The 72,089-nt window shown below is 40.2% G+C and overlaps 1 protein-coding gene across 2 annotated transcripts; it reads right to left on the bottom strand.

Annotated features, from left to right (window-relative positions):
- Positions 1-13,061: 13,061 nt before the first annotated feature.
- RBBP6 (RB binding protein 6, ubiquitin ligase) lies at positions 13,062-44,389 on the bottom strand. Of its 2 annotated transcripts, XM_010961004.2 has the most exons (18): positions 43,115-44,389; positions 38,474-38,573; positions 36,238-36,274; positions 31,766-31,810; positions 29,611-29,699; positions 29,393-29,489; positions 28,870-29,009; positions 25,976-26,148; positions 24,643-24,746; positions 24,181-24,518; positions 22,459-22,555; positions 22,269-22,347; positions 22,100-22,154; positions 20,728-20,796; positions 18,539-18,901; positions 18,148-18,249; positions 15,535-17,292; positions 13,062-15,051 (listed from the first exon to the last, which is right to left on the bottom strand). In XM_010961004.2, exons 1-18 carry the CDS (start codon positions 43,278-43,280, stop codon positions 13,479-13,481), a joined length of 5,385 nt encoding a protein of 1,794 aa, XP_010959306.2. In that variant the 5' UTR covers positions 43,281-44,389; the 3' UTR covers positions 13,062-13,478. The 2 variants fall into 2 exon arrangements, with proteins under 2 accessions (XP_010959306.2, XP_010959307.2); XM_010961005.2 differs by lacking the exon at positions 18,148-18,249.
- Between the last annotated feature and the right edge of the window lie 27,700 nt (positions 44,390-72,089).

The following is a 72,089-nucleotide window of genomic DNA, read 5'->3' on the forward strand; positions in this document are numbered from 1 at the left end:
CAGCCAACATCTCTCTCCTATGTGGCTACAGACCCTGCCATGATTAAATCAACGTGTGTCTTCCCAGGGGCTAGTTTCTCAGCCAACACTCTGCCTCATTCTGCAAAGGTGGGGCCTCAACCTCTGTGAGATGCCTTGTGACATCTGAGCGAGCCCCTAAGCACTGAGCACTGGATTTTGACTCCTGCTTTAAGACGCAATTTCGCCCACAGAGTGAGTCAGACATTTGGGGTCAGAGAATACGGTCTACCAACGGCTGTAGCCGCCGCTCCTATCACCTGATGAACCCCTGGCTGAGCAGGGATCTGGAGCCAGCAGACATCCACCCAAGAAACAGTTCTGATGGCCCCAAGAAACATAGCAGTCACCCTTAACACACAGGCACAGGCACACACATACATGCCAGGAGGGGGCCGCCTGCATTGTCTTAGTGAGCAAATCATCTCAGGAGGGACTGTTAGTAAATTTCCAGTCACCAAGTCCTCAGAAGCTGGTCCTTCAGGTTCTAGACAGAACATAAAATCTAGGTACCAAAAAAAAAAATGTTTAAAGGCGAGGGGGAGAGGAACTCCTAAGAAAAGCAGTGGGAGAGGGAGACAGACGGTGGGGGTGCATCGAAAGAGGCAATAAGAGGGGAGTGGAGAGGGAGGAGGTGAGACGAGGGAGACGCAGAGGAGCGAGGCGGAGAGAGGAGAGAGAAGACGAGGGAGAGGCAGCCGGGAAGACGGGGAGAAGAGATGGAGAACTCCTGCCACCCCAGCACAGCGGCGCAGCGCTGCTCCCCAGGAGGGCTGCGTCTGCCTGGCGGGGCTGGGAGCCGCAGCTCCCCAGGGCCCGCAGGCACTTTCCTTCCAACGTGCGCAACGAGGGTGCCCGTGCATGCTAATGAGGCCGTCTAGGACAGCTTCGCACGTAATTGCTCAAAGTGTTCAGGAACTTACCAGGCTGCAGGATGATGGGGAACAGCTCCTGGGGGACCCCCAGCAGAGGGGCCTGGTCTCCAGGTACCTGGTGCTCACAGGTTAGTGGCTGCAAGACGACGGATTTTCCATTCAGTCGAGCACCAACCCAAAGGTAGGGAGAGCCAGACCAAAAGGCAAAGGAGAGGAGGGGAACCTGCTTGTGTTTTTGTATTTAAATTGTTTTTGAGCCCACGTAGCCCTGGGAGTCACATGCTGCCTCCAACATCACCGGAGTCATCACATGATACAGGTCCCCCATCATGTGATGAGGCAAATCTGCCTAACTTCAGCCCCCCACCCCCACCTCCAGCTCAGACTGGCAGCTAAAGTGCTTCTGGAGGAGCCCCCCTCCCCCCAGAAATCAGTGATAAGAAGGAGGGATGCAGATGGAGAACCTCAGAGCCCATGCAACGCTCAGATCTTGATGAATAGTTAATATGCCTTTCACCCTCCTCCTAAGCTATTGCGACTTGGAGCAGTGCCAGCCTCATTTGAATTCCAGCCTTTGTGAATAACTCAAGTGTCGCCACCGTTGCTCCAGCAATTGCAGGGCGTTTGAGCTCACACCATCCTGCCTCGTTCTGGAAAGCCCAGCTCGGCTGCCTCCCCTCCCCACAGCTTCCATGCCTCCTCGCAGAGCGGTGGGAGTGGGGCGGAGGTGGGAGGCCGTGGAGCTGCAGGAGAAGGCGAGACTGCTCCCGATGAACCTTCTAGTCTTTTTTTTTTTTTTTTCCCCAGCTGCAGTAGGAGTCAGGTGGGGCCCCGTCTGGCTCTGATTAGGCTGTCTCCTCCTAGAGATCGTAGCTCCGTTGTGTCTGCAGCTCGCTCTCTGCACAGACGCATTCCTTCATTTCTCTCCTTAATCAGGATGCAGTTAAATAGATCTGGTTTAAAAATCTCTTTGGCTCGTTTTTTTCCCATTGCAGTAACCTCTTCTCACTTGTTCCTTCACTCAAACAATCTTTTATGAAATAAACGTTTTTGTCGAGCACCTACTATGTTGTAGGTCTTGTGCTAGGCACTGAGAAAGGAGAAAGGAAGAGATGTTAAAGAAATGTGTAAAGCAAGATCTCTGTGCCGGCGGTGCACGCTGTCTGGGAGAGGCAACAGAGACATAAACAGATGTAGCAGGTGCAAATTTCAGAGTCACACAGACTCGGGCCTGCAAAAATGGGAGTCCTTTGCTTGTCTACACCCCCAATGTCACCTCTCCTTCCAGCCCCCCCCCCCCCACCTCCGTTCCACCCAATATAGGAGATTTAATCTAATCACTTCCAAATAAACTCACCTGGGTGGTTTTTCCCTGCTTCAGATTTAAAGTCAGTCAAATTACATAATAAACAATCTTATGGTTATGGGGGGGTGGAAGGGGGTGGGAAGGGATAAACTTGGAAGTTCGAGATTTGCAAATATTAACTACTATATATAAAAATAGAAGAAAAACAAATTTCTTCTGCATAGCACAGGGAACTCTATTCAATATCTTATAATAACCTTTAATGAAAAAGGAATGAAGATGAATATACGTATGTGTATGCATGACTGGGACATTATGCGGTGCACTAGAGGCTGACACGTTGTAACTGACTACACTTCAATTTAAATAAATAAATAAGTTAAAATAAAGTCGAATTAAATTTTTTTCTCTTGTCATTCTCCATCCTAGGGTTGATCCTAAGCTATAAACAGGTAAACAAACTATATGGACCACTTTCCTTAGAAGGAGACACTATGATTTACTGCCACTCTACAATATGGGGGCCTGTTTGAGAAAAGGAAGATTATATTTTTTTCCCGGTTTTTAAAAAATTGAAGTGCAGTCAGCTTACAATGTTGTATCAGTTTCTCATGTACAGCATAATGTTTCAGTTTTATATATACATATAACATATATAATATATATAAAAAACTGTGTGTATATATATATATACACACACACACACACACAACACATAAATTTCTTTTCATATTCTTTTTCATTATAGGTTACTACAAGATATTGAATATAGTTCCCTGTGCTACACAGTAGAAACTTGTTATTTATCTATTTTATATATAGTGGTTAGTATCTGCAAATCTCGAACTCCTAATTTATCTCTTCTTACCCCTTTTTCCTCCTGGTAACCATTAAGTTTGTTTTCTATGTCTGTGAGTCTGTTTCTGTTTTGTAAATAAGTTCATTTGTATCCTTTATTTTTGGTTCCACATAGGAATAGTATATTTTAAGACCAGATGGGCAGCAGTGAAAATGCATGTCAGAGGAAATATCTCATTCCAAATCAGAAGTTTTGTTCTGTTCCATCCTATACAATGAGAGCAGAGATGTCTGTGGTAGGCACAGGTGGCTGAGTTTATATGACGTGATAAATTAATGGCTGTGTGGGGCAGACTGAGGGCTTAGGGTAGAAACAAGCCTTGGGTTTAGACAAGTAGAGCACTTAGGATGTTTGTGCCACCTGAGTTCATGTGACTGAAATTTGAAAGTGCACCTCAAGGACAGAGACCTTGCCTTACGTGTTTCTACAAGTCATATTCCTTGTCAGCAAATCCCCAATCCAAACGCAATGTATCTTTCCATCTGTTTGTGTCATCTTCAGTTTCTTTCAACAGAGTCTTACAGTTTTCAGAATACCAGTCTTTTGCCTGGTTTATTCCTAGGTAATTTATTCTTTTTGATGCGATGGTAAATGGGATTGTTTCCCTAATTTCTCTTTCTGCTATTTCATCATGGTTAGTGCATAGAAATGCAACAGATTTCTGTATATTAATTTTGTATCCTGCAACTTTACTGAATTCATTGATGAGCTCTAGGAATTTTCTGGTGGTGTCTTAAGATTTTCTATGTATGGTATCATGTCATCTGCAAAACACCTTTTTTTTAAAAACAATCTTAGCAGGCATGAAGTGACCCCTGACTGCTATTAATATTTTCTATCACTGGTTTTTAAAAAATTGATTATGATATTATTTGGTGTAGTTTTCTTTACGTTTCTTGTGATTGGTGTTTGTTTAGCTTTTTGGATCTGTGTATTTATAGTTTCCATCTTTTCAGAAGAATTTCAGCTGTGATTTGAAAAAATGTTTTTTCTATCCCCCTCTTTTCAGGGTCTTCAAGTACAAATATATTAGGGTCACTTGAAGCTGTTTCAAAGTTCACAATGGTCTGTTCAGAAATAAATCCACGCAGCTATAGTCAATTAATCTACAACAAAAGATGTGAGAATATACAATGGAGAAAAGACAGTCTCTTCAGTAAGTGGTGCTGGGAGAACTGGACAGCTATTTGTAAAAGAATGAAATCAGAACATTCTGTAAGCCTGGATACTATAAAATTTCTAGAGGAAAACATAGAACACTCTTTGACATAAATTGCAGCAATATTTTTGTACATCCATCTTCTACGGTAACTGAAATAAAAACAAAAATAAACAAATGGGACCTAATTAAATTTTTTAAAAGATTCTGCACATCAAAGGAAACCATAAACAAAATGAAAAGAACCTATGCAATGGGAGAAAATATTTGCAAATGATGAGACTGCTAAGGGCTTAATTTCCAAAATATACAAACAACTCACATAGCTCAATATCAGAAAAAACAAACAACCAAATCAAAAAATGGGCAGAAGACCTAAATACACATTTTTCCAAAGCAGACAATACAGATGGCCAACAGGCAGATGAAAAGATGCTCAACGTCGCTAATTATTAGAGAAAAGCAAAACAAAACTACAATGAGGTATCACCTCACTCAGTCAGAATGTCCATCATCAAAAAGTCTACAAATAATAAATGCTGAAGAGGATGTGGCGAAAAGGTAACCCTCCTACACTGTTGGTGGGAATGTAAATTGGTGCAGCCACTATGGAGAATGGTATGGAGGTTCCTTAAAATACTAAAAGTGATCCAGCAGTCCCACTCCTGGGCATGTATCTAGAAAAGCTAAAAACTCTAATTCAAAAAGATACATGCACCCCAATATTCAGAGCAGCTCTACTTACAACAGCCAAGACATGGAAGCAACTTAAATGTCCATCAACAGATGACTGGATAAAGCTGTATATATAAAAAAGGGAATATTACTCAGCCACAAAAAGGAATGAAATAATGCCATTTGCATCCATTTGGATGGATCTAGAGATGATCATACTGAGTGAAGTAAGTCAGACAGAGAAAGACAAATATCATATAATATCATTTATATGTGGAATCTAAAAAAAATGATACAAATTAACTTATTTACAAACCAGAAATAGGCTCACAGACATAGAAAACAAACTTACGGTTACTAAAAGGGGAAGGGAGGGAGGGATAAATTAGGGGTTTGTGATTAACAGATACACACTACTATAAATAAAATAGATAAATAACAAGGACCTACAGTAGAGCACAGGGAACTATATTCAATATCTTGTAATAACCTATAATGGAAAAGAATCTGAAGAAGAATGTGTGTGTGTGTGTATAACTGAATCACTTTGCTATACACCTGAAACTAACACAGCATTGTAAATCAACTATACTTCAATTTAAAAAAGGATAATACCATGCTAGGCAAAGGTGTGGAGAAACTGGACTCTCATACACTGCTGTTGAGAATGTAAAATGGTGCAGCCACTTTGGAAAAGAGTCTGGTATTTCCTCAAAAATGTAGGCATACAGGTACCACTTGATCCAACAATTCTGGTCTTAAGTATATATCCAAGAGAAATTAAAACATATGTTCATGGGGGGAGGGTATAGCTCAGCGATAGAGTGTGTGCTTAGCATGCACGAGGTCGTGGGTTCCACCCCCAGTACCTCCATTTAAACAAATAAACCTAATCACCCTCCCCCCAAAATCACAAAACAAAGAAAAACATTAGAAAAATCACACACAAAAAACCCCCAAACACATAGGTTCATATAAAAACTGGTATATGTGTGTTCATAGCAGCATTAATCACAATAGCCTAAAGCTAGAAACAACCCAAATGTCTATCAGCTGATGAATGGAAAGGACAATGGAATATTATTTGGCCATAGAAATAAATACGGATACATGCTACAACATGGGTGAACCTTGAAAACATTATGTTAAGTGAAAGAAGCCAGTCACCAAAAGAACCACATATTATGATTCCCTTTATATGAAATATGCAACATAGACACATCTGTAGAGACAGAAAGGAGATTAGGGCTGAAGGAGATGAGGATGTTGAAGAGGAAGTAATATCTAAAAGGTGTGTTTCTTTTTGGGATGATATAAATATTCTACAGTTGATTGTGGTAGTTGCTGCACAACTCTGTGAATATACTGAAAACCACTGAATTGTATATTTTAAGTGTGTAAATTGTATGGGGTGTGAATTATAGCTTGATAAAATTGTTACAAAAAATAAAAAGCAATGAGGGGGGAAGGCATTTTCCATACAGAGGAAACCAAGATAAGAATAAGAGCAACATTTTTGTTGGAAAAATGCAAGTGAGAACATCTTTAAAGTATTAACATCTGTGTAACAACATCTTTAAAGTATTAAAAGGAAAAAAAAAGTCAACCTAGAAATCTGTACTTGGCAAAAGTCTGTCAAAAATGAGAGCATATCAAAAGTGTGTTTTAGTCTTATAAAGGCTTGTATCACCGGCAGACCCACACTATAGGAAACGTTCAAGGAAATCTTTCAGACAGGGGAAAATGATACCAGATGGAAATCTGGATCTACATAAAGGAATAAAGAACACAAGAAATGGTACCTATGTGGGAAAGTATAAAGACTTTGTTTCTTATTTAAATCTCTTTGAAAATAACGTTAAAAGCAAAAATAATAACAATGTGTTGTGGACATACGAAATAGATAGAAGTAAAATGTACAGTGGAAATAGCAGAAAGATCAGGAGGGGAGAAATGGAAATATCCTGTTGTAAGATTCTTATATCAACTATATGTAAAGCGAAATATCACTTAAAAGTAGACTGTGATAAGTTAAAGGTGCATACTATAAACCCAAGGCAACCATGAAAATAACCTAATTTAGAGTCATAGTTAATAAGCTAACAGAGGCGATGAACTGGAATCATAATAATATTCATTTCATCTAAAGGAAAGCAGAAAAATGGGGGCAGGGGCGGAAAAGAACAGATGAGTTAACCCATCCATGTCAATAATCACATTAAATGTAAATGGTCTAAATATTCCATTCAAAAACAAAGATTATCAAATTGAATAAAAAAGTAAACACCAATCACACGCTAAAAGAAACCCGTTTTAAATATAAAATCCAAATAGTTTCAAAATAAATAGATTGAAAAAGATACACCATGCTAACATTACTCAAAAGAAAGCTGGAGGGACTCTGTTAATATCAGACATAGACAGATGTCTGCTACAATGGACAAAGAAGGTAATTTCATAATGCAAAGAAGTCAGTTACCAAGAGGATATAAAAATCCTAAATATTTATTCATCAAATAAGAGAGCTTCAAAATACATGAAGCACAACTGGATATAGATATAGATAGACCACTAAAGGGAAACAGATAAATCCACAATTATGGGCAGATATTTCCACGTCTCTCAATAACTAATAAAACAACTAGACAGAAAATAAGTAAGGGAAAGAAGACCCAGCATTTTAACAAAACTGACCTAGTGGACATTTTTTGAACATTCCATGTAACAGCAGAATATACATTCTTTTCCAGTATAGATAGAACATAAACCATAGTCTCAGTCATAAAACAGAGCTTAAGAAAATGGATTAAAATAATACAAAGTACCTTCTCTGACCAAAATGGAATTAAATTGTAAATCAATAACAGAAGCAAATCCGAAAAATCCCCCAATACTTGAAAACTAAATAACACACCTTAATAACCATGTTATTAAGGAGAAATCAAAAGGAAATGAGAAAGAATTTTGAACTGAATGAAAACACAACATATAATAATGTTAATGCAGCTAATGGAGTATTTAAATGGAAACTTGTAATACGAAATGTGTATTTTAGAAAAGAAAAATCTCGACTTAATAACTTGAGCTATTATGTTAAGAAACTAGAGAAAGCAAATGAAACACAAAGAAAGCAGAAGAAAGAAGGGGGGACAAGGAAGAGCTAGTCAGTAATAGTTAATACTTGAAACTGGAAAATCAAGAAATAAGAAGAGTATGCTGTTGTTTTTTTTTATTACTGTAAACAAGGTTTTTTGTTTTTAAAGAAAGAACAAGCAGAGTTGAAATTGATTGCCTCTGAAGAACTGGATCAGGGTGCAATGGGTCCGGGTAGGAGATGGTAAGTCTTGAAGAAATGTATGACTTTTAAAACTATGTATGACTTTGTTTAAAAACAAAACAGAAAATTTTAAAGCCTGCAAACTGAGATTGGGTATCATGATCTGGGTGAACGTCATGAAAAAGCGAATTAACCATCATAGACAAATCCTGGTGCAAATATCAAGGTGGGGGGAGGATGGGGAATCAGGTTGGCCTTGGACTTGTAGATAACTCTAAACACCCGAGGTCAATGGAACTTTGCTTTATTGGCATTTTTGTTACCAGTGACAGACGTCTTTTTCAAATGTTAACCGGCCATTTGTATTCCTGAGTAATAGTTGGGTTTGTAATTTTAAAATTGTTGTAGAGGGAAAAAAAAAAAAAAGAGTTGGTATTTTAAAGAACTAACTGCAGCTTCTTCTGCCCTCTAATGGCATAAATTCATCACAGGGGAACTCTTTCTTGGTTCAGAAAAGTACCTTACTAATTTCAGTTTAAAAGATGAAGAGCCTATGGTGTAGGACAGAAAAGGCTGATGTGGTACATAGGGAGATGAGAGGATGGGATGTGTTCTCGGGGAAATGTCATAAAACTTATGAAGATTGAGATTCTACTATAGTGAGATGAGAAGAGAAAAATCAGCATCAGGAATTCGAAAAGGGGTAAACTGATATAAACCCGATCTCAAAAAAATCATCAGAAATATTGAGGAAGGACTGGGTTTCCAGCTGACTGGCCGATTTGAAAAACAAAGACCTAAACTATTAAAAGAGAAGGTGATCCTAGAAGACTGGAAGAAAATTAATCAACGCTTGGGTTATGTAATAAAATTTTGGATAAAAATATTTAAGCCATCTAAAACTTTCAAGATGTGAAAAAGAAATTTACTCTAAAGTGTTACTCAGTTCTCTCAAACCACTTACTGAAAATCTATCCTTTTCTCATTTACTTATGCTGAAGCCGTGACTTTTACATTGGGGTCAATTTCTGGAATTTTATTCCATCCCACTTATTTGCCTGCCCTTGCTGGTACCAATACCATAATGATTTGAAAATTATGTATCTTTTAAGCTTTTTTTTCTCCTTACCTGTAACAGCCAGGGCAATGAGGCCTGTGTGGCCTGGCAGTGAGACCAGGTGTAGCAATCTATTTCTGGGTAGAATATTCCCCTCTTCCCATCAACGTTGTAGCCTATGCCTCAGGTTAAGGACACTGCAAGTGCAAATTTCCATCATATTAAAAGTGGCCTCAAAGGGAATATTCCTCACGTGCTCCACAACCTCGCCTTGGCCCTCCAGCCCACGAGGCGTTCATAATGCCCATGGTGACCTATTTGTACTTCCCAAGAGGCCATCTGCTTTCTCAAAGAAGAGAATTATGGGTGCATATTTTTCTTAAAAAAAAAAAAAGTTTAAAAATGTAGTGTTGTAGCAGAGATTACACATTTTGACTGTCTGCCCCTCCCATACTTTCTCTGGTTTCTAGCACTGATAATAATTTGCCCCATGTTCATTTTTCATTACATCTGTTATTAATTTTTAGGGCATGAGTCAGTCTTCCAGCTTTAGTCATATATTATTAAGCCTAGGTAAAAACATATGCAGTAAACAATTATCAAAATTTTAAGGTGCCAATGTCTCTACAAAAGAGTATTTCAATGTCCGCTCTTGCATTAGTATCTTTTACCACTAAAGACTTTAAAAATGGAAAACTAAATTGAGAAAGATTCATTCTGGCCAAGGCCAATTTGATAGCAAATTACTAAATAGCCACACTGCAAAGTGGCGAAGCAAGATTCATGCTTGTGTTGACTTGAATAAAAGATCACTGTTCACCCTCCAGTTTTCAGTATATAATGAAATATCAATAGCTATTTTAAAAAGTCCTTTTAACATGATCTTAAAAAAAATCTCAAAGGCAACAAAGAAAGCCTTGATAAACAGTTTATACTTGAGATTATATTACTGAAAGAATTCATGAGAAATCTTTGAATATTCTTGTTTAACCCCGTTTTTTTCATATTGTTTCCTATTGTTCACTTAACAGCAGCTACATTACTCTATCAAGGATTTAAGTGGTTTATTTTTTTCAGTTTTCTTTCATGATCATTCTCAATTCTTAAAAGTGTAAAAAATGTTAATGTCAAAAGGATGTGATTATGATATATAAAAAGAAAAAGCAGGGTGCATTATATGCGTGTATATGTATTAGTGAGGCTTTTTTGTTGTTAAGAGACCCACTGAAGCTAGCTTAAGCAAATGGCAGTAGTGTAAAAGGACTCAAAAGCATGTTCCAAATTAGACGTTTTGTTCTATATAGTTTTGTACAATAAGAACAGTGTTTATTAAAGGAATTAAAGACAGGAAAAAGTGGACAAGACCTAAAGGGGGACACTTGCACAGACCAGGATGGCTAAGCCATTAACTGGTTTTCTACCTCTTAACCATTAAACTAGTTTTCTAAACCATTAGTTTTCTACCTCTTTGAAATTCTTGTCTTAAAGCATTTTGGATGGGATTTCATTTCTTTCATTTGGCATGCTGAGACTAGCGAAGGAATTATTTTCAGGTCCTTCATTGTAAGGCTTCGGAGTATCCTTGGCATATTAAAGCAGCTAGTCATTGAAGGACACTGTCTCCCAAATCTCTAGTAGCTCAAAAGTTACATTCTCGTCTTTAAAAAGTTGACTTATTGCTGGTTTCCATGAAGTTTGCAAAATGTAACTTTAAATCTAAAAAAAAAATTATTTTATCTTATCAATTCAAACATTACGTGCAAGACATGGTTTGGCTTCTGAAATATACACTTTGCGGGGCTCACACTTGGTCCAGGGAGACAACAAAACAGAGCCCAGAGTAAGCAATTTGGTGTTACTATACCATAGCCAGTGATGCTGTTGTATCTTGAGTGTGTACGGGGGTGGGCAGGCAGCACTGTGAGAGAATAATTCAAAACAGTTAAGCTAACTCTCAAAACAATGAGTAGGGACTTGTGAGACAGGCAAGGGTGGAAGAAATTCCAGCCAGATGAGAAACAGCCAACTGCAAAATGTAAGGAGATATAACATGGCCCTTTTGGAGACCAGCGAAAACAGGTGGGTTTTAGATGTCCAACTGCAAGTGGCAGGGGTGGGGTGGACTAGTTAGGCACGAGCTGGAGTATCCAAGATTGGATTGAACCTTGATAAGAAGTGGAGTTTCCTGCTCACAGTAGCATTAGACATCATGAGCCATTAGAATTTTTAAGTATCAGGTTAAGTACTGCACCTGGCACACTGCCTGGCCAAGTTCTTTCTTAATTTTCTTTCAAGCCTTTTTTGCTAAGCAGTGTTCAGCACCTGTGTCTAGACTTGGGGATTGAGCTGGTTAGGTACAGCAAGATGGATAAGGGGGAGCAGGTTTTGGGAGTGTTAGCGTGGGGTTGACATGATGGGATATAGGCAACTGTAGAAAGGAAATACAACAGAGTGACTGGGGGATAAGTTGAAACCTCAGGTCTAAATAAAGCCAATAGAGAACAGAACTGGAAGACGAGGTTGTAGATGACATACTGGAGTTTAAGTTGAAGATAGGAATGGTCCCAGTGATAATTAACTCTGGGAAATTGTCAGAGTGGACTGGAGTTAAAGTGAAGGTCAGTTCAGCTTAAACTAACAATGTGCCTAGGTAATGAAACTGACCTCATAGGATGGAATTCATGAGAAAAAGTGAGTTCTGGATGCCAAAATCCTCAGAGAATGTGGGACCCAGAGTCTGTACTTTGAGTGGAGATTAAGAACTAAAGAGTATAGTGTGGCTGGAGTATCTGAACGGACAAGTGGTATGTGATGTGGGTAGGGCCGGGTGAGGCTGGCAGTGGGGAGAACAGGCACCCCATCCCCAGTGATGGAGATGCCTGGGAATTAATGTGATTGAAGGATCACAACAAAAACAGAGCCCTTTAAAAGTAAGTCACTTCCCAAACTTAACTCAGTCCTGAATGGTTTTCATGATGTTAATACCATCTGTTTATCACTCATACTTTTCTTTAAATCACTTGATGTTTTTCCTTAAATATTAAATGTCGCATTAAAAAAACACCCATTCAAGTATGTTTGTACCTAAAACTGACTATCAACAATGCTATACAGCACTGTAAACATGGCACACACTGGGAATAACCAAGGCAAGGAGACAGGGAGTTAATAAAAGCAAGCTGCTGCTGCTGTAAACCCTTTCCTCTTCCACTCCAGTCCAAAGCCCCCTGCCACAGTGCTTTAGGATCACCACCACTGACCAGAACGGGTCTCTTTTCCTCCTTCTACACCTTCGTCTTCTTAATGCCTATTTCTACAGCTGTTTCTAAAGTTCCATTCTTACCCTAACTCCCCAAATTCCTTCAACAGCTTTTTATCGCCTACAATAAACTTGCTGAACCACAGCCATTAAAGAAACCCATTAACCTAGTGCTTCTAGACCTACTGCTGCTTGCTTCTGTCACTGGGTAGACTGGGAAGGCCACAGAGGCTCACTGCTATGTGCTATTTAGCACTTTTATCAAGGAATTTAATACTCACTTATCAGGGTTTCAAGAAAAATACATGACCATAAACAAAATTCCTCATTTCTAAAATTCAACTACTATATTCAAGACCCTTCCCAATTTACTCAATTTGATCTCCAATTAACCATGATTTCTTATTTCTGGCCACTTACTATCAGCCCACTAATGACGTGTATCTTCCTTGTTTACTTCAGAATTTTATACATTCAGCTGGGCTTATACTAAAGGCTCAAAGCAAATGTTAAAAAGGGAGCTACAAGGGAAAAGAGACATGGCACACTTCCCTTCAAATAAACAAGTACTCAGCATTTGAAAAGTTTACTGAAAACTTTTATTATAATCAAAAAGTGACATAACGGGGTTGTAATGAATTCAGCAAATCATTCTGCTGATATTTTAGAACTGATATCAGCTCTTGCCAGGCAATTAAAAAAATTCAAATGTGAAAATTTCACAGTACAGTAAACTCCACCCCAACTAATTAATGGTGGTTAAAAATAATAGGCCCTAGCAAAACCTCTCATGTTACATGGTCACAACTCACAATTCTGTACAAAAGTTCGTGTTATAAAGCTCTGATGTAAAAATCAAATAATCAAGCAGCAATATTTTAAGTGCAGCACAGGGTCTTCAGTATCATTATTTACAAGGCTTGAATCTTTACATTATAACAAAATTTAATACAGATGACTTAGTAATTAAGTCAATGTTTAAAATCTGCCCTCTTACACGGTGACAGATTTCACTTTTTGGTCATCCTTCTCCTTCTCCTTTTCTTTATCTTTGCTCTTCTTTGACTTCTTTTTCTTATGTTTGTGTTTTTGGCTTTTTTCCAATTCTACTTCAGTGCCTGCGTGCTTCTTATGCTTCTTATGTTTTTTATGTTTCTTGTGCTTCTTCTTTTCCTTCTTTTTCTTCTTCTTCTTGCTGTCCTGACTTTCTGCAGAGCTGGCACTGCTACTGCGGCTTCGGGTTTGGCTTCCGGAAGGGCTGTGGCTCCTGCTCGGACTGGCGCTGGGGCTGCTCTGGCTCTGGCTCCTGGCGGCGCCCGCCTGGCCGACTGCCGCCGCGTCCAGGCTCTCTTTTGCCTTCTCTGCCACTTTATCTTTCGGTTCCTTAGAATTTTTCCCCGAAGTCTCCTCCTCTTTTACAGATACGTTGCTTTCGCTGTCACTTTCATTATAGTCTGGTTCAAAAGCAGCTTCGTCAGTTTCTCTAGTTAAGTCAGAGGACAGTCGAGAGGAGTGACTCACCTGGGGTTTAGGTTTGATGGTGTTCTTATCAGCCTGCCCAGTAACCTGCTCCTTCTCCACCTGGGGGTCCGGTGGGTTGAGTACGTAGAGCAGTTTATTGCCACCTGACTCCTTATTGTTCTTCGCCTCCAACAGATGCTTCTCACGATCCTTACAGGGATTTTTATCTACAGATTTTGTCTCTTCGTTTGAACGTTTGGTATCATAAGTAGCTTTATGATCATGAGGTTTCTTGTCTCTTGAGGGACTAGAGCTACTTTTTTTGGAATCTCCTGTTCCTTTTTTAGGCAAATCTCTCTCTTCTCGCGGCTTAGTTTTTTGTCCAGACGCAGAGTCTTTACTCCGAGAAGGAGAGTCTTTTCTCCTTAATTCATTCCTTTCATCTCTACGTTTGGAGCTTGAATACTCTCTGTTGTCATAGTCAGGTTTTTTGTCTCTGTTGGGAGTGAAGTCTTTATTTGAGGAACCTCGAGTGGAATCATGCTTATCTGAAGTTCTCGTCTCTTTGGAAGACTGAGACAGACTTTTAAAATTCCCTTGCTCACTCAGACGGTCTGGATTACTATCTTTCTCTGGCTGAGCGCTGTTCTTCCTCTTTTCCAGGCTTTCCTTTTCTAACACTGAATGATCTCGATCTTTGGTTTTCCCTTTTTCGTTAGATGCAGAGTTTTTTGAACTTTTCACCTCATGCTGTACAATTTCATGGCTCACTTCCTTGGTGAGCTTCTGAATTTTCTCTGATGACTCACTTTCCTTTTCAGTATACTTGACTGTATTTGATGGCTTAGTGCTAACATTCTTTATAACACTGGCAGGTTTTCCTACACTTGATATCGGCTGTGTGGTGGTGGATTTAACATCTTCTTCTTCTGATTCAAAGTCATCTTTATCCCATTTGGATTGGGGAACCTGAATCATAATAATAACATCTTCAGCAGGAGCTGTGTTATCATTATTATATTCTTCCATTGTCTTAATGACAGTTCGTTTTGTATCTGTTTTTTCTTCAGATTTTCGCACAGGACTGCCTCCAGTTGAACTCGTACTAAAAAAAATAATTGAAATATTTTTTAATTAATAAAGAATTCACTATTATTAAACACTGATAAATATAAAAAGCTAACTTAAACATGACAAATGTTCTTTTAACTTTCAAAAGCCACTTACTCTGCTCTGAGAGAGAGATAAATGATTTAAGTGTATGATTATATAAAAACAAATGCAGTCTCCTCGAGGTTTGCCTGCCCAGAGCTCTGCTGCTCCCAGGGGACAGAACGCAGGGCTAGAGCAGCCCTCAGTGGCCTGGGCGGCTGTGCCTGTCCCCAGGCTGCACAAGGCACATTCATCGTGGGGGGTGGGTGGGCAGGGACACGTGGCTCACCCCCCCCAAAATCTACTTATAATCTTATCTTTAACATTTCCTTTCTTCAAAGACAAGAGTAAAGCAGCCTAAGCCCCAACATCAGTACATTTTTAATCAACATATTCTGCTTTATATGCCCCGACCCACCCAGGCATAATCAGATACCTGGTATAATCCACAAGCGTTGAGCTGGATCCTTCAGTTCCAGTTACTTTTCGCCTGACCTTTCCTTTGACTTTTTCTTGTTTAACTTTGCTAGATGTTGATTCCAATTTTTCAGAGGGCTCTTTTGTGTTAGATACATTTTCGGTACTTCCAATTTTTTTACCAGTTTCTCTGTTGAGCTTGATTTTTTTGGCTGGGGCAGTTGATGATGAGATTTTGTCTTTTTCAGGTGTCCTATCCAATTTTTCAATATCAGGTTCCATTTTGCGCTTTGGTGATGGTTTCACTATTTCAGTTACTTCTAATTTAGAGATTTTCATTGACGATGACTCAAAATCTTTCTCTGTACCTTTCTCTTCGGTTTTTCTTTTCCTTTTTTCTCCCTTGCTATCGAGCGGTTTACTCTTCTCGTTAGGCTTCCTGGCCTTTTCTTCCTTACTAGCTGGCTTCTCTGACTTGACGTCTTTGGAGTAGTCCTTCTTCACTTTTTCTTCTTTGACGGGTTTTGTCTCTTGGTGTTCTTTCACTGACTTAGAGTGAGCTTTTCTGGGGGTACCAATGATCTTTTCATCTTTTTGAGAGGAAGATGATGGTTTCACACTGTCAGTCTTTGGAGTCTCCTCTTTGGCTTTTTTAAGCGGAGGTTCAGATCGAGGAGATTTTTCACGCTCTCCATCTAGTTTTTCTTGGGGCCCTTTAGCAGGTTTTACAACAGTTTCTTTTTTGGACACAGTAGACCCATCATTTTTTCGTTTGGTCTTGTCACCTTTTGCTTTAGGTTTGTCTTTTTCTCTCTTGTCTTTTTCAGATATTGATTTAAAAGTGATGGATTCGGCATCCATTGGCTCATCTCTAACAGGTGTAGCATCATCTCTACTTGGGAGAACAAATAATGAGTCCGTTTTATTTTCTTCACCACTTGTAGGCTCTCTTGATTTCCTCGATGTTTCTAATAACTCTGGGTTTAGAAAACCTTCACTTTCTTCCCCCTTTCTTCTTTTTCTGTGTTTCTTATGTTTATTTCCTTTACCATCTCCTGGAGCATTTTCACTCTCCTTCTCTTTTGACTTTGTATTATCCTTCTGATTGTGACTGTCTCTCGATGAAAGCTTTTCTGGATAGTTGCCACCTATGTTTCGACTTCTGTGACTTTGTCCACCAGAGTAATCCTCTCTGCGGCCTCTTGTGAAGGGAGAATTCCTGATGTTAAGTGGTACAAATCTCTCTGGAGAAAAGTTCTCTCTATTTGCTGACGGCCGAGGCTGAGCCCCAGCAGCATAGCCTTTATAATATTTTTCATACCACTCTCTGTATTTTCTCTCCCATTCTCGGTAACGCTCTTTTTCAAATGGGTCTCTAAAGTCAACACTCCTCCCGTAATAAGCTTTCATGTCATAAGGTGGTGGCACTTCTCTGTATCTGTTAAAATATTCACGTTCTGTTTCCCCTTGAGGTACGTTACGTTTATTAGGAGACTGTCCCCTGAACGCTTGAGGAGATCTTGATCGTGAATGATATCGTCTATATGGGGGTGACCTTGACCTAGATCGATGATACCCATGGGATCGAGACCGTGAACGGTAATTTCGACTCTTCCCTCTGCCTCTTCTGGGGTATGGAGGCGACCGTGAATAGGAACGAGAGTGCGAACGGCTAAATGATCGAGAATAAGAACGTGAACGTGTTGAACCAGATCTTGATTTAGAATAAGTATATGAACTTCTTGAATAGGATGAACCACTATAGGGAGATTTGGACCTAAAAACAAACATAAAACAACAGTTGATAGTTGAGAAATATACACAAAATAAAAGACTCTCAGATTCAAGTACACTCTCCTCACGGTTCCATCTTTCTTTACAAGTTTCACCTTAGATGACTATTAAAGAGGCATGGTGACCTCTACTGGAATGGAATAAAGTACACAAAGATCAGAGCAATCACTTGTTCAAAACAAAAGTGAAATCTTAACAATCAGAGTGAAGTGCATTAATGTACCGTGAGTTATATGAACTAATCAACATTAAACAGAATGCAATTAAATTTAAATTTTACTTCCTATCTGATTATTTAAGTAGGAGTAGTTTTTCTGTCCTATATTGACCAATAATCTAGCTTTAAAAGGAACCACATTTCAAGCATAAGCTTTTTAAAAAAAAATAAGTCTCTTAAACAAACTTCCAGGGAATTTTTGTAATTCAATTTTTCTATCAATAAAGCAATTTGTCTTCTACTGTTACTTCACGATGACACAGGTTAATGTTCCAGCAAGAAGCTGTAGCCTTAAGTAAAAGGGTCCTCAGAAATGTAATCTTTGGCTAGTCCCCTATTTCTTTCCTTTCACAAACATTTCCCAATTATTTCACACTATAAATAACTTCAAGGGACAAGGGCAATTTAATCCCCGTAACTGCTACTTCTACACAATAGAATTTACAGTGAGACATTATTTCAAAAAACAGATATTGGGAAATAAGCTACATTTCCATTTCTATAAACCTAGACCGAATCAGAAAAATTCCATAAGTGTGATGTTATTTATATCCATAGCTAATCCCTGGATATTCAAAGTCCCATTTGTAATTCTGTTGTGAAGGCTTGCAAAACACTAACCTGGAAAATGAGCGCCTACGCTCCTTTTGAATCTTTTTGTATTCCATCAATTCCTTAGCAAAATCATTTGTAAACTCATCTAGCTTGGACTTTTTCTTTTCCCTAGTAAAATAAAGTTAAAGAGTGAAAGTTAACAAAAACCATTTAAGAAAACTAACAAGACAAATGTAATTAGATCATGAATGAAATGAATGAAGTTGCCATCAGTTTTCCACTTTACAACTACAAATAACTAGGAATCCCTGAGGGAGTTGCTTGCATGGCTTTGGTTTAATTTTCAGGTGATTTTTCTTCTACTAACTGGAAACACTGAAAAATGTTTCCAAAGATACCTAGTTAATGTTACATCAGAAAATGAAAGTGTATAATCATTTCAAATTAAAACACTTACTCTTCTTTCAGCCGCCGCTGCTCTCTATAGAATTCTTCCCTGGACAAAGGTGGTGCTTGTGTGGTTGGGATGGTATTTGAATGAGCTGTCTGCACTCCCGATGATACCCAAGGTGCTGATAAATTGGCTGGAGCTGGAGGAAACCCTGGAGGGGGAACACTATACCCAGCAGGTGGTGGCTGGCCAGGAGGAAACTGAGGAGAAAACTGTGGTGGAGGAACACCTGGAGGGAGAGGAAGTGTATGGGGAGGAGGAGGATACAAGGGAGGGGGCGGGACAGGTACAAAAACTGGAGTTGCTGGTAGTGATGGGCCTTGAGTTCTCTGGGATCTTTCGCTGTGGTGTCGTCCACGGTTTATACTTCTAGAAAAATAAATTCCAAAATATTATTCCCTCAAACTAAAAGCATCAGAGACAAGTAAGCTTATCTTTTCTATCCATAATTATTTTAAAGCTTCCAAACAATGGAAAAGAATTAACTATTCAAATAAGCATAGGGACACCAATATCATTTATGCATAAAAAAGTTAACATCATTTATACATGAAAGTAACTTTTAAGGCCAGTTAGGGGCTGAGATGATACAAGTTCACAGGGCCTTGTATATATGGAGATACTATATTTAAAAGTTCTCTCTCTTTTTTTAATTCCTTTGGTCGGGGGGCAGGGATAGGTTTATTTAACTTATTTATTTAATGGAGGTACTGAACCCAGGACCTCCTGCATGCTAGGCATGCACTCTACCACTAGAGCTAGACCCTCCCTCCAAAGTTCTTTTGTGACATTCAGATTATCACTCCACAATGATCTCTTGTTACTTCCGAATCTGTCATTTGAAGGACAGACAGGTTAATTCTCTGTGACCGAGTTCTCCCTCAAATGCCTTCCAAGACCAAGAGTTTAAATGAAGAAAAACCACTTCCTATAATCTTTCTGAGGAAATAAGATCCTTCAAAGTAGAATAAGTATAAGTTTAATGTTTGTAATTAACAACTGAAAATCTGTTTTCTCTCAAAGGGTTAGGTAAAAATAATAGTGCTGGCCAAAGTTTCTGAATTTTGCCTCATCAGAGAAACGGTGGTTTCTTTAAAAGAGCGGTCTTATTTCTAATTTATAGTATATTTATACTATAAGTAACTTTAAATTATAAGTAACTGGTATGTAGCAGCAGCAGCAGGGGTTTGGATTTTAAGCCTCTTTTCAGAAAGTCTGAATTAGTAAATATTATCTTCTTAATAAATATGTGGTCTAACAATGAAATAGTAGCTATCTTTCATAAGCTTAGCAATTCTCCTTGAAGCACCAGAAGATACTTTAAGTATGACCTAGACCTGTATGGCTTACTTCTTAGATTAACACTGCTTGTGCCTGTCCAGGGCAAGGGCCTCTATCAACCCCCTTATCTCTTCTCTTGGAAGAGAAAGTGGGAGAAGATTGGGACAACTGAGTCTAGGAGAGAGAGAAACCCAATTGTTTTTAATTGGGAGCTGAGCTGGTTGATATTCATCTTAAATAGACACCTTAAATATTGTCTGGGCTTTTCTGACTTCCTTCTACGCTCAACAGAGTAAATGTAAGCCAATGTTCTGCTGTGTGCTGACAGGGAGAAAATAATCCTTGGGAAGGAGTATTAAAAATGTAGCCTTAAAAAAAAAATCATCATTAATTTATTTATTTGAAATTCTCTATACATATCATTCACTAGTTTTTTAAAAAAATTTTTAATTTTTAAAAAATTTATTTTCATTTATTTATTGTATTTTGGGTTTTCTGGGTGGCGAGGGAGGAAATTAATTTATTTATTCTTGGAGGAGGTGCTGGGGATTGAACTCAGGACCTCGTGCATGCTAAGCATGCTGCTCTACCACTTGAGCTACACCCTCCCCCTAATCTTTTTTTTTTAATTAAAGTATAGTCAGTTACAATGTATCAATTTCTGGTGTACAGCATAAAGTCCTAGTCATACATATACACACATATATTAGTTTTCATATAAAAAAATCATCATTTAAAATACTAAATGTAATCTCTTCTTTCCTAAGTCTCTTAAGGGCAACTACTTAAGACTTCAGTGAGGTAAGTGTAAAACAAATGAATCCATTCCGTCTGCCACTGCTGTGCTTGAATTTGTGTTGTATTTTTCAGTGTATCATCAAATTACTGTTTTTCAAGATTTTTAGCGAGCCTACCTGTAGCAGCTCCTCTCCCCTCTTCTAATTTGCTGTGGTGGAGAAACCAGATATCCAAGCTTGTTGGAACTGTGTGAAAAAGGATAAAGAAGGCTTGAGTATAATCCAAGAACTTTCTGTGCGTAGACTTTAGGATACCTATTCTAAAACTATTCTGAAAACTTTCCCTTACCCCCTGATCCTGATTCTTAAACTCGTTCCAGACAGAGGAGATACGAGCAAGCATTACATTTACTTAAAATTAAATATTTTTCTTATTAATGTATTATAAACAATAATTAAACCTCAATATATATTTTATGTAATGTTATATTTTAATTAGCATTCTGTAAGTTACTCTGTGAACTTATTGTTATAGAAAAGGAAGAGAGCCCTTTTATCTGATGGGTATTACGTGGGGCGTTGACATGTGAGGTGAGTAGCACCATTTCAACTCTACAGGTGAGGCAATGGAGGCTGAGAAGTAAAGTCACACAGACACTGTCATTTGGCCAGTAAATGCAGGATCTGGGATTCAAACCCAGGTCTGTTTCCAAATCCTGTCTTCCTTCTACAGATATATTCTGCTAGTCTCTCAATTAACATACTTTTCTGCAAGAAGTTTGGTTTATCTTACAAAAAGATTCAAGTTTTAGAATATAAGCCAGTTTATATAATATTAATATGGGTTATGTAAACAGAAATAATTGTATAAAAACAATAAATATATCTGATTTTTAATGCCCAGAATATCCTATAGAAAATCAAAGTTCTCAGTACTTCAGGGCAGAAAAATCATACCCTATAGATTTTTTTTTTTTTCAGGAGAAGGAAGGATTTATTACTTGCAGCAAGTAAGGCTAACACTGAGGATTTTTCAGAAAGCAGGGTCTCCCATACCCTGTAGATTTTAATACGCAATCAAATTTCATTAACAAAGCTATTCAAAATGAGAAATTTTGTGTTTGGTAGCCTTTAACCTTAGTACATGTTTATTTACTCAAATCAAATTCTGAAAATCCAAATTAAAGACAGGAAAAACTTTAATCTACTAGGATAATAACTGATTCAGTATTTAGAATATTCTTTCAAGTAATTCTTATCTGTTTCTTAACTGAGATCCTGACAAGATCACCATTTGTTAAGTCATAAAAGTAAAAAGAATTTATAAGAGTTTATATTTTATTATTTTAGAAAAGAATTACTCATCATTCTTTTAGAAAATAATTCCTCATATAGTCTTGAATTTGTGACATTTTACATAAAAACCATGTTAACACGGCATATAGAAGAGTTCACAATAAAAAGACACTCAGCAACACACTGCTTGATTGTATTTCCATTATCTAGCTAGAAAGCAAGCATCTTAAGATTATTTCAAACATATACTCACTGTTCCCAACCTGGTCGACCACCACCAGGACGAGCAGTGTTTATTCTTACTGGACCTTGGAAACAAAAATAAACAAAAACAGTAAGTAAATATAAAAGTACATGTTAAATAAAGTTAATATTATTTTTTTTAAGGAAAACAAAGTTCAAACCAAAATGATTTTACTCACCAGTTGTGGGGATCAATTGTCCATGCAATAATGACTGTCCAAGCAAAGATGGGGTTCCAAGTACAGGCACCTGATAACCCTTTAGGAAAAAGCACAAAAAGGGAATAGTTAAAAACAAACATACAAACAAACAAACAACTCTACTGCAATAAAAAAAAAATCCCTTAGTTTAAAAGCCAGTAAAACCTACCTTCTCTTCCATAAGAGCAGTGATTGCGATTGAAGAGGCCCCCTTTGAATGTTCTGATGCAAGCGCTGCCGCTGGCAGTATTTTATTATCAGAATCCCTGGAAAGTAATGTAATTTACAGTACATGAACATGTTGTCAGAAACGGAGGACCAAAGGCACAAGCTTCCAACTACGTAAGATATGTAAGGCCTCGGGAAGTAATGTACCACAGGACGACGGCAGCCAACGCTGCGCTATGGTATTCGAGAAAGCGGGTAGAAGAGCACAGACATTAAGATTTCTCATCACAAGAGAAAAAAAATTTTTTTCCTTTTTATTGTATTTATGTAAGAAGATGGATGTTCGCTGAACCTACTGTGGTAATTATTTCAGAATATATGTAATTCAAACCATCATGCTGTGTGCCTTAAATGTATACAGTGATATATGTCAATTATTTCTCCATAAAGCTGGAAAAAAATATACAGGCAGTCAATGACAACATTTTCCCTATTTTTTGGAAAAAACAAAATTCCATGCTACAAAGATTGAGTCATATTTAAGAGGCCTCTATAATACCTGCAAAGTTAGAAAAAACAACAGATCTGAAGAAAATGTCTACATTGCACAAATATTCTTGTTTCAGGAATGTATAACCTCTGATAAAAGGACTATAAGGTTTCCTTTCGCATGTACTGAGTAAGAATTATCAAAGAAAAAAAGTAAAAATCACATCCTGCTGTTACTAACTCTGTTTATCCAGCAAACCTGCATTAAAATGAGTTAAAGCAAGGACAACGGAAACATCTGAGAAAAGTGAGAGAGGACTGGACTTCTGAAGAATTCCTCACGTGTAAGTGAAGGAACCTCCTTAAAAAGTACTGTCTGTGATACATATGATAGAAACTGGTTCAGCTTTAAAACTAGGAAAGCTTAAAAAAAAAAGAAAAAGAAAAGAAGTTGTGAAACAAAAAAACCCCAGAAAACAGACAAAAAAAGAGATTAAGAGTAAACTCTACTTCCAGCTCGACCACTAAATCAGTCTTAGGTAACTCAGCAACCTTTGTGGGACCTGTTCCGACTACGAATCAAACAGAAGGCTGAAGCACGTCAGTGGGGTTTCTTGTAAAGGTCTACTCCTGAAGATTCTGCCTCTGGAACTGACTCCTGGCACTATTTTTCAAAAGCCAGTTGATTTTTTAAGAATTTATGAGCCACTGGACTATACAGTCAAAGGTCCCTTTCATTTCAGGAGTGGGGATTTTACTGAGTTTTCACAACTCTTCTACGTAATCATGCTCCAAAACAATGATTATTTCTGACCTGTCTGCCTCTACCAGTGTTCATCCCCTCCTCTCTGCCTATCTAAATTGTTCTTAGTCCTGCCCAAACCCACTGCTTTGTTTCCTAATTCCATCATTGTAACCAGAACTGAATTCTCCCTCCTGTGAACTGCAGAGCTGTTATGTGATGTGATTCAACATGTAACAGGGGTTGATGGCGATTTGTATAGTTTTTGACCTTGGGATGCTTAATCATTTGCACATGAATCTCCTTCATTTGCCTGCTCCTCCAGGAAGACTACGTCACTTCTCCTAAGTCACCCACCTTGCGGAGCAGAGTGGTTCTGCAAGCACGCTATGTAGTACAGGCCACTACGACAACAGCTGAAGCGACAGACACTAAGAACTACAGCCCTGATCTCGCCTGTTTCCTAACGGGGAGAACTGTACACAGACTTACCGGAAAGGCCCATCTGACTTTTCTGAGTGGACTGATATGGAGACTGTTGCAGTTATGTCGGGTACAGGGGCTGGGGCAGAAGATGGATTTCCAGGCACAGGAGGGGCCAAAGAAGACTGATTAGAAGTCAATGAGGATATAGAGGGAGCCGGGTGAGTTGAAGAAGACGTCACTGGAATCATCAGAGGATCTTGTTGTCTTGATATTGGAGATCTCATCAAAGGTTGTAGGTTCCGCTGAATGAGTGGTCTTGGAGGTGGTATTGGGGGTGGGGGTGGGGGTAACTGTTTTCTTAGTCTTTTCGTATAACCGGTTTCATTTTTGAAGTTATTAACAGCCTACAAACACCAAACATAAAAATGCAGAAAAATGTAACGTAGTATTTATTCAAGTACAGTTAAATCAATTAAAAGATTAAAAAAAAATTTTTTTCATAAAAAGGGATACAAATACATTAGCTACCTGTCTTAAGAACTTATTGGCGATTAAAGCATCTGGAGAGACATCATTTTGATGACACGTTGGACATGTATGTTCATCTGATTCCAATAGTGCTGTTCTTATACCTATGTATAAGATTTTAAATATTAAGAAAAGCATAGTAGGGACTCAGTTTTTAGGGAAAGAGTTAAAAAGCTTACATGTGTTCAGTTACAGCACTGTTTTCCAAGCACACATCACTAATTTCTACACTTAGATTCAGAAACTGATAATTTCTTGCTGATTTGCACTCCTCCACTCTAACTTCTCTCTACCTTAAACACAGAAGGCATGGATATAATTTAAGCATTTAAATTGAGAAAAGATGCTCTTTCCCAAATACTATTCTCCTTGTTTAGCTAGTAACTGGATTATAGGGAAAAAAAATAGAAATAGAGATTGTCTAGAAAGAGACAAAAACTTTATATGGCCAACACAGGGTTTTTAAGAGAGGCATTACTAGAAAAGAGCATTATAAATAACAGAAGCATTATTCAGGCAAGGAAATTAGAAACATCTACAGCACAGCAGGTAAGAAAACACACTAAATTACAGATGCACTGATTATGCTCCAGTGTAGTTAAAAAAAAAAAAATCCAGTAATTAGTTGTTTGTTAAATCCAAGACACACTCTGAAACAAGTCATAAGTGACCTCTTCTTGACTTTGGTCTTCACTGAAGAGGTCCCAAAACAAAGATTTCTATTTGAAAACTATCTTTTAGAAATGAAAAAGACCAGAGCAGGACTGAGCAATGGAATTTTCAGAGGACACCATTTTCATCTGGGTAAGAAGGGACAGACTTAAGATAAGTGGCAGAAAAAAACCTCAAGTACTAATACAAGTAACTAGAGAAAAAAGTCACAAGTAACTCCATGGCAAATTCTGGGTAATATGTTTACAGAGAGCAGTTCTCAATCACACTTAGGAATTTCAGAATAACCTATTTTTCACAGTCTTGGAAAGGGATTTGGGTATCACTTAAAAATGTATCTGGAATATCTAAGGACCAAATGGCTTTTAAATTTTGTATACCATTTAAAACATATAGGAAACAAAAATCCCACATTTTACAAAACCTCAGTCATATTACCCTGCTGAAGGTAAAGGAGGCAGTCAATTCTAATATGTAAAAGGACAAAGAGGCTGTTGTTTAAAAAAGAAAGTAGTAACAACAACGGAGTTCTTGCTATAAATGCTCATTGATGAACTTATCACTTACCAGTAATTCATATTTCATTATTAAAATACACAATACTGCTAAGAGCCTTTCCAAGGAAACACACATACTCTAATAAAATACGTATGTTTCTTACATTCATCACAGTAACTGTTTCCACAGCAGGGAATGACAACAGCATCAGTCATAATATCTTTGCAGATGAGACACAACAGTTCATCTGGGATAGGATCATCTTCTTCTGAAGAAGATGATGGTTCCTCTGGTAAAAAAGGTGGTTTTTCTTTCTTCCCAATTGCATATGCTTCTCTGTAAAAGAAGGTTTTAGTGTTTTAACACTGTTAAGGCAAAGTATTTCTAAGATGTTTATATGTTCTACTATACCATAATGGGAACTTATAATTCAGTACGATGCCAAATTAGTTTACACAAGTGTAGTGCCTTCCAAAATAGGGAGCAGTTATGAACATCCTCCCTTGAACAAAATCCTAAACAAGTATAACAAAAAAGAAAAAGAAAAAAAAAAGGTTAAAAAAAATGGCTAAAAGAATCTTAGAATTTGTAACTCCAAGAACTAAGAGCCAGAGAGATAAAGCGACACCTTCAGTGCCACAAAGTTACTTAAATGACAGAGACAGGGTTTGAAACTTAAGCTATGACAACACCCTAATCACAATCTTCTCTAGCCTACCATGTTCTTGGGGGAAAAAAATTTCTCCTCCATAGTCTAAGTCCCCAAAATCTGTGAAGGTACTAGTGTGAATGACACAACATGGGAAATTAAAACTGACACAAACATTACATAATTAAAGGGGATAATTCAAGGGCAATACGTCACTATCACACCAATAGCTGGGAGCCAGAATTAGACTTCAAAGCCAATGGTCTACTCATATTTAACATTTTAAAAGAGAGATTAATCTATTTACAGTCAATTAAGAAATATTAAAGACAAATAATTAGAATATGCATTAAAAATATAAATTAACACCTTACACATTTGGGGTCCTTTTTTTTTTTTTGAAGAAATGTATTCTGCAGAAATGTTGGGTGTTAAATATAAAAATAAAAAACAAAATGTGCTATTCTCAGACTTATCACCACTGCTTCCAACACCCCCATCTTCTCTGTAGTCAGGCACATCCGCAAAACACAGGAATTCCTACAGAAATCCTTTCTACTTCATTTAGGAACAGAGTGTGTTCATCTCAATGCTGCAAATGAAAGAATCTCATCTGGACAGAGCAGGGTACCTTAGGTGTGTTATTTGTGTTGCAGTTGCTCCATAGACATCACCACGATTCCAGAAATAAGTATCAATTTGCTTATGCCCCACTGTTCCCAATTTGTGAAAGAGGAGTCTCCCACTGCCCAAAAGAGAGAAAAAAAAAAGAAAAAAAAAAAAAAAAAAAAAAAGAGGAGAACAGAGGATAGAAAAAGAAACAGAAGAAGAGTCTGAGTTGCTTATCAGTGGTGTTAGTGGAGAGGGTGAAAGTTTCATTTAAAATATTTGGGTTCCCATTTTCCCCAATACTTGCTGTGTGTCTGGCACAAAAGGGCTTTTGTATTTTAGTATTCAAAAGCAATGATGTTAATTATTAGTAAGGGTTCACAGGTGATGTTAATTTTTCCAACACAAATTTTTATTTAAACACTTTTACATCTATACATTATTATATTAAGATGAAGCAGTCTGCTCTTAAACTGTGGCTGTCAAAGTCATCAATTTCAACCTAAAGTTGTTTGCAAGCATGTATGAAATGTCTGAACTAGAAACAACATAACAACAGACTGCTCTATGATGAACCACAAAACACATGATGGTGGACTGATAAAAAATAGATGGGGGTGAAGCTGGGAAAGTGAGCAGGGTTGGGAGTTTAGGAAAACATTAATTCTTATCTGTGAACTAAAACAACGTATTTATTGAAGGACCTACTCAAAAACACAATCTTTTTTCAGTATCATTCTATAGCACAGCCATTTTCATCGTCCTTACCTGCTCCCTACATTTTGACAACAGAGCATGAAGCTGTTCTTAACATACATTTTGTCACTGAGAACACGGGTATCTATTCTCTAAATTGATGTCTCTCAGTTTATGTCCCGAGGACCCCCTAACCCTATAATCTCCTGGAGGACTTGTTAAAAATGCAGAATCAGAGTCCTGTCATATTATAATCCCTGAGATGGTGGGGGGGGGAGGGGTGGGCAGGGCACCCAGAACACTTAACACACTTTTGCAAGAGATTCTTTTATGCACCACAAAGTTAGAGAACTGTAGTCCAAAGGAACATTTAATATTATGTTGCATACTGTGTGAGTTTGCAACTGTTATCAAAATGGTAATTAAATGTATTAAGAAAAGCAGATAAAATGGAAAGTTATCTAGTTGAACTATGCCACTAGGTTTTCATGTCTATCCACTTCATTAAAAATTGGCTCACAAAATAAAATCTGAAAACACATTAAGAGTAAGCACTAAGGTATAGCTTATAGAGCTGGAGTTGATCTGAACTAATGGTTTATAAAATAAATCATATTTCAGAATCTTAAGACACACAGTATATGCAAACTTATTCAAGATACTTCAGTAGTTTTTTTAATCCTGGCACTTAAATTTGCCTTGACATTGTGAAGAATTTTTATTCTTAAGCCTCTTGTTTCTCAAAAAGCTTAAGATATTTGTCTTGTTCACTTAATGCAAAAAGCATGTAAGATTATGTTGGAGTATGTATGTGAATGAGAAAGAAAGCAGGGGATGACAGAAAAAGAAAAATAAGAAGACCACAAGGGAAGTGGCACTCACTGGCAACAAAAACCCCCAAATCCATTTTAAATTTGCTTTAAATGGAGCAGACTGCAGCCTTTCATTCTTAACACAGAAATGTAACATGTGAAGACTAACAGTCTTGGTATACAGGTTCATGAGGAATCCAAGTAGCCAACTGACAAGCCTAAGGTTAAATAAAACACTATACCCTGGACTGACTGCAGTCTCCATAGACCACACCGAATTTGAACACTTACGCGTCTATAGTTGGTATCGCGTATTTTCCAGTGTTTGTAAGCATTGCACCTTTCATGTTAGGATCTTTCACTTCCATCATAAAACTTCTGGGAATTCCAGTGCTCTTTTTAATCCTAGGACCAGATTCAAAGTTCTTATCCTATAAGGATGGGAAGGAGAGAGGAAGAGAAAAAGCAGTTATCTTTATTTAATATTAGCTAACACGCAGTGCTTACTAACTACTTACGTAATTTGTAGAGCTTTACATCTATCATCTCATTTAATCCTCTCAACAGCCATGTGAGGTAAGTACTATTATCTCCATTTCACAGAGAAGAAATAACAGGCTTGGAGAAACCAAGTAACTTGCTCACTCAGCTATTAAGTGGCAGTGTCAACATTCAAAGCCTGGCAATTTGGCTCTAAAGGCTGTGCTCACTTGCCATTGTAATAGAGAAAGCAGTATTTACCAAGAAAAATAATATGGCTAAGAAAAACTTGTAAGAAAAATAGGTATATCGTAACTTTCTACTTGGAACTTACCCCATTCGTTGGGCAATTCTTAATATAATGGCCAGGTTTACCACAACGGAAACACGTGTAAGATGGAGGTGGTGGACCTAGAGGTTTCTTCATGTAACTGCAATGGAAAAAAACATTACATGTACACAAAGATTTGAAAACATGCTTTTGGTTTGGGGGGGGCAAATGACCCACCCCAAAGTACCTATCATATATACGTAAAGTATTTATGAACTTACTTGACTGGGTCGTATTCATGGCCAGATTGCGACATCATTGCTTTAATTTTATCTTCTTCAGAAGCATTGGCTTCAGCCAGATTGGCAGTCTGTTTAACAGGTAATTATTTGACACACACATTAGAAACACATTTAAGACCACACAGCCAAAGACAACACCACTCATCCTGTAAAGAGCAGTATCTACTCTTGCATAAAAACAGTTATTTACAGGTATAACTTAGAGGAGGCACTGGAAGTTCCTTAGGTCATTACATGACGTTTGGGTGTCTACAGGGCTGAAGAAAAGTCTTTCTGGGGGGGCACTCAAACCTTAGACCCTGTTTGTACCTTACATTTAGATTTGCATACTACTTTTCTAAGAGTTAAAAATTGAAATTAAGTTAGGAGAGAAACACTTGATGTTTTTAAACCTTAAAATAATCCAAGTGTCACAGCATTAAGCATCAAATGTCAAGCATATAACCTGGAGGCAGGGTTGGAGGTAGAACAACTGAACATATTACACAGCAGATACAAAAGTCAGAAGGCTCTTTAGATAGTGGTGTCGAATTTCAAATTAAGTGCAAAGCACACGCAGTGAACAAATTTTAAATCCAGCTCTCAAAGATTTATGAATTTCACTTTTAAAGTAGTACAACAGTCTAGATATAAGCAGGGTCTAAGGGAGTGAGTCCTAATAACTTGAATCTTCAAGCATCTAGCACTCATATCAGCCATTCACTGGGTTTTGTCTTTACATTCATCCACAAAACAAGCAACCAGTTTTAACATTTTATTGTAATTGTATATACAAAGAATGCTTAACATTAACAGAGCTTAGAACAGAAACATTTACAGAAAACTGGATTACAGATGTTGAACAACTAATTTGTTTGAACCCAAACATTAACTTACAAATACTTAAAAAAAAAAAAATCCCCCAAACCTCCAAAGCTCCCCAGTTGCTTCCCACAAAAAAACAATCGTAGGAATAGACCAAAAACTCAAATATGTTCCTTACAGTACATAAGAATTAAAACAATGAACTACAAACTGCTAAAGATGTTAACTCTATGCTAAACCACTTTGCATTAAAAAATTATAGATTGGCTTTAGCCCACTTTATGTTTTAGAATCATCAACTTTAATGTTTAGTTTTCCCACAACAGGAGCTTAAAAAGCTCTATTTGTTACTAGGACATTTGTGGGGTTACATTCTAGGGATAAGAACAAAACCTGTAACAAAGCCAAGGACAAGACAGGGACAGCACTAATGGAAAAACCATCTACTCATTAACCTTGGTTGCTAAATTTAGTTTTACATTTCTGACAGCAGGGGAAAAAGCATTTTTGGAAAACTAGAAAACTTCCTTCTTGGCCCTCAAAAATATGCCTATTCTGTAATATCTGCCTCTCTTCTTTTAAGGCTCGATTTGCAAACGAAGTCTATTGTTCTAAAAAGTAATCCATCACTAGTGCTTTCCCAGACAAAAGGTACACATTGTTGAGCAGAAAATTGCAAGCAATCTTATCGCAAAAACATGGCATATACAATGATTTCAGGAGGTAACAACTTGCCCCTCTGCCAAACATACACATTGGTATATTCCTGCAAACAACTTTATACATTTACACAATTCACGTAGTCTGTGTTCAAACAAATTAGGTTGTTTAAAACTTTTTCTAATGCAGACAGACTACAAGTCTATAGCATAAAGAAACAATTGCATCACATTTAAAATGTTGACCTTCATGGGATCAATTCAAATATTCAAGAAATAACCACGCAATCGTCCATGTAAAGGAAAGTTTCTATTTTGGCTGCTTAAAGAAAGTCCACATAATTTACAGCCAAAACCAGGGAATTCCTCCAGAAATTTGTTAGTTTCCAATGTATAATTAAACAAAATGTATGAGGGAAAAAAGCAAGTGTAGCTTCATGTGTTTCTTCTGTCTTGAAGATGAACAACACTCCAACATTATGGTGAGGCTGACAAAATACTCCCCCTATCTTTTCAAAACAGCAACTACTCTTTACAGGATAGTAATAATATGTACAATGTTTTTGCCAAATATCTCCTCCCCCAACCCCTTTTAAAACAATTGTTCCACATTAAAAAAGATATGTTAGAAAAAGATTTATATTTTCAAGAATATATATATGTATATATACCTTTGTAAGCTGGGCCAGAGAAATAGACGCAGAAGAGTCATCAATCTGTTCACAAAAAATTAAACACACATTCAAGTTCCACACTGAAAACATCTGAAAGTGATCATTTAGTCCCCACTGCCACTTATGTTCAAATACTGGGCATTTTATTAGAAATTTTCTAAAGAATGTTATCTTGTTTTAAAGCTGAAATGTAGTTCACCCCACTTATCCTTTCCACACATCTCACATACGGTAAGCAAAGGCTGATCGTTGAGGGGGACTCAATTACAATGAAAAAACAGGGTTTAAAAAAAGGTATGTATGTCACATAGGAAAGCTGTTCAGAGCGGTGAAAAATTCTAAGTAAGAGACTCATGTCTATCAATGGTCTCTAAATTTGATAGTGCTCAAGACAATGTACACGAGAAGAGTATAAAATTTAACTTCCTGTAATGCCATTATACAACATTGTAAAAAACAAGCAGCTCTTTAAAGGCTCAGGTAATTGCTTTAATAAAACAACTCCCAAGTAATTGCTACTTTTTTCCTCTTTTTAAATATGTACTGCTCAGTCTGAATAAGTTTGTTTATTCTCCCATACAAGTAACAATAACTTCTGGCCAAAGAAATCGCAGCTTTTATCAGGGCAAAGGTGTTAGGCCAGATAAAGGGAAACAAAAGGTACCCTGGGACAAGGTCTAACAGAGCAGTTACAGGATGGACTTTAATATGCAGAGTAAAGAAAATTACTTTAATCAAACAGAGCAAGCATTAAACCTGGATATAAGAGGGCTTCAAAACAAGGTATTTTCAAATGTAACTTTTAAAAATTCTTCATTATTTGTCCTCGAGATGTTAATATCAGTTTTTAAAAAACTGTTTATGTGTGTGTGCATATGTATACACACACACCTTTAGCATGTACCTCTAATGATTTCCCTACAAGTGTACCCAAATGAAAACATTAGCTTCCAATGTAGTAAGAGGGTTGCTTATTCAACATGTTGTAAATTTCTCATGCATTATTGGTCAGAATTCTTCTTTAAAATGGAGAGAATGTAACAAGATGTCTGGATCAAAGGAAAAAAGTGAGTCTTCATCATGTATTTTTCCAAGTAGTCCAGGGAACTAAGAGTATAAGAGTATTAAAAATAAGAGCAGCATGACTTAAGAGCCCCAAATAGAAATGAAACCAGTTTCAACATGAAGTTCTTAGCACAATGCCCACCACAGGATTTCAATAAATGGAAATTAAAATGCTGGCTAAATTTAAAATATATCTCATAAATATCTTAAGAGTTTTAACAGTTAGTTTGCTAGATATTATTATTGGGATTTTAAACAAAAGGTTCTTAGCTCCACATTAAGAGACTATAGGGTCCATAAGCACTAATCCTACAATCCTAACCATATAATCCACCAGTGGGTTCTCACTCTAGTTCAGCTTTGAAGTGTTCTTTCCTTAAAGAACTAGGGAGAAGTTGGAAAAAAAAAAACAACAAAAAACATAAATAGCCTATTTTTAGCCAGAATAAATTCTGATCTATTCAATCTATTTTGAAGAGGGTAACATTTTACATCAAAACTAGGAATTATCTGAATTTTAAGTAACAAGAAATGAACAAATTGCTGTCAATCATCATCTACACTATGTTTCTAACCAATGAAACAAACTAAGAGCCTTTAAAAATAGCCCACTACTATCTAGAATATGCATACTGATTAATTCCTTAGAAAGAAAGCAATCAGTTACATTATCCTGTTTTACTGCTGGAACTAAAAAACTAATATTCTTCTTTCTTCCCACTCCTAAGATATAGCTGTCTTGTCATCATGCTGGGGTTTTTCTACCCTATCTTTTAGCTTTCTGCCAACTTGTTATTAGTTATTGTGTATTTATTTAGTTAAAAGTGGTTTCAGATATTCAACAGCATCTAAATCACTTTTTCCACCAAATAATCACCATAGCACTTCAATACTTTGTAATGCACAAGGAAGTCAAATTTACCACAAATTTAGAAAGCCATCCAACTGTTTTCTACATACAGCAAGGTATTAAGAGAGAGGTGTAAAATGCCGACAAGGAGCAGTTTAAAAATGACTATGAATTTATATGTACTATACACTGATATAGTAACTTTCAGATTAAAAAAAACCTATTTAAAAAAAGTAGTTTCCAAAAAACTGATCAATGCACACTATAGACATCATTAAGATCAACCCACCTCCTTACATCTAATTTGTGGTCTTGCTTCTGGGAGCAAGAATCTAAAAATTTATGCCAACTATACATGTGCTTGAAATTAAAGGGTCTTACAAAATGTAATTCAGATGTTTAGTTAGCAAGAAGAACCTACAGCTTTGGAGTACCAACATGAAAGGATGACTATAAACGACAAAGCCGTAGAATATAGACAGAAACAGCCATCCTTGATTAGAGCTGACTTAAAAGTTACCAAAAATGTAAATAATTTATTTTAGTAATCAGAATTTAAAAATCTGGTTTAGCGATTCTGTCATAATTGGCTTTGTGTGTATAACACACACAAGTCTCCTAAGATGGGTACTAATTATGCTTTATGAATTTATTCTTTCAAATCCTAAATGTCAGCAAAAGTACCCCAAGCAAATAAATGACGGGGCTATTAAGTTATCTAATGTCTCCACTTTAAATAATTCTACCTAAAAATTAAAGCCATTTTTAAAGTTATATTTTAAAAAAAGAAGAAAGAAAAGAGAAACCTAAAATAAGCATAAAATATACTGCTTCTTATAAGTGTAATACAGACATGCCAGGGAACACACAAGGCTAATAGAATGTTAACTTTATTTATGAACATGTGATCTGTGTTTATACACATGCTAATAAACAAAAAGGAAATAATTCTTTTCAAGAAATAAAACTTCATCTGAATTAATTTAAATACTATATAAAATGTACTTTATACAAAATGTGTTACATTAACTACGACAGTCACCAGGATAGTCAATCTAATTTGTGCTAGCATTTGGATACATAAAAATCAGTTTAAACCAATTACCAGCAAAACAAACTTTTGGACACTTTTTACAGCATCATGCTTAAAAAAAAGAAAAAGGAAAAGAAAAAAACCCATATACCCCAAGGAGGGAAAAAAAAAAATCCCCCAACACTAAGTTTTGATTTTTGAAGTACTATATTTAGTTCCATGAGAACTAAAGGCCATATACTTTAGAGAACAAGTCCAAAGTTCAGATATTCTATGTTATCATGTTTAAGATCCAATGATCCCAGGTTAGTGAAATGCCTGATATACAATTAAAGATCAGTAGTATTTAAAAAGGATAAAGTGAAACAGCAAGCAATACCCTTAAATTCTAAGTGAAGATTTCAAACATCTTGTATTGTGTACAAATCAAGCCTGAGTAGTCAAATGTTTAGAGAACCATCAAGTTTACAGAACCCAATTACTCCAGACCTCTGTTCTGAAACAATGTTTCACCCCAAAACTTAGGAATGCTGCTGCCTTTTACTTAAAAGCTCAAAGTCAAAATGGTGTCATACTTAAGGGTAATCCACGATAATAAAAATTAAGATATTACCCTGGTTAAGGGGAGTTACCTTTGATAAGCTACAGCTTTTAGACAGCTTACAATTAATGCAGCATTTTAATAGCTTATGAGAAAGGGGGAAATATTTTAATTGGGACAACTGAGCAGACTAGAAGTGGAAGACTGCTATTAAAATTTGAGAATGATGCATTCAACTGTATAAAATCATCAAAATCATCGACGAGACACTGATATACTTGTAGGGGGCCCAATTTCAGGTTTCCTTTGTAATACAGATATAAACAAAGAATAGGAGCTCAAAATTGCCAAATAAAGCAAAACCAAATAAAAGCTGCATCAATGGTCTCTGGAAATCTCTTTTCTATGATGTGTCTCAACCTGGAGAAAGCATCAAACTTTAAATATAAGCTTTGGATGTTGCTAATGCATTTTTCAAAGCCATCAGTCAGGCAGAAAAAAAAAAAAAAAACAAAAACCAAAAAAACTAAGTGATACAACGTGAAAATGGCAAAATATACACTCCAAACATTTTTTTATTGCAAGAAACAAAAAGCACACAACAGCCTGTACATACATACAAAATACTAACTATAGACAGACAGATGTAGAACATGTCACCATGTTCATTAGTGTAAAACCTACATGATCTAGAGAGGATCATACATTAACTGTACAACACAGCGTCATACAGGGAGAATGCTATCATATTTAATATGAAACAGTGCTTTTCAGGCACAAATTACCCATTTCTACAAAATAAAGTGTGCAAATTATGCCACATATATCCATATTCAACTGAGCTGTCATCAAAATACATTTTATTTACAATATGAACTATGATCAGTTGGATATTAAGATCTAAAATGATTTACTTCACTGCTACATTATAAAGGTAAAAACAATGTGTAGAAAAAGTGTGAGATTGTGTTTTTACATACTGCTTTTGAAGTTCCCATCACTGGTTCAGTTCGACTTCTAAAAAACAAAAAGAAACATAGCATTAGTTATCTGTAACTTTTAATGAATTTTTGGGCTAAAAACACTTCTCTGATCACACATTTTTAGGAACGTAATTTTTCCTTGGCACAATGATTTAAAAACAGCCGATTTCCAAAGTAACAAATACACCACCTTGACCAATCTTTACTATCTGAACAGTTTAAAATGCATTACTGGTTTAAAAAAAAATCCATACTGGGGAATTCTAGAATAGGTAGGTATCTTGCCACTTATAATACATGTTTTCTGAAAGGCAGTATGAGGATTTTGTTATTTAAGAAATTTTGTGGTCATTTCTTAATAGACTGAACAATTATATTATTCCCCAGTTTTTAAATAGGTACAGATGTGAATTTTCATACAACAAAATTTCCTTAAAGCAAGACCAATGTTAACATTTTGTAATTTCGATCTGAGAAACTGCTGTGGTCCAAAAACTAAATTTCAAATCCATGAAGACAGGTTGGCAGTTTAATTTTAAAGTCTCAAGACAATGACCAAAGAGTAAATAAGAATTCTAACTTACAGAAAAATCCAGCACAGTCTCACAGAGTATTTAAGTTAAAAGAATAAGTTAGAGTCAAATGGTTATGGAGAATTGAACAAACTGATTTTCAGAAGCACATACACAAATAAGCTCAAGAAGTAATTCCTTTAAAAGTTCACACAGGAAAGGGGACAATGGTTGAGTTGCTAAAATATAGCCTTTAAAGGCTTAGTTTTAGTTTTAAGTTTATGCTATCCTGGCTACAGAGAAATGTTAGATAGCATATGAAAGTAGTTTCTAAGTTAGTGCATGATTTGCAAGTCCTGAGATAAAAATGAAATTTTCATTTACCAGTATTTGCTCAACAAACTCAAAAGCATTTTATGGGGCAAATACATTAAAAAAAATCATATATGTAGTGAATAAACATGCAATTCTGTAAGAAGCAACTATTTTCCCATGTACTTTAAACAATTCTCTCCCCAAAAGTCTCTGAATATCAAAAAATCTACTAAAACTGAATGTTTGTTATTTTTTAAAAAGCACTTTTAAGGCACATAGTTCACTTGGTATTTACAGGGAAAAAAAAAGGATTCAGCTTTTTAAGTTATTACTATACAAAAGATATTAAACAAAAGAATCTCCAAATGTTAAGATATGGAACATAACTGCACTAAATTAAAGTGAATATTCTTAGAATGAAAACTTGCCCACATGAGATAAAGCTCTAGGAAATGACTTTATTTTACCTCAATTCCAAGAACACATTCCATTTCTCAGGACTGGCAAATTCCAGTATTTTTTACTGACCAAAAGCAGAATTTGCCAGAATTTAAAGTAAGTCTCCTTAACCTCTAAGTAAAAATCACTACCCTTTAAATAGCCTGAGCTGCTACCCTTTTCACGTATTATAATTCTGTTATCATCATTTATATTGCAAGAAAGCAGAGAAAGTTAGATAAAAGTTTAAATCCTGCCCCTTTAGTGACTATCTTAAGCTCTAGACTACTCCTAAGTTAGTGCTATGTTCTTACTCCAATAAAGGGCATTTACCATGTGCCAGGCACTATTTAATTCCTACAACTCCCTTGAGTTAAATATCTGTATCATCTTTTATTTTAAAGAATATGAGGTACAGACTTTAGGTAACTTACCCAAAGTAATACAACTGGTGTGAAGCAGTAAATGGAGTCAAACCTAAACCTGATTCCAGTGTCTGTGCTCATAAATCCTGTGAACACTACAGCTTCCCAACAAAAGCTCCATTTACTGATGAGGAGCAAATGTTAGCATTATTGAACACTCTTGATGCTGACAACATTTAGGACAGCTCTCTTAAGACACTTAACATACATTTTAGTGGAAAAATGGTAGTGAAAAAAAGTGTGCAGGCAAATCAAAACCAAAGAAGGGGACAGAAATATTTACTCACTAATTTGAACGTCATTTTCTCATCTTTGTAAACATTACCTACATAGAGAAAAACGTCTTTCTAATAGCTTTTACTCCTAACTACAGGTTAACTGCGGGAAGAAATCAGGAAAAAACAAACCCATCCTCATAATTTTAAAGGTTAAGAAAATATACTTATTAGGATAAAGCAATGGGTTCAGTTCTAAAATATACTGTTCCTTCTCACAAAACAAAAAGTTTATCTTGAGAACTTAGACATGGGATTTGATACTTACATAACATATGTCTTGCTTGTAGATTTAACACCTCCAATAGGAATTCTTCTAACAATTACAGATGAATTCTTAGGAATTAGAGCATTATCATCAGTATATTCTGTAAATAAAAAGATATAGAGTTGAATTTCTTCTTGGGGATTTGGGTAAATCATAGGTTTCAAGAATTAGAAAACTTCAAACATAAATTTTATGGGAAATGATCTTAAATATAAAGGAGCATTAATAACTACATGTTCCTTGCATCTAGATTACTGATATTGTCAGAACAAATATCCAAAGCCATAAATGACTTCTTTCTCTTCAAAGGACACCAAATAGTGCCAGCAGGTTTTTGGTTCTGGCACCTCTACTTTTGTGGAACCCCAAATCTCAGTAAGACTAAGTCATTCTCTAGTTTATTTAGCCAGTAAAGCTGAACATCTGAACTATGTATGAGAGAAAGTTGTTATTTGGAATGAAAAAACTTTCCTTCCCTGAGGCCCTAAACATAGCGGGACAGATAAAAAAAATTCAATTATGACACATTTCAAATACAGAAAGGTTTTGTAATAAAGAACTAAAAGTGAGATGCAACTTTGGATAGAATGTTGATTCAAGGAAGGCCCCCTGAGGAAGTGACATTTGACACTAGAAGACTTAAGAAGCTAGCCAGATGTGCCAAAAAGCTGGACAAAGAGTGTTTCAGATAGAAAAGCATGTGAAAAAATTACCCAAAAAGGCCAGAACAGCTGATGAAAATAAAAGAATGACTTGAAAATACAAGTAGAAAGGTAAAAATTTATATATATATACACATATATATATATTTATATTTTGTTTCTGACTACAATAGGAAGTCATTGAAGGATTTTAAACAAAAATGATGACAATCTAATCTACATTCAAAACAAAAAGGATGACTCTGGTATCTAAGTGGAGAATGAACCTGCAAGGGAACAAGAATAGAAACAGGGTGACTAATAAGGTTAACTGCACTGTAGTTCAGGTAAGAACAGAATAAACGATGTTCTGGAATGTGACAGAGAAACAGATAAGGCTTTCAGATGGTTTGGGGTGGGAGTGGGGAATGAAGGAAAAAGGGAATCTGGCATGAATTTCGGGGTTCCTGGCTTAGGCAACAGGATGAAGAGATGTCACTTTCTGAGAAGACAGAGGAAAGAAGGATCTTTCTATTCTTCAGTCTATTATTTGCAATACTTCTTCTGAAAGAATGAAATTAAAAAAGAAACTGGATCAATGACTTCTACTATGGTGTTAAAAAAAAATTGCCAAGAAAGGAACTCATAAAACTACAAAAAACAAAAATAATCCACTACAGGAAGATAGATATAAAAATGTACCCATCCCCCTTAATCACACAATCAGGTATTAGGGATCACTCTTAACTGAGTTTACTTAAGTTACTTAAGCTTTTATATACATATATACATATATATATATATCAGCTCTATTATTTTTAATCATACTATTAGTATTTCCTATTATAAACTAAACTGTTCAGGAAAGGACTCTTCAGTATATTTTAAGTAGTAGGCTATATCTTTACAAGTATCCAATTAGAGTGATGCAATTTCCTGGATTCAGACATACCAACGTAATACAATCATCATAAGACAATCATCATTATCTATTGGATAGTTCATGATAATCCCAAATGCCAAGCAAGCTCTGAGTAAGAAAAATTAGGAGCAGGGGAGACGAGAGATCTTTAAAAAATTCTAGAAACAAAACTTGGTGTCAAACACCTGACAGTTAAGTCTCTAAGTCAAAAGAGTTCACTGTGGGAACAAGTAGCGAATGTGTTCACGGATCACTTTCTAAGACAACTTACTCATCTGATCAGCACAGTAGTGTGTCAAGCTTAAAGTCTGGTCCCCTGACGCCAGATGTTCTCTAATTGACCTTTTAAGTAACTGAATTACATTGATGATTTCCTAGTCTTAAAATACCTCCTTAGTAAGTAGCCTACTAACTTCAAAAGACCCTTTTGAAGGGTCCAACAGTGTCATTTTTGATCCAAAAACATGAAGACCATGGATGAAATATAAAACAAGATTAATTTAAGAAATGGAGAAACAGTATTTTGAAAATACTTCATCCTCAGCTTCCCAATCTTTCACACTAAGTTCAGAATAAAAGTTGTTTTGCTGGTTTGTTTTTCCTTTTGGGGGGGGGGGCTGGGGAGGAGAAGGGATTGCAAATAAGCAGAAAAGTAGGAAAACTAGTTTATACAGGACAATCATATAAAAAGATAATTTGCGATTCATTCTGAAATAGAGCCTAGAAATAAAGCAAGATTCTCAAATCTAAAACATGAAATTCTGATCCAAGCATTTTTGTCTAATCAAGATAAGAGAGTCCTAAACATGGACAAATTTCTAAAATTGCAAGGAATGTTTTATAGAAACGTGATAGATTAGGTAATTTAAATATAAATTCAAACAAACTTAAGTGATCCAGTATGGCTTTCTTTCCTAGGCAATCTCCTAACTATGAAGCTATAAATATTTATTCTGTCCTCTTTAATTCACTGGATGGTGCTGAAACCAAGTGACATTCTTAATCAGCTGCCTTCTGACACTGGATACTATTTCCCATAAAACTCTTTAAGTGACTAGGTATCTTTTTCTCTCCTAATTTGAGGATCATATGAGGTAAGAACTTTTTCTTAACCAAGAATAATAGCAAAGTTTCCTCGAATAATAACAGTTCAAAAATAAAAAATATGCTGCTGGGCAAAGCACTTCTCTGCTTTCAGCGTCTGCATAGTAATGTATCACATAATTTCCTGGCTTAGGAGAAAAATAACATATCACAAAATTCAGAGTGGACAAGAATTCCATCAACCATAATTTACTCCAGTCTAACAAAGTTGTAATCAATTATTAGGTGGAAAAGACAAAGTCTAGCCCTAAATGAGTAAATCATGTTATACTCTAGTAAAATATGAAACTTACATGGTATATGACAGTTTAAATTGCTTTAATTATCTCCAATTTCACTTGTATTTTCCTTCCTCTCATTCATTAATTAACAATAACATATCAAGATGGCCTACCTTCTCTTCTGTTAAGTGTGACTATAATGTTCCTCAAGGAAAGAATATTTCCTTTAAGGTATTTTCTTGAATAATATTTTAAAAAGCTGTTTCTCTCAAATGTTCACGATCACCAACAATATTTCCTCTCAAGCAGAGGGATGCTACACAAAATTACAATTACCAAAGCCTTACATGAAGTGTCCCTTTGTTATGATACATTGAAAAAAGGGGGTAAGTAAAGAATATTCTTTCACGTGTTATGTGAGCAAATAAAGTTCTTCCTTATTATTTCTGAATCGTGATAGGCACGGGTAGCGCTGTTTCTTAACATAATAGAACTACACTTATGTCTGGATGTAAACAGAAAACAGCTCTTGTACATAACAAGATTTATTCTACCTACAAAACTATACACCAGAAGTGGGGGACCCCCCTTCAATTTCAACTAAAAGAACCCAAGTCACACCTTAAGCCAAATTTAGTGATCAATAAAATACACTAATTAGAACTTCACTTTTCTTCTCATCCCATCAATAAAACTCAAAAGACTGACCTACTAAAAATTACACATCAGCATTACAGTACCGAGAAAAAGAAACCAAAACAAGTTCAAAGTCAGAACTGTAAAGGCCATTTTGTCAAGTTCTCATATCTTTGTTAAATTCTTATTATATAAAATGCTTCAAAAAAGAGGGGAAACTAACTAACTAACTAACTAACTAACTAAATAAAGTAAGAAAAAAAGCAAACTTAAAAAGTGGCTTATTTATACTCATATGGTAGCAGCCTACTATTTTCCAGTATCCTGGTATCAACATAATCATGTAAAGTCTAGCAATTACTATGTTAAAAAAGAAAAATCTGTACTTCTGATATTTATGAAATTGCTAAACTTTAAAAGTAATGTGATGAAAAGTTCAACTACTTACTTACTGTATTACTAATTCTGGAATTTACACACAAAAGTGATCACATCAGAACATACCAAAATTCAAAACATACCAATTCCAACATTTAAAGACTGGCTGGATTAAATCCTCAAAAACAAGAAAGTGAGGATCTCATCTCTCTCCACAAACCAGGCAACTCCAAAATTAAAACTAGGGGCTAACTAATGAAAGGAAGAAGAAAAGCACATAAAATTTGTCATTAAACCACCAAACGCTGTTAGGATAGAAAGTTAGAGAAGTCTCTCTAGCGCTGCTTTAAGAAATAAGAAGTCTTGCTTATGCTCTCCTCTTCTCCTGATGAAAAATAGGTTAGAAGATGCTCCAGTGCAAGCACCCAAAGAACCTAGATGACACCGCGACCCTATGCCACCAAAATGTTCATTTTAAAAAACAGTGGGGAGGAATAATCAAAGTTCCACGATTTGGGATTAGCCTGTTCCGGATGATCCAAGTACGCAGAAATCAAGTAAGTCAGTTAAAACTCGAAGGTCGACAGCTGCAACACTTGGCTATCAATGAAAGTCGTACGAAAAGTGTTAGAACGGGCAGTCCCACAAGAGACGTGATGGCGGTTAGTCTCCTGCCAGGCACCTCACCACCAGCATCTATCTTCAACCAGCAAGGATGTGGAGCCCAGACGTCTCTTACCTTCTTTCGTCTGCGCGTTGGTGATCTGCAGGTCGCAGTCGGCAGCTTTCAGCTTCTCTCTCCCCATAATCTGCTTCTTTAAGTCGCAGAGGGAGATGTGGAGCCCATCAAAGGTGACGGTATCATAGTTGAGTTTAGAGGAAAACTTATAATGCACACAGGACATGGTGCCAAAGGATTCCTAAGGTTCAGCGAGGAGACGTGGACACTCTCAATATATGTATATTTATAAACTTAAGAGCAAAATATGTACACACACAGAACACTCAGAGACAGGACCCTAAGGCCTCAGATTAAATAACCCCCCAACCACAAGCAGGGGTTCGTAAAAACAATAATCCAGAACCCCCCCGGAAATTCAGAATCGCTTCATGTGGGAGGAGGCGGACGAGGACCGGGAAGGGGGCAAGCGAGAATCCGCCAACGGGCACAATGTCACCCGGCTGGGTCCCCCTCGCTCATAATAAGGGCCGGCAGGCGACGGGGGCAGGCGGTGCAGTCAGTAGCGGTCAGTCCACACGTTAGAGTCCGAATGACCCCGCGGGGTCAGGGGTCCATAGCGCGGCCGCACCTCCCGGATGGTCTCTCTCTCCGTGGATGGGGGTGACCCAGGCCCCGGGAGAAGGTTGAGGGGAGAGGGCCTAGGCCCGGAGTCCACGAGCGGCCTCTCGCCTCCTCCCGGCTTCCGGACGACCGGCGTCGGCTTCCCCAGGCCCAGGCCCAGGCCCCCACCACACACAGACCCCTGGCGCCTGCTCCCCGGAGGCCCCGAGCGGCCCCGCGGCCTAGGCCGAAACGCGCGGTCGGCGGAGGAGAGGCCTTCCCGCAGGCCGCCCCCGGCTCCGGCTCCGCCTCCCCCCCGCCGCCGCCGCCGCCGCCGCCAACGCCGCCTCAGACACAAAGCCGGTACTAGGCCTCGGCTAGGCCTCGCAGCGCTTCCTCACCACCCCGGGCCCCAGCCCACGGCCGGGGGGGCTTCGGCGGACCCTGGCGACGCCGCCGAGGCTCCCTGACGCTTCCTCTCGCCGAGTGCTCCGCGCTTCTCTCGCCTTTCGCTCCCGTCGCCTTCCGGCCCGGTACCGCGAGATTAGGCCCGGAAACCGCCGGGCAACGGCGAGGGCTCCGCCGGCTCCCTTTTTGTCTCGCCCCCCTGCCGCTCTCGGGCCCTCACCAGGCGCCGGCGACACCTCCAAGCCAGGCACTATGGCGGACGCGGCCTGGCTTCGGGCAAGCGCCCCACTCCGGGGTCTCTTAAGCAGGGATTGCACGGGCGGCGCGCGCGGGGCGGGGCTGGCGTGAGTCGATAGGCGGGCCGAGGGGCGGGGCCCGTGGCGTCACAAAGCGCACCGGCCCGCCCACGTGACCCCGCGCTTTGTGACTCCTGAGCGCGGAACCTGAACCAGCCGGGAGAACGGAAGAAACCATCCGGCTCAAAGGGCGGGAGGGGGGAGGCTGCGAAGAGGACCGGCTCACAGGGTTCCGGAGGGGAGTTCAGATTTCAGCTGCTGCTAAGCTGGTTTCCACCGCGGAGGGGCGGCCGGCTACTCCCCCTTCCCCACCACCCCCATCAAGCCTCATCAACTCCCCCAAGCTACCCAGTTTAAGTTAACATTATGGTTGCTATGCAAACACTCCCTAGCTTCCCCTCGCAGCAGACTGACTACCTAAAACTCATACTAGGGAGAAATTCAGGAGCAGCCCCAGGATAGAACTGACAACAACCACCACTATAAAAACATATTGAGTTCTTTCTAAGTACTAGGCACAGGGCTAAGCGCTTTATAACATTTCCAGTTTCTGGAGCCCAGTTGTCTGGGTTGGAACCCTAGCTGTGGGACACTAGATTTTACTCCTCTGTGCTTCAGTTTCCTTGGTTATAAAACGCTGTTAAACATAGCACTTGGTTTACTGGGTTATTATGGATTAAATGAATGAATACATTTCCATTGTTTAGGACCATGCCTGGCACAGGGTTCAATGTGACTCAGTAAATGTCAGTTTAACAACATCAACAAAAAACCCGAGGTGGTCAGCACTACCATTATCTCCAATTTATAGATGAGGAAACTGAAGCTAGCAATCATGCACTTTCTGAATTCCCAGAATCAGGAGAATGTCTGCTTATTGGAGGGGTCCAAAATTCTGTCGCTAATTATAAATGCCGGGAAGTGTGCCAAGAATCCCCTCGGTGCAGCGGACCATTTTTTCCTTGGTGCATGGGGAAGTTATTATTACATCTCTAAAATTCATAATATAATAAAATTGCATTCATAAACTGCAATAATCGCTATTATTTACAAATGCATTTTCCACATCCTCTCTGAACTTACAGGATGGGCTGAGAGAAGTTGGTTGCTGAGAAGATCACATAGCTAAGACATAGAAAAGTTTGCCAGGGACTTCCTAAACACAGTCCAGATTTTTACTGAACTCAGTTTTAATCAGTCATCTTATCAGAAAAGTCTCCTGAGGCCACCTTATCTAAAGAGGACCACCATCATTCTCCATCTTTTACTCTTTTTAATTTTTTTCCCAACACTCATCATTACTTGACAGGGTTTATATTTACTTCTAAATTCTCTGTCTCTCCCCTAGCTGGGAAAAGGAATTTTTTAAATCTCTTTTGTTTATGCTGTATCTCTGGACATAGTAGGTTCTCAATAAATATGTGTTGTATAACTAAATACATGTTTATGTGATCTATAGAAATACCGCAGTGCTAAGATTTTGGCAAATAAAGGGCAGTCCCAGAGACACACAAATACAATTTAATTCAACCACATCATGGTCAGTGATTTTCACATGTAACAATTTCTCTCACCTTTATCTTCTTTGGGAACTCACTAAAATGTTCTTGCTCTCGGGTCCACTTTAGAACAGCTGCTTTTCTTGAAAAACCTCTGCGTGGAGGAAGGGAGGAAAATCACATCTAATGAAAGAAAAACTGGACCAGAAAATGAAGAATCACCTAGGTGTCCCGGACTTTGGGTAATTCCTTCATCCCCAATTTAATTTAATCAGGTGGGATTCAAAGGAGGCCACATCCTTAGAGCGGAGTGGATCAAAACACTGCCAGGAGAGGAGTAAGTGTCCTTCGAAAGAGTATCTGTAGTCAGTGCTATGATTTGGTCCAGCGGTCTTCTCAGCCGTGAGCCCTTTACAAAGCTTCGTTCACCCTGAGCTCTCATTTATGGAGATTTCACTTCATATCACACCAAACAGGTCAAAATGTACCCACAACCCACATTAAATATACTTATGATCAGATTTAACTGAGTTGCTTAACTAATTGACAAAATGTGACGTTTGGCCTGTTTCATTAAATTCCTTTACTGATATCAATTTTGTAAATTTCTTTTGGTTCTATGGGACTTCGTTCCCTGCCACTGGCATACCGCCGCCTACCCCTTTCAATATTTTTGTAAGCCCTAGGAAACTTTTTGTACTCTACCTGCAACGAATGAGGCATCCTTTTCCAAGCTCCTCCGATGTGGCAATTCTAGGGCTCCCACATCTTGGGATTTTATACCTTTGTTATTCTCAAACCCACTGTACCCTCATGCCTCCATCAAACACATGCATCTAGTAGATCCCCTACCTTATTTCCTTTCACTAAGATTTCAGAATTGGGAGACTCAGGAATCCCGGCTTGTCCACTGCACGGAACTTGTGCTACTACCCAGGCTCTGAAAGTTAGAATGAAGCCTGTGCCCCACGGAGGCTGTTATAGACACTTATAATCCAATCCCAAGTGACCCAGTAGCAGTGATGTCACCAGATTGAGTGTGGCCTCCACACTGTCAGGCCAAATTCATCAAAAGTAGAAAAATATGTCCCCATGCCATCAAGGTACCTTCTCCAGATGGTTGATTGCCTTTATATTACCTTTATATTTAGTTAATATTGCAGCCTACAAAATTTTCTCCATTTTTATGTAATAAAAATCCATCAGGCTTTTTTCCTTTATGTCTTTTGACTTTACTTGTAGACTTAAAAATGTAGTTCCTGGCCGTTAAACAACCTACTTAGATATTTATTTATTTGTTTAGGTTTCCTTCAGGTTTATGTATGAGCTTCCTCATGAGGTCCTGGGTTCAATCCCCAGTACCTCCTCTAAAGATAAACAAACCTAATTACCTGCCCCCTCCATGCCAAAATAAAATAGTTAAATAATACAGTAATAAATAAATAAAAATTTTCTAAATGGTTAAGATGATATATTTTGTGTTACATGTAAAAAAAAAAAAAGACAGACCAAAAATATAGTATGTTTCTCGTATTATATTGGTTATATATCCCACTACCGGCAAAGAATCTTACAGACAGAAAAATGAAATGAAACGAAAATTAGGTTGGCTGCCTAAACTCTTGCCTCATTTAACGCCATAACTGGAAATAAAACTCATGTTTTGCTTCTATTTTATATTTCATTCAGTTCTCATTTTCTTCTGTTCAGGTCAGAGAGGGGACTTGGCCATCAGACTCTCAGTGACCTGGGGACCTGGAGCCAGAACATGCCACCAGTGACGTCACATTATCCCGCGTCTTCTCACTTCACCCTATAAAAGTGGGACTCAAAAGCAGGAATGTTCTGAAGAGGCGGGGCCTCATAAAAGTGCCAGGGGACTTTATGTAGAGACAGACACACGCCACGCTTGCTTCTAAGAATGCCAGGGCTCTAGTAAACACCAAAGAGGAGTAGGGATGGAATGTTATTGCCAGAGCCGAGGCAGAGCCTCTCTCTCTCTTTCTCTCTCGCTCTCTCTCTCTCTCTTTTTTGGGTGAGAGTGGCCTATTCATTCATTCCTGCAGATATGAACTTTGTAATCAGTGCCCGTATGTGCCAGGCACGGTGCTGGGTGCTGGGTGGTCTGCAGTGAACAGATCAAAGCCCCTGCCTACAGGGGGTTTACAGTAAGTAAGAGAAATTGTGTGATTTTAGAGGCTCCAAAACTTGCTGTGTGGCTATAGGAAAGTATCTTAACCTCTCTGGCCCCTGGAGTCCCCCGGGCCCTGTTTCATGGGCCCTGTGTGACTGCACTCAGAAGCGCCCCATGCTTGGTTTAATACTCCGCTGTTGCCGTCTTGACATTCCTTGTAAGTTTCATTTTCCTTTTGCACTGAGTCCCACAAAGTATGTAGCTGGTCTTGGTTTCTTGATTTGTGACAGAGTTGAAATAGTACTTTCCTCGAAACAGAAAGTCGGGCTTGGCAGAGGGGGAAATGGGAAGTTTCAGTGTCGCTAGACAAAAAATTCCAGAGATCTGTTGCACAACAAATATACTTAACACTATTCAACTATACACTTAGAAATGGTTAGGAGGGTAAATTTGTCATGTGTTTAAAAAAAGAAAAAAAAAAGACAACAAAGACAGAGAGAAAAAAAGTTTGTTAAGACAATTTCCTGGCAGTGCCTGGCGCAGAAGCACATTATAAGTGATGTTTGGGAAATAAACGCAAGTGACAAATGCTAGAGATGTTTCTCTGAAGTGCTTGCAGTTTGGATACACACGATAACAACACAACAACTATTGCTGGCGTTTCCCACCCACCCGTTTCCTACGCACCATGCCAGGTACGTTTAATGCAAATCTCCTTAAATCCTCCCAAGAACCCTGTGACTAGGTCCCAATAAACGAGGCAGTGGTGTTCAGAGAGGTGAAGTCGTGTGCCTGAGGTCACACAGGATCCATAATTTAAAATGGGGTGTGCCTGGCTGGGGAGCTTGGTCTCTTTAACTATTGACTTTATTTGACCACAGAGGCGTCCAACTGAGGGGCCCGCAGGGAGGGGCACCCTCCCTTTCGGGTACTGGGAGCAAAGTTGATCCACTGCCAACAGACTGCCTCCTACCTTCCTCCCTCCATCTCCCACTTCTCCTCTGTTTTCTTTGGGCCTATGTTTTATCTGGTCTCTGCTTCTAGATTAAGTTCTCGGAGGGCACGGACCTCATCTGCCTCAGGCACCTGGTAGGCGCTGGATAATTATTTGTGGAGCCCCCAAATGACTCCTGATAAGTGGTTCTGTCTGGCTTCTCCAGCAGTTACCAGCTTGGTAAGTTAAAGCAGGGCAGTGGCCTTGAAGCTACCCTTGGAGGAAGTGCCAGCGGGGGTGCCTTGAGGTCCACAGGCCATCCATCTCTCAGGCCTTGTGCCGGCCTCTCCCCAACTCCCCCACTCGGCATCCAGGATTGCTGGTCGGATGGGCCTGTCAGTGTAGTATCTCATTTATCCTGACTGTGACCTGTGTGGTAGGCCTGACTCTTTTCCCTGCTTGACACAGGAGGAAAACAGAGGCTCAGAGAGAGAAGCCCAAGGTCACACATCCAGAGGTGAGTCCAAGGTCACAGCTAGTAGTGATGGAGCCCAGATTCAAACCCTGTGGGTGAGCTTCCTCTCCCTGTCGGGGGTTCCTGGTGGTGTCTGTCTGTCACCTGTGTGTCGGGTGTCTCCCTTGTCTTCTTTGCTGCCCATGGCAAAGGCATCATTTATCTCATGGATGCTTATTGAGTGACAGCTTGCTCCTGGCACTGTCCCAGGGACACGGGATACCGCAGTGAACACGGTGGGTGAGGATTCTGCTATCCTGGAGTTTCCGTCCTAGTGCTAGGAGGAGAGCTACAATGAGTGACCAGACAAGCAAAGAGAAGGTAGATAATCGTAGAATGTGACAGGTGCTCTGAAGAAAACTAAACCGAGTTAGCAAGATGGAGAGTGACGGGGGGTCGAGGGGTGAGGGTGACTTAACACTGGATGTTCAGGAAAAGCCTCTGTGAGCAGGTGACATTCGAGTGAGCCGTGTGAGGTTCTAGGGGAAGAAGTTTCTGGGTGGGATGAGCGGCACGTGCAAGAACCCTGAGGTATGATCAAGGGACAGTCCAAAGTCTGGGAGAGCTGAAGGATGGATAACAATGGGGAGTGACAGGGCTTAGACCAGAGGCAGAAGCCGGGGTCCAATCCTGTAGGGCCATAAAAGCCATTTAAACAAATTCTGATTTAGAGAGGAACATCCTAGAGGGCTGTAAGAAGTCAGAATCCTCCAATGTTAATGCTCAGGGCAATCTGAGTATGACTGGTACCAGGAACTTGAAGGGGCCCAGGATCGCGTGGGGTTGTCAGGTGTGGTTTATTTAAAGGCAGAGGTCGGGTGGCACATACACCATGGCTCATAGCAACCTTCCCGGTGGTCACATGACCAGGGCCAGGCTTCAGACAGGTGGGGAAGGATGAGCCAAAGGACAGCTATTCCTTCCTGCAGCTCCTGGAGCCTGTTCCACCTGTTGTGCAGGCTGGTGACGTAGATCTGGCAGGAATGAGTCAAAGGTAACCCTAATTATCTAGGTCCGAGACTTGGTAGAGGAAGGGGCTGGTAGAAGAAATCCTCCCCGGTGAGGCAGGAAAAGGGAAACAGGGAGGGCAAGGGGTGCCCATATTTGAGCACCAACTCTGTGCCAAGGCAGAGCCCGGAGAGCAGATTCAGCAGGGCTTCGTGGGATTGCAGGTGGTTCTGCTGCACAGCTAGGATGAAGGACCATGTTCCAGGTCGCACGTGGTTAACTGCACAGATGCAGGCACCACAGAGCGTCGGTTCAAATCCCAGCTCTGCCACGTACAACACGAGGGGCACCAGGCAAGTCAGGAAGGCTCACTATGTCGTGGTTTCCTTGCCGCCAAATGAAGCTGTCAACAGTGTACCACACTTACAGGCTATTGCAAGAAATAGAGCACCGGGGAGTGGTACCCACACAGCGTAAGCGTCATGTGAATATCGGCCATCGCTGTGCAATTTCATTGACCTCCAGGTCCACCCTGTAAGGAAAGCATCAGCATTATTCAGATTTACAAATCAGAACTGAAGTTAAGTGACCTTTCCAAGGTCAGACTGAAAGTATTTAATTTATCAAAATGAAAAGACAACCCCCCCCACAAACCCACATTCGATCCCAAAATGCTCCAATGATCTGGGGTCCAGTGGATACACAGGACCCGTTGTTCTGCAGAGAGGAGGCAATAACAATAATACCTTTCTTGCAGGGTTGCCCTGGAGGCGAAGCGTGGCAGTTCAAAAGAGTGAGGCCACGTCCTCCCAGTCACGGCCCGAGTAACAACCCGGATCAATCCTGCGCCGTTAACAGCTATACACTCCAGACAAAATGTAGAAAAAAATTAACTACCTGAGGGCACTGGGGAATGACCAAAACCAAGCAGGTGCTCAAGGAGTGTTGTCACGTGGAAGAAAGAGACAGGGCTGAGTGAATGTCCTGTTTTCAAGGCAGGCAAATCTGTGCTGAGGGCAGGTGGCTATAACTTGGCCAAAATACCTGATTTTGCTGGCCTGAAGAATCAGAGGACAGTGTGCACAAACACGGCTTCTGAAAGTTGAGGGGACGATACCTACATATCGACATTCATACCAACACATAGAATTACAACACTTTTGGTTTTTTGCCAATTTAATGATATGGCATGAAAGTAACGGTATGATAGAGACTTACTTTCTGTTGTGTATTCTTTTGTACCCTCTGAATTTTGTTCCACATGTACATTCAATTATAAAAGTTACACTACTATCTATCTATCTATCTATCTATCTATCTATCTATCTATCTATCTATCTATAAAAGCAAATTTGTCTTTATAAAGCCACTTTAAAACTTTCCATAGAAATATGTTGAGAGTACTTACATATATTTTTCCCTGAAAAATTTCTTTGCAAAAATAGAATGTGCTAGTCATCTGCATGTCTTATTTGGGGGGCAAATATGGGTAAATGGAAGAGCTGGAATTTTAACCCATGTGTCTCTCTTACTCCCGGCTCGTTCACCTCTGTTTAGGAGAGCCTGGGGATAGAAGGCAGGCCTTTTCTTGTCTGATTTTGATTTAATTTTAAGCAGCCTTCACGAGGTGATGCTGCTGATAGCTGTCCCCTAGTGGACTTCTGCAAAACTGCTCCCACTGAATGGCAAGGACCCCCGCTCCGGGTCCCTCACCTCTCTCCTGCCAGCATCCTGAGAGAGTTATAATCCTCAGTGTGGCCGGGGCATAAAGAAATAACAGTCTGATCCCTGCAGCATGAGTACTCTCTTGTGGACCAAGATCAAGGTCAGCTTGTGGTATCAGAGCTTTGGTTACAAGTTTGGGCTGGGTCAGACTCAAAAGGCACCGCAGACATTTTTTCAAGTGAAAGCGAGTTCATGGAGAGAGACCCACACGTCCCACAGACAGAATGCAGTCTGTCTCAGAAACTGAGAGCAGTCACCACGGACTTCAATAATTTCTCAACCTCAGCACTCTTGACATTTTGGGCTGAATAATCTTCTGTGGTGGGGGGGCTTCAATTATAAAAGTTACTCTATCTAACTATCTATCTATCTATCTATCTATCTATCTATCTATCTATCTATCTATAAAGCAAATTTGTCTTTATAAAATCACTTTAAAACTTTCTGTAGAAATATGTTGAAAGTACTTCACATGTATTTTTCCCTGAAAAATTTCTTTGGAAAAATAGAATGTGCTAGTCATCTGCATGTCTTACTTGGGGGGGGGCTGAACTGGGCATTGACAGATGTTTAACAGCCTCCCCAGATGCCAGTAGCATCCTTCCCCCTCATTGTGACAGCCACCAACTGTGTACAATTGTCCTGACAAGAGCCAACATGTGCATAAATCCCCTTTAGACATAGAAGCCTCAGCCTCGATTTGTCACCAGTTTTTTTATGCCATATTAATCACGTGGGCTTGAGGCTCGCATGCTGATTCACGGAGCCTCCAATACAGGCGCCTTCCCACTCAGCAGAAGAAGCTCACAATACTCCACATTCACCAGAACTCTTTGTTTTTCAAGGAAACTGCGCTGTGAGAACTTAACCTGAGCTCATTCCCAGGTATGCCTGCCCCAGCCCAGGCTTGAAGCTAATTAACCCTTTACTCACATTGCCACAATACTACCCAGGAAATTAAAGTGGTTAAAAAAAAATTTTTTTTTACCTTTTTTGTTGGGGGGAGGGGTAATTAGGTATTTATTTATTTATGTATTCATTCGTTCATTCATTCATTCTAAAATGGAGGTACCAGGGATTGAACCCAGGACCTCATGCATGCTAAACACACACTCTACCTCTGAGCTAGACCCTCCCCACTAAAGTTGGTTTAGTAAGTGCTTTCCTTCCTTACAGAGATGCTGTTCAGGAACCTCCTTCTTACTCACTCCACTAAAAAAAAAGTGGGCCTCTCTGTCTCCCAGGACCCACATAGCCTCAAACAGCCTCCTTCTATGTCTGCTTTCAGGTCCACTGAGCCCTACGTCCCAGATGAACTGCATGGGGCCATCACAAATCGAGGCTTCTGGGGTGGCATGCAATGGCTTAATTTGCTCCTCCACTTAAAATACTGCCTTTATATCATGTATATTGTCCTGGTGAAGGTACAGTGCTTCTATCTAGAAACACTCGCCTGCAAGCCAGAGACATCTTGCAATGTTCCCCTGAAAGGAAAGCTTGGGGGAAATTCCACTCCAGTGGGACACCAAGATTCTTTCAAGACACTGCTGGCTTCTTATACGACAAAATAGTCTAGGGAATATTGGCAACTGTTGGAAATGTGCTGGCGGCGGGGGGGGGAGGGTGGCCAAGGGAATTCTGAAAATCTCAAAGAATTGTCCCTTTTGCTTGAAAACAGCAGTTTAGTTTGCTCAAAGAAAAAAAATGTAAACTTGAATTTACTGATGGCTACTGGGGAGACCCTGCCTGGAAGGGAGTGCGGCCAGTGGACTTCCCCGAGAAGCAGACCCTCCCACAAGCATGCAAGTGCAGTAGTTATGTGACAGTGAATCCCAAGGAGCCTCAGTAGGGGATTAGAGTCATGAGACAGGGAAGGGGAAGAAGCCAGTCAACCTGTTTTATGGAGCAGTTTACTGCTGTGGGCATCTGGGGACCAAACCTCACTGGGGAACTCTGGGAGACAGCACAGATCACATATTAGAGTGATCCCAGATCAACCGAGAGAGAGACGGGGTACTGATAACATCAATTCCTTTTTTTCCCTGCATATTTATTACATCCTTAATGTGGACATTTGGTTGTTTTCCTTTTTTTGTTGTTGTCAACACTGCTGCTGTTAGCATCCTACACACTGTACCTTTGTACACACCCTATCAGAATGTCTCTTTAGCATAATGTATAACCAGTGCAAAGGCTGGGTAATCCATCAGCTCTCCTCAGCATTTGGTAAGGGCATTCCCAGCCTTCCTCGCCCGGGGACCAAGTGGGCTTCCTTGCAGGTGGCCAGAGAGAGCCCTCGGGCAGAGTTGCAGCTGCTGCAGACAGAAGCTGTAGTGAAAGCTGTGTGCTTGGAGTCCCTCTTGCTTCTCCTTATGTTCTTCCCCCTGTACTGTCACCAACCCTTTCAGGTGGCGGCCCATTGTGACACTTTCCTTAAAAAAAGATTGCCAGAAAGAGTGTCCGTGGGATACGCGACATCTCTGCTCAGTCGATCCTGAGGCCATCATGCATCCTCAGTCACCATTCTAAGTCTCCTCAACTTTTGGCCAGCAATTTTTTTTCTCTCATACCTTTCAAAAGGAAAGGTAGGGATAGAAGTCACAAACCATAACATTCACTCTTGTCAAATGGACAGTGTGGTGGCTTTTAGTATGCACTCAAAGTTGTGCAATTACCACCACTCTCTAATTTCAGATCATTTTCATCACTGCATACCCATCAGCAGCCACTGCCCAATCCCCTACCCACCCCACCATCCAGCCCTTGCCAGGCACCCACCTACTTTCTGTCCCTGTGGACTTGCCCATTCGTACAAATGTGGAGTCTTTTACATCTAATCTCTTACACTTAGCACAATATTTTCAAGGTTCATCCACCTCATAGCATATATCAGTACTTCATTCCTTTTATGGCAGAATAATAGTCTACTGTATGAGTATTCTATCTTCTTTACCCATTCAGGAGGGACATTTGGGCTGTTTCTGCTTTTGGTTGTGATGAACAATGCTGCTATGAATACGTGTGTACAAGTTTTTTTTTTTTTTTTAAGGTTTAAGTCTTTATTTTTTTAACATCTTTATTGTAGTATAATTCCTGTACAGAGTGTACAAGTTTTTGTGTGGACATATGTTTTTATTTCTTTTGGGTCTATACCTAGGAGTGGAATTGCTTGGTCATATGGTAACTCCAAGCTTAACTTTTTGAGAAACTGCCAAACCGTTCCCGGAGCAGCTGCACTGTTTTTCATTCCCACCAGCGATGCATGAGGGTTCCAATTTTTTCACATCCTCACCAACACTTGTTCTTCTTTTTGATCGTGGACATCCTGGTGGGTGGGAAGTGCTATTTCATTGCGGATTTGAGTTGCATTTCCCCAATGACTGATGATGTTGAGCATCTTTCCATGTGCTTATTTGGGCAACCGATTTTGCTTGTGTGGTTTGGACTCAGTTTTCATCCCTGAGGACTCTGAGCCCCAGGTTTCCATGCCTGAAGGAGGCTGGGGTTTCTGTAACTGGGTCTTCACAGTTAAAATTGGGCATGGGAGCACCAAGGGGCACCCCAGGAAATCCTCTGAGTTCCGGAATCCTCTTCTCTGTTCTCTTACAGTAGCAATCCTATGTCCTGTGTGGTAATGAGAGCGATGTTCTGTGGGACGTCCCACAGGTCAAGAAGAGCAACATCCCTTGAGACTACACTGTGACAAAGAGCAAGAGAGTTGGGACAGCTCTGGACAAGACCATGGATGTGGACAAGCGAATGGAACTGCGCTGGGTCCTCCTTTCTGATGGGAACAGAAAAGAACTCACCTGATGCACCGAGTACAGAGGCTGCATTCATCTCTGCCGGTGAAGGTTTCCAAAGAGCAAAAGGCAGCCACTGAAGGTTTTTGATCAGGGGAGGGATAGAGTTCTGTTTCCATTATAAAGGGTCACTTGGGGTGGATTCTGTGTGGGAAAGAGATTGGAGGCGAGGGCAGGAACAGAAGCAGCCAGAGCTCATATTTTGTGCCCTTCACCTATTTGGAGCCACTACCTGGTGGGCCTGGCGGTAGTCGCTGCATCGCTAAGTGAGAATTGGAGCTAGGATTAGACTGATGTATTGGTTAAAGTAAATGACATGAGTTGCTGTAACAAATGACCCCTAAATACAATAAAATTGTATTTCTTACATCATGGTCCAACACAGGTCCATATTTTATGCCGTTCACTTCTTTGGAGCCATTGCCTGGTGGACTTGGCTGTATTCATACTGAATAGCTAAATAAAACACTGGAAGTCCAGCCTACCTCTGGACCCTTATTATTTTTTTAATTTGTATTTTTTTGGAGGAGGTAATTATCTTTGCTTATTTATTTTTAGAGGAGGTGCTAGGAATTGAACCCAGGACCTTGTGTATGCTTAGCATACACTCTACCAGTTGCGCCATACCCGGCCCCCTTGCTCTCCTTATTGTTAAGCCAGATTTTCTGCTTCTAGTAGCCAAAGGCATCCTAACGGATAAAGCTCCTGGTGGGATGCGGATGGACCTGGAGCTGCTCACGGTCACCTGTGCCACCACACAGAGGAATCCTACTTTAAGAGAAACCAACGCAAGCAAACTGAGCCAAGAGGTTCAGAAAGACACATTCCCAGGGCTTTTTTCTGACCGCCTGATGCAGCAGGGCTGGCACATTCAGTTACACGAGCCTTTCAACCAACCTCCCCGTCCTTTATTTTTAAGCCAATTTGAACTGAGCTTCTGCCATTTGCAGTGAAAGAGTCCTGACTCTTACAAGGTTGAACCAGAAGGTGTGAAGAATGAAACTGTTCCTGCCATGGGGATGGGAAGAGTAGCAAAAAGGGAAACCAGGCAAGCTCTGATGGACGTGCTCTGACTTAACTCTGCTGCGTGTTAACATACGCAGTTGGTAGAAAGATCGTTGTGAGATCAGCTGTTGAAATCAACCGGAGTTGGGTTGGAGCCAGGGACTGTAACAGAAGAATCCGGTGGATTTAGGAGTGGATGGGGGGTTGGTACAGCAGACATCTAGTGCCCACCCACGTGCCTTTGGCACTCTCCATTCCATTCCATGCTGACTGCATCCTCCTGCAAGCAGCTGCAGCTCAGCCTGAGCACTTCCTGCTGGACTAGGGGTCCTGGGGGGCCGGTGCCCAGGAGCAGCCACGAGCAACAACGGATGGAATAACTCAGAGTGTTCTGCACTGTCTCCCGTCGTCTCCAGTGACCCACAGCAGCAATCTGCTCAGGAAAGCTCCCCTCATTGGCTTCTTTCCTTCTCCTGTCTTACTTCCTGTACCTACTTATGGATTGAACTGTGACCCCGCCCCATTCCTAACCCCAGGACATCAGAATGTGACTGCATTTATTTGGAGACAAGGCCTTTAAAGATGTGATTAAGTTAAAATGAGGCCCTTAGGATGGGCCCTAATCCAATCTGACTGATGAGCTTCTAAGAAGAGGAGTTAGGGCACACAGAGAGACATCTGGGCTGCACGCAGAGGACAACCATGTAAAGAGGAAGCAAGACAGTGGTCGTCTGCAAGCAAAGGAGAGAAGCCTCAGAGGAATCCAATCTTGCTGGCACCTTGATCTTGGACTTCCAGCCTCCCCAGCTGTGAGAAAGTGAATTTCTGTCCTTTAAGCCCCCCAGTGTGTGGCACTTCGTTCTGGAAGCCCCAGCAGACTAGGGCCCTTCCCCAGTCCTCTCTCAGTGCCTCCTGGGATCACTTCCCAAACAAATAATTTGCACTGAAATCCTTGTCTTGGGAACCCAACTCTGAGCCCAATGAGGAGAAGGTCCTGGGGTGCCTGAGCTTTATGGGTCAAGCTGCAGTGCTCAGAAGTCAGGGAGGAGGCGACAGAGGGGAGTGGTCAAAAGTGTGGTGTTTGGAATCCGACAGAACTGGGCTTATGTCCCGGCTCTGCTGTCTCTTGGATGAGTTACTTAACCTCTTTAAGCCTCAGTTTCCTCTTCTGTAAAGTGGTGATATTGTAGAACCTGCCTCCCTGGGGTGCTGGGCTAACGAACCCAGAGAGGCAAGTAAAATGCTTAGCCCTCTGCTGGGGGTGGGGGGCTGGGATGGGATCCACACTTAACAAGCAGTAGCTCATCCCAGTAGTGGTGGTGCTCATGACACCAAAGTCCCTCCCACCCAGGTAACTGGAGGGCAGCCTGAGCCCCAGGCTGACGGCAGGCAAGATCCCACCCGAGGCTCCGTGGATGGAGTAATAGGAAATAAAACTGTGGCATCTGCCTTTTGCTGAGTTTCTTGTCCAGGTGGGAAGCCTGGTGCCCTGAGATGAGCTGGCTTTCCAAGGCGGCGATTCTAAAGTTCTAGAGAAAACAGCATTTGGATGGAGAGCGAGGGACCTCCGTTGTGGCACCTAGGTGGTAGCCTCCAGTTTCCAAGGGCAGGCATCCTGTTTCTTTTGCCTTCCACGTATCTGTGAGAGCCTAGCGTAGTGCCCAGCACGGACGGGTACACGTGCGTATAACTTTGGAGCAAACCCTTTAGAACTGCAGCTTCTGGGTGTGAAAAACTGGTGTAAAAACCTTCGTCACGGGATGTTCGTGTTGTCCCAGTGATGTCAGAGAAGGTGTTTATAAGCGGGATTATGTCTCTGAATGCAAGACGATGGCTCTCTCCAGCCGCGCACTGTTCCTCCTGGATAAACAAGAGGGTCTCAGATGCGATTGGGTTAAACTCCCCTCCATTTCCACTTATAAACTGTGTGGACGTCACCAGAGGGAGTAACTTCTCTGGGGATTCAACACAATTCAGCATTTAGTAGACTCTCAGTGAAATCTAGCCTTTCCTGGGGCCCAGTCCGCATTTGGACATTTGAGCCCCTCCTATCAGCTTTCCGCTCAGTTCTTGGTTTGACCACTAGAGGCCAGGCTAACCCCAAAAGTCAAAGCTCCTTAATCCGGAGACCAAAAGCAGTTTGTCCCGTGAAAAGTGAACACGTGCCGCTTCCCTTCCAAGGTGTGCCTCTGTCCCTCCCAAAAAGTCCTCGGATTTTATCACTAGGCCAAGAAGATGGAGACTCTCAATGAGGGCAAATACGTTGAGTTACTTTTGAGAAATCATTAGGGTGATAAAGAGACGAGAGAGAAAGCTGGAAGTAATAGTTTCTATGTTAACTACGTGCGGGGAATATTTAAAAGAATTTTACATTCATGCTTACTGTACCAGGTGGGTATTGTTAGGTTCATTTTACACATGGCATAGGGGCATGAAAGACTGAGATTAGCTTGGGCCCAGGCCTGACTGCCGTTCAGAACCAGCTGACTTATTTCAGGCCTGGAGCTATGAACCATGAAAGGCTCTGAGAACTTTCCAAATCTTTCAGGCATGTTGGACCAGACAGGGCCCTTGATCTCGCCCTCCTTCTTTCTGTCTGTGGCTTTTTGGGAGGTCATACCCATACAGGTTCTGAATATGGACAGACCTTTTAAGATGGGACAAACTTCCAATCAATTCTCATTTCTTCCAGGTGAGCTGCCGGTGTCTCTGCAAACTCAGATCTTTCTCCAAATGATTCGCAGAAACAAATGCTCCCTCAAGGCAGAGGTGGGTCTATCCTTGTGTGCTGGCATCTGATGACAGAGTGGCAGTCAATAAATTAAAAGCAACAACAAAGTGATGATGGTACTACGAATAATAAACTCTTATAAGCACTAAAAAAAAAAAAGGAAAAGAAATATTTGCTGGTGGCTGCTTGACTTTTCCCACCGAACGTCCTTTAAAGTAGACATATCCCCCTTTTCTTCCTTCCCACTGAGAGCACATGAGTTGGAATCTCTCCTAAAGACTAAGCCACTCACTAATTCATTCGCATTCATTCATTCACTCATTCATTCCCAAACACTCATTTTGCTTGTATCCTGATAAGTTCTGGGGTTACAAGGGGCATATAGTGCCGACTTTTGAGAGCTTCAAGTTCAGGAGGAGACAAGCTGGGGGCTATGAGTTCATATCTCCTCGGTCCCGTCCCCTCCTGGCTCCACTGTCCCTGGACGTTTGCTGCATACTTGACCCTGTCCCACTTAGAAGCAGAACTCACTGTGGCCTCTTCGGTTAAGGGCAGAGAAGCACCAGGACTGGACGGTCTCATCAGGTGCCAAGATCCGGGAGCATCTCAGAAGCTGCCCTGGAGAGAGGGCAGTGGGCAGCCTGGGTCCAGTCTCAGCTCTTCTCTGAATAGACAGGCTTCCCGGTCTAAGCTGCCTGCTAAGCCTCCTAAAATCGATGGCTGCGCAACCAACCACCCTCAGACACGTCATGCACAACCTTGGATCCTGAATGTGAATGGAGGCATAATAACCCAGCCACACTTGCTTGTTTTAAGGCCTGTGGGCTTCCGCTAATTTGAGGGAGTCTGGAGTATTGACAAGTGGTCAGGTTGACATCATGGGGTTGATCAGATGGACCTGGAGCGATGACCGGGGCTCACATGGACATCGTTTCGGCAGTGTGGCAGCTCCTGCTATCCTTACTGGACCTGTTCCGTGGCCTTTCAGCCCTGATGCTGTGCAGGACTCACTCACAGGTAACAGCAAGCATTTCAGCCGTATTTTCTAGGCATCCGTCCTTATCACAACTTCTGGTATAAATTAACCCCCACAGCAGCCTTGTGAGCTGGGTACTCTTATGGGCCCCCTTTTGCAGAAGAAGGAGCTGACACAGATGGGAGTCATCGGTTGGAGGTCACAGAGCTGGTAAGTGGCAGAGCTGGGATTTGGATGCAGGTGGTCCAACTCTCCCTCCTGGATGCTGTAAGTAGACAAAAGCCGGTGGTGGCTTTATCTAGTCTGGAGGGTGGCTTTTTCTTCGGCTTTGGATCTTAAACACTGAGAATTTGCTTCCGTTGTTCTCTGATGTTACAATGACAACTCTCTCCCTAAGGCAATGGGTGAGTGAGTCATGTTACGTTGCCTGGGGGTCTGGGATGCGGAAGGAAGTCAGAGGAACAAGAGATGGAATATATCACATCTGCCTCTGCGCATCCCCATCTCTTCTGCTTTCACTTTATTCTGCTTCAAGTCATGGGGATGGGTTTTAAGATTCTGTGGCCAGCCCAGGCCTGCCCTTCAGGATGCCCTCTCCCTCCAGAGTAGTGCTAGCTGATAGAAATATAATGTGAGCCACCACACACGATTTTACACGTTCTGGTGGTGTAATAGGGTAGAGCAAACCTGACTTCATATTGGATCTGGTTCTTTTACTTTAACATTTATATTCTACTGCTTTTGCTACAAGTTAATCACTAAAGGGATGTTGCCTATAAGCTTAAATGGTACATGATGGCTTAAATGGTACATGATGGCCCATCTCTGGGCACCCTGCCTCCCAGGTAGTGAGTGTTAATCTAAATACCTTTCTTCAGCTCTGGGGAAACATCCTGACCAGGCCCACCTGTGAATGACAGCAGGAAGGAAGAAATTAACACATCCCTTCCGGAGGCTGACCGGAACCAGGAAATGTTTGGCTTAACTCCCTCCCCTTTAGTATAGAAGAAGCCTGAATTCTAACTCAGGCAAGATGGTTCTTTGGAGCACTAGTTCCCTCATCTTCTTGGTCTGCTGGCTTTCTGAATAAAATCACTAGTCCTTGCCCCAGCAACTCGTCCCTTGATTTATTGGCCTGTTGTGCAGTGACGAGTACCAGCTAGGACTCTTGGTCACAGCAGCCACCTTAAAAAGGACACGAATGAAATTAACTTTAATTTTTCTTTATTTTAACCAAGTTATGATTGCTTCAGTGTGTTATCAGTGTAAAAAGTCACTGCATTCTTTTATCATGCTAAATCTTTGCAAAAACCAGGGTGTATTTTATGCTTAAAATCACATCTCAGTTCAGACTAGTACTTCCGGTACTCAGTAGCCACACATACCCACTGGCTCCCGTGAAGGAGAATTAATTAAATGGCCACATTTAGGTGAACAGATTGCTTATTCTTATGCTTGCCCTTAAAACGTTCAACTAACCTGACTGACCAGTTGCTGCTCACAGCTCCAGGCCCATTGTTAAAATAAAGCTATTAATTTCACCGTTTCTGCTTTATTCCAGTAATCAAAAGTAATAACCACACTTGCTTCCTGAGTTGTTCTCCAGGGAGAAAGTCATAGAATTGTAACCTTACAAAATAGCTTGAATTACCAAGAAGACCATGTCATGGGCTCTTATGAAATAAAGAGACTGAAAAAGTGACAACTGCTAGCCTCTATAGAACTGGTCTCCTGGAGGCACCATGATGCCACTCTAAGTTTTACGATGAGAAAATAACTGTTGATGGTTATCGATGTTGTATTGTTTGAGCTCTGGCTCTGTAATCACCCTGCCCCACCTCCAAGGTGGGTTCACAGTACTGAAGGCACCAGCCTGCTCTGAGTCCCCTTTGCCTGACAAAGTAATAAAGCTGTCTCTTTTCTCCTATGCTCTAAGACCCTGTCTCTGACTCTCAATTTGGCTCATCAGGGACAGTGGCCAATCTTCAGCAACTCTCTCAACTCTCTAAGGTTAGAAAAATAATCATGTTTGCCAGGTAGGCTTACATTTCTTAAAAATTATTTTTATTTCATCTTTATTGAACTTTAATGACAAATAAAATGGTAACATATTGAAGTATACATCATTGTGACTTGACATACACACACACACACACACACATTGGGCAAGGATTCCTTTATCTAGCTAATTAATTCCTTCATCTAGCTAATTAATTCCTCCATCACTTGATGTATTAATCTTTCTTTTTTTTTTTTTTTTTTTTTTTTGGTGAGAACATTTAAGTTCTAAGTTTTCTAAGTTCTACTCTCTTTGCAAATTTCAAATTATACAATACAGTGTTATCAACTATGGTCACCAGGTTTCACATTCGCTCCTCAGACCTCATTCGTCTTATAGCTGGAAGTTCGTAGGCTTTCTGTGATGGGTAAACCAGACAGTCCGTGTGAATGTGTTCACTTAGCACAGAGTGTTTGTTCAAAACGAAAAATGATTGACAACTTCTAGAGGGTTCAGAATGGCTGGTGTAGGGAGCGGTAACATCTGTAAGGTCTCTAATGAGATTAACATCCACTGGTTACTGACCACGGGGCAGAAAGTTCAGGAGACCACAGCCTGCTCTGGGCTTTGCTTCCTTGGGGTCCTTTGGAGACCATCCCATGTCCCCACCTGCCCGTTCCCTGGAAAGGAGGAAATGAATGGAGAGTTGCAATTTTCTTCTCCTTTCTGCTTTGCATGGAACATGCCAGCTCTGGTCAGGGAAACAGCTCAGAGAAGGGGACTGAAGGCTCTTTGGTGTTCCTTTGTTCTTTTTTGAGTCACCAACACAGCATACTTTTTTCATTTAAAGATACGGCCGAATCTCAAAAAGAAGCCCACACAGGCCTATGCAGCTAGTGATCCAGCATAATCTGGCTTCTAAAGTGTTCTTTGCTGCATTCTGAAATGCGATTTGATTTAAATGGTTCTGGATTAGGCCAATGGAACCTCAGTTTGAGCTCTGGTCAGCTCTGCTCTTTTCTGTCCAGACCTGTCTCTGGGACCAAATATATGTTAGAGGAATATAAGCCTCCAGTTCCCCAAAGCTGTAGACATCACTTAACAGCTTGAAACTATCTTCTTTTATGAAGCTATTTGTCCGCATAGATATTTCTGTAACAATTTTCAAAATTAGGTTAGTATCAATGATACATTTAGTCCTTAAAATTTCCATTTATTTTTTCTTATTACAAACATAATTCATGCTCCCTGTAGAACACTTAGAAAATGTAGGTAAATAAGAAGAAGGGTCCCAAAATTACCAGTAATCCTGCCAGCACACTTTACATTTTGAAGTATATTTCCCCAGCATTGAAAAACGTCTAACTGACGAAAATGGGGTCACACTTCTAAAAATTGATGTCTCATGAATGTCTTCCTCAGCCACTGCTTATTCTTCTGTAACATAAATTTTTGTGTGGCTTCATAATAAATATACAGTAGGTTACAGTTAATGCAAATTGGAATTACACAGTTTGAAATAGTAGGATATAAAATACTAATTAAATTTTGCTTTATGGGCAAAATTTGAAATAATGTGAATCCTGCCTTGCATTTACTTTTGGTAGGAAATGTAATCTTGCATAATGTGAGTTTTTGCATTCTGTGAGATCTTTAGCCATACAATCCCTTGCATAAAATATGACTGTCCTGAACTACTGTTTATTTAGCCAGCACCCTATTGATGGTCACTTATGACCACAATGAGCTTTTTTTGAAGAAAAATCTTTGCACACACCCATGATGATCTCCTTAGGAAAAATTTGTAGGTGTGGGATTGCTGAGTCAAGGCTTCTGATGGACATTATCAAAGTCCTTCCTTAAAGGTGGGATCAACATTTATTCAACGAACATTTACGGAGTGCTTACTATGTGCTGGGCACTCTTATGAGAACATCCTCGTGATAATGATACGCGGTGGGTACTATTATGATCATCCCCATTTTACAGATGTTGAAGCTGAGTCAGCAGCGGTTGCCCAGGTCACAGAGCTGGGAAGTGTTACAGCTAGTGTTGGAGTCCTAGCTCCTAGCCACGGCGCCTTGCTCGCTGCTTCTCCAACATTTTGAGCAGTTAAGTACGAGGTAGTCAATTCCCTGTACGCTTACCCACAATGGGTAACACCTATCTGCTCAAAGGGGTTGTGAACATACTATTTTTTTTAATTGAAATATAGTCAGTTTACAATTTTGTGTCTATTTCTGGTGCTCAGCATAATAGCTCAGTCATACATATACATATATATATTTGTTTTCATATTCTTTTTCATTATAGGTTACTATAAGATATTGAATATAGTTCCCTGTGCTATATGCAGTATAAATTTGTTGTTTATCTGTTGAACGTACTGTTTATACTGGGAAATCAATTTACCCAAAGGTATTTCTGAACTGAGAAGTAGGAGAGAGAGAAAAGAAGTTCTAGACCTTGGCCATCAGTGAATTGCTGGCCTGTTTGATTTCTTTTTTAAGAAACCCCATCAAAGTAATATTTTCAGAAGCTCCCCCCCCCCCCCCCGGGCAGAAGAGACATCTCATCTTTGGTCTTCATGTAACAGATGTTTCTGAGGTCCACCTGTTCTCCCCAAGGCTCTGCTCGCAGCATCAGGATTTTAAGAAACACTTCTAAGCCTTGTGGTCCTCTTCCTCTGCTGTCTGTTCCATGCTTGAAGGACCCTGCAGCCCACCCTCGTCCCTGACCCAGTGCTCGCTTTATTTCCACACCGCAGTGATCATTCATGCTGAAAGTCTAACAAAGATGCATGCAACTCTGTAGTTTTCAACCAGAGGTAAAAAGCTGAGTTTACTTACTCTCCCTGAGCTCCCCTGCCAGATGACTAGACCCTTGTCTTAGTCAGGATACAGATGCTAAGCTGCTGTAACAAAAATACCCAACAACACACGGCTTAAAGACCAAAGCAGCTTATTCTCTCTCATGTAACTGTTCTGAGGTGAGCACTCACCATTGCTAGAGTGGTTCTGATCTGCTCAGTCTTTCAGGGACCCAGGTTCCTTCCATCATGTTGCTTTACCTTATATGCTAAGGCATTAGCTTCGTCTGCATGGTCAAGGGTTCCAGCGGGTGGGAAAGGGAAAGAATACAGAGGAGCCACGCCCACTGCTTAGGGCCTAGGCACACATTACTTCCACTTGAATTCCACTGGCAGGAACTGCATCACTTGGTCACATCTAACTGCAAGGGAGGCTGGGAAATGCAGTTCAGCGGCATACACAGAAAGAGGGAGAGAAGGGATTTGCGGACAAGCTGGTGGCACCCAATGGATCCTCTAAGCAGGATACAAACCCAGCTGGGCATCTGTCTGTGCATAGTGAGGTTATCATGACATTTCTCTTTCCTGCCCCTCTCTCTGTATCGTATCAGAGCGGAATTTAAGAATAAGTTATATAAGCATGTGAAATTTATTTGGAGTGCACAAGCCTCATGGGCACCGGAAACTTACTCCTAAAACCATGTGTTCATCTTCTTGTTTGCTCTGACTCAAAAACCAGCTCATAGGGTAAAATCAGAGCAGAGGACACGAGTTTTGGAGACAAATAATTCTAAGTGGGAAGTCCAGCTCTTACCTACTCCTGTGTGACTGTGGGCATGTTACTTAACCTCTCTGAGTCTCAGTTTGCTGTGAGGATTATAGAAGCATGCAGAGAGAACCAGGTGCAAATCCTGGCTCCTGTGACACCAGGCAATTCTCCTACTTTATCTGAGCCCCAGGTTTCCTGGAGAAAGAGGTGGCACTGTAGTTCTCACTGGGCTGTGTAAATGATGTCCGTCCTGTGTGGGGAGGTCAGGACAGATTCACAGTACTGAGAAGTTCAGGAAGTAATCTACATTCAGCCTCGAACAGTGTGACCATCCCGACTGCTTTCCTCATTAGGTCAGCTTCACCCTCAGGTGGTGGCGAGACGGCTGTGACGTACTCAGAGGAAGAGCGAAAGCTGCTTGTCCCCCAGACACACACCTTCAAGTCTCACTGGCTCTGATGGGTTCGGCGCCTCTGTCTGAACTGTGGCTTGGGGGATGAGATTAGCTGATTGGTTAAAGTCAATGGGGACCCACTCCTGGAGCTAACAATGGGGTCACCCCCAAACAATTCTATGGCAATCATATTGTTCCTCCGAAGGGAAACTGGGTTGTAATTACCAGAAAGACAGCCAAAACAACAGATGTCCACTACAGAGAATGTGTTTGAAGGATGAGTTAATTGGGCCTAATTATGGCCCAATTTTTATTTGTTTTTTGAAATTATGAGCTGATTTCTTCTGCTGATAGACGAACTGCTCATGGTCTCTGGCAGTTTTCCTTCATAATCCTCTTAGTTGACTTCTAGAATTTTCGTTTATTGCTTTGCACACACCCCTGAATTCTTCCCCCCGCCATGGCATCTTCGATATCTTTCTGACCCCACAGGTTCATCAGACACCCCCAAACCAATGGATTGAAGAAGAACCCAGTAGGAATCCATTTACTTTTGAACTTGCTGTATTTGTCTTTGAAAGAACAATGAATTTTTTTGTCTCAAAAGCCTGTGATATAGATACATATATATCATAGATTTATATATAGATACATTTATTACAGGCTTTGGTGACTATATTTTTACATATATATATAAAATTATGTATCTATATATGTTAATATAGATAAGTCAACTTTCGGGGTCTCACTTTCTCATTTGTAAAATTTTGCAGTAGAAACAGACGCTCTCCAAGTTCTTTTCAGCAGGAAGACCCTTGGGAGAGGTGGCATTATAGTATAAAAATAATAATAATGGCCAAAATTAATCAGTAAGTTCTCACTGCATGCAGCCCTAAACTCTAGTGCGTATGGTATTTTATCTCATTCAGTCTTCACAACATCCATAGGAAGTATGAACTATTATTACCTCCTTTGAAAGATGAGAAAATTGGGGGTTAAGGAGGTCACATGACTTGTTCAGGGTCATGCTGGCCACTTGGAACTGGAATCCAGGTTGGTCAGAGTCCAGAGTCTGTGCTCTTAATTGTGCTATTCTGTCCTGGCAGCTTCCCCTGGGGAGGAAAAGACTCAGATTTGGGAGTCAGAAGACTTGGACTTAAATTCTGGATTCGTTACTGTGTGACTTTGGGAAAGTTACTTAGCTTCTCTGAGCTTTAGTAAGATGTCAGACAGAAATGATAATTACTACCTTATGAGTAAGGCATTAAAATTAAGATAATTGAATTAATGGATGTAAAATTTTTGGTGCATAGTAGGTTCTAAACAAGGGACATCTATCATAATGACCCAGTGAACTAAGCTAATTAATAGAACTGCATTGCTCCCAGGGACGCAAGAACTCTGTGAATGAATCCCTGGCTTCTGAGTCACTGCTCTGAATGCCTGTCATAATTAAGTATGTTTGTGCAAGGGATGGTCTTTAACAGAACTTTGCCTGTTTCAAACTGAAAAAAGATGCACTTGACACAGACAATTGACAAGTGATGGAGCAGGGATAACATTTTAAAACCACCCATACCAATGAGTGCTGTTTTGCAAACAGAAGTGTTTTTCCTCTTTCAGCGATCTGAGTCACTTTCCCTCTTAAGGGGAACCATTTTCTCTATTAAGGCTCACTCATGAGATTTGTGTTCCCAGGAAAGAGGAGGGATGCAAACCCCAGCTGGCATAGGAAGGGGAGAAGGAGGCGGCGAGGCAGTGGGCTGCGGAGCGGCTGGAGGGTGGATGAGAAGCAGCTAGAGGCATTTGGAGGAGATGCTAGAGCAGCGGGGCTTGGGCCACACTCCCCATCTGGGACTCTGGGTTGCAAGTTAGTCCTAGGGAGCCCTACAGCACTCTTGGGAGGTTGCATTTATACCCCTGGGGGTTCAGTGTGCTTATGTGAGAGGGCCTGTGCTGGTGTCTTAAGACTGTCAGTTCTCTAGTGCCTGGGAGCACTCAGCACCTCCCCCTCCACCATCACCAATAAGGACAAAGAAGGCAACCGAATGTCCTGGCTGCCTGTTTATTATAAGGTCAAAATGACCCTGTAGCCAAGAGCTGTAGGATGGATTACCTGGGCCAGGGAGATTGAGTTGGGGTCCCAACCAAGTCTCAGAGGGATGCAGAGAACCAGTGAAAGCTAAGGTGGGGCACACGCAGCACAGGGTGCTGGCCCAGCCACACAAGGGTACAACCTGGGAGGTGGGTAATAGCTGAGTGGTACAGCGCATGCTTAGTACTGGTTCTATCCCAGTATTTCCATTTAAAAAAAAAAAAATATATATATATATATAACCCAAGCAGAGTAGAAGTGTAAGATACAGTAGGGAGGGCCCCGGAGAAAGAGAACCAGGCATGGCTTTCTAAACATAAGAGAAGCCATCTTTGGCCCCGCCCATTTTGTAACTTGAATAGGTTTCAGTAATTAATGATCTTAACGGAACAAAAGAACGCAGAAGCAAATGACTGATATCAGGCAAAAGAAGTAACAATAGCAAATAACAAATCAGTTGTCAAGACTCTGTTTCAGTGGCAAGGACTAACTTGAAGCACTTTCCTGAGTTGTTTTGCAGAATTTAACCCCCGCAGGGACTCACCCCGACCCTCCAGCTACTGGAACCTGAGGGATGATGATGTTGAGTTTTTCTGATCCTTGCAATTTCTTTCTTTCTTTTTTTTTTTTAACTTTTTTTGGAGGGAGAGGTAATTAGGTTTATTTATTTATTTTTGGAGGAGGTACTTGGGATTGAACCCAGGACCTTGTACATGCTAAGCATGCGCTCTACCACTTGAGCTATACCCCCCCCCCCCAACAACTTTCTAGCCCTTGAGACTTTAATGAACTAAACCTTGGACTCTGTCAACAGTCCAAGTTCCTTCGTGAATATGCAAGTATCCTTAGCTTAAAACTTCCCCAATTTTGCTATTCAGGGAGATACTGCTTCAGGAAAGATCCCCAGTGTTCTCCTTACTTGCTGCAAGTAATGAATCCTTCTTTCTCCCACTCTTTGGCTCAGTTGTGTCTTTTGGCTCAGTTTTTTGGGTAACAGGAGCACTGACCATGAACTCTACCAGCTGTGGTAATCAGCAGCAGAGGTATGAAGGAGCCTCAGTGATCATGCAGACAATGGTTGTCTCGGTGGAAGGCAGTGGAGATCCAGGAGACAGCATGATGAGGAGCATGGGGACCTCCTGCCTCCACACCCCCATCACCAGGAGGAAGTGTAGGAGTTTCCATGTACCTAGATGCCATCTTGAGAAGGAGAATGGGGACCCAACCTTTGGGTGGAGAGAGATAGCCCTGGTAGTGAATTTGAACCTTTAATTGGATTAAATGTTTATTCAAAAGAAATTGAGTCAACTTGAGAGAGCCTGTTCTGAGCTAGAAGTGACCAAATTACTTTAATAGGAAGTTAAGATTTTTCCACCTCTGCCATCAGTGGGATTGGATCTTAAGAGCAAGATATTTACAGACAAATGAGAAAACTTATGTTTCTCACACTGAGCTGTGGTGTTTAGCACATACTGTTGGTTGCCCTGATTTTAAGTGTCCTTTCTGGACAGCCATTTATTCAGGGAAAGTGGCCCTCTCCCCCACAACTCAAAAGCAAATACTGATTAGTCCAAACTGGTCACTGTGTCCCAGTCCCTTGTTAGAGATGAGTTTAGGCATGGGCTTCTGCAGCACTTCTGTCCATGAAATATTGGGACATCTACTGGGGGCATCTGGGAAGACTTCCCTCATTGAAAATGAGAGACAGACAGGGGAGAAAGTCTCTGTTTTAATGCAGGCAATGACTAGAACTGTGGTAGACAACTTGGGCCCAGGGGCACGGTTAGCTGAGGACCAGCAGACACACTGTGAGGGTACGGTAAGAAGCTCGAAGGAAACTGTGTCCTTGGTGATGCTTTGGACTCTTGAAATGACCACCATAGCTCCATCTTGCCTGGTATGTGAGAGAACAAATTCCCTAAGTTACAGCTATTTGAGATGAATATCTCTTCCTTGCAGCCAAAAGCATCCTAAATGAGGCTAAATGTGGGTAAATTTTCAACCTTACAACTCTTGTTTCATAAATGTATCCATATGATTGTAGAAAGGAAGATGGTGTTAATTCATTAACATTGAAAACCACTAGGGTTTCTTCCTACAGGCAAGCTTTATTCCCAGACTGTTGAAATCCTCTGGGTTTGACAGCAGCATCTATTTAACATGATAACACTTTTTACTTGCCTTCAAAATCTTTCCTAAGGGAAGAGATGAAGCCATACTTGTTAATTCTTCTTGAGCATGAACAAAGGGTTTTTTTTCACCCTTTTAAAATGTAATATTAAAATGTGAAAAAAAAAAAAAAAGAAAAGAAATATGTTCTTCTAGAGTTGCCTGGAAAGTGAACTGGGAGCAGTTAAACATCAAACTCACTGCCAATTTTTGGCTTTAACTGGAATCACCTTTGCCTTTTCCTATGGAAGAAAGGAAGTCTTAGAACATAAAAGTATTTCAAGGAGAACGGGATTTTAACTTCTGAGCTGACCAGAGATAGAAGGCTCACACCAACTGGAGCTGTGTAATTTGGCTCTCTTTTTAACATTCAGAGTTCTCTCTGACTCTCCAAAATTGTATCTACTTTGGTTGAGCTTATTTTTTTCCCCTAATCAAATGACATTTCTTGGAATTCATCATCACACATGCCTACTTACTTTGTGCAAATTATTTCAGGATAATTTAGTAGCTGGGGAGAAAGAGGGAGGGCAGGAAGGATGGAAGGAAAGATAGAGAGAAGAAGGGGGAGAGAAAGAGAGAGAAGTTAGGGGGAAGAATTAATCCTTTCAAGGACTGTTTCCACTGCAAAATGTCCCAGAATTTCATATTCAGTGGGCCTGCAATCCTCAAAACATGTCTTTCCTTTTGGAAACGCTCCCTATATGTTCTAAAGTAACTTCAAAGGGTGAGTTGTGGGCTGGGATAGACAGACAATGTAAACTTGTCACCAGTTCAACCCTGTTCCAATTTGAACCATCTCAGATATTATTTGTTTATACTAGGGGCTTTCAAAAGGTGTTATTGGGAAAAAAATTTCCATTATAAAATAAAATTTTAAAACAACAGTGCTATATAAGAACAAAGAAATGCATACAATTCAAGTATTACTATGCCCTGACCTTTAATGCCATGTGGGTCTCTCATACAAAGTGAGAGATGAGAGTCAAATTCAAATTAATAATGTAATAGTTAGAGTAGTTGCTATCCAATGTAGTATAAACCCCAAATGTTTAATAGCTTAACACTATAGACACTTATGTATCACTCACTCATTTCTGGTCAGTAGTAGATCTCTTTGTAGTCATTCTGGGGCCCAGCTGTATTAGTTATCTATTGCTGTGTAACAAAATTACCCAATGAAAATATTTGTTAACTCACATAGTTTCCAAGGGTCAGGAATTT

Source organism: Camelus bactrianus, chromosome 18, assembly GCF_048773025.1.
Source record: "Camelus bactrianus isolate YW-2024 breed Bactrian camel chromosome 18, ASM4877302v1, whole genome shotgun sequence".
NCBI classification, from domain to species: Eukaryota; Metazoa; Chordata; class Mammalia; order Artiodactyla; family Camelidae; genus Camelus; species Camelus bactrianus.

What these genes read in the sequence shown, in the direction of transcription:
- RBBP6 (XM_010961004.2), bottom strand. Translation starts at nt 43,280, where the DNA reads ATGTCCTGTGTGCATTATAAGTTTTCCTCTAAACTCAACTATGATACC. An exon ending in GCGATACCAACTATAGACGC is followed by an intron (nt 26,149 to 28,869) that starts GTAAGTGTTCAA and finishes CTTCTTTTACAG; the next exon opens with AGAAGCATATGCAATTGGGA. An exon ending in GGTCGACCAGGTTGGGAACA is followed by an intron (nt 20,797 to 22,099) that starts GTGAGTATATGT and finishes TTTTTCACACAG; the next exon opens with TTCCAACAAGCTTGGATATC.